This window comes from Rhincodon typus, chromosome 24 (assembly GCF_021869965.1).
Source record: "Rhincodon typus isolate 14 chromosome 24, sRhiTyp1.1, whole genome shotgun sequence".
Taxonomy (NCBI): domain Eukaryota; kingdom Metazoa; phylum Chordata; class Chondrichthyes; order Orectolobiformes; family Rhincodontidae; genus Rhincodon; species Rhincodon typus.
In genome coordinates this window covers 27,522,448-27,594,536 of record NC_063355.1, presented here as the reverse complement: position 1 = coordinate 27,594,536, position 72,089 = coordinate 27,522,448, and the positions used below count along the sequence as shown (strand labels likewise).

Sequence of the window (72,089 nt, the reverse complement as noted above, 5' to 3'; positions counted from 1 at the left end):
GAAGATTTCTGCCCTCAGACATTCTGTGAGGCAGTCAACTCAGAGACTAACAGATCTGATTTCTGATTTGACCTGCTGCAACATTTTTTCCAAAATCATCAGTCAGAACCCTCAAACTCTATTAGTTAAAATAAAACCAAAAATCCAATATTTCTGAATACAAAGCAATTACTCACACATTCAATATACCAGAAAAAAAATAGGTTGAGTATCTGAGTTTAATAGAAAATGATCTGCTGCAAATTACAAAAGATTGCTGTAAATTAGTGTGAAATGAAAACAAACAGTCTATGCAGAATATGAATTTGGATGATACTGTCTTCAGTGGTCCAAGGGGATGTTCCTTGCAGTATTTTGCTTTACCAAAGTAATTGTGAGAAATTTGTCTATTCTCAGCTGAATTCTTTAAACTAAACAATTTTACAGACTGCTGAGGTACATAATATAGGCAAAACACTGACAGACTGTGGCCTCGTGAGTAAAACAGTTGGTGTACTCAGATTGGGCTACATTGAACATAACTGGTATACAGAGAAACAGCAGTTGGAGTACTGAGAAACCAAGTTTAAAATGTCATCCAGCAGGGTATAGAGAAACTACAGTGCAGAGTGTAAAGGCAACATCATGAAGACGAATGGTCTAGAGAGAAAAACAGCCAGAATATTGGGACACAGCAGTCTAGAAATTAAGGGTGCACTGAGTAACCATGACATACAATTTAACATCAAATATCATAAACTGTTGAAAGCAGCCAGAGCACCAGGACATGACCGGAGTGGCTTTAGCCTGATAAGTAGCAGGTGTACACCAAAGCAGGAGAGATAACCCAGGAAAAGGTAGGCAAACAATTAGTTGTGGAGCAGAAGGAGTTTGTCTACTATGCGATTATTTGGAGGCTTGCAAATGCAACATAAATAAAGGAGAGAAGAGATGGGTATCAATAACAAAGTGAAAATAAGCATGAGGACAGCAGCACTGAGATCGAAAAATTTACAGTAGAACTTAACTGTAGCACTAGTCCATGCAGAAAAGAACAAGGCTGCTAAGCACAATACAAATGGAAAATGGTGCGTTCAATATTTTATTCAGTACGAGAAGTTCATTGGTCCATCTTGTTAGCTGGTCAACCTATTCACCCTCACATTTCACTTTTATTAACATGATAAAATGGCTAGGTCAGAGACTGGAGATTCAAAAAGTAGAAAATGGGTGAACTGATTCTGTGGAAATGTGATCGGAAAAGTGTATTCATTGAAGGGCCAAAGTTATTGACATGAAAGGATGAATGAATATCAAGTACATTAACTTTCAAAAGATTGCTACTAGCACTTGCACAGATTTGCACAGGAGATTACAAACTAATGTTGAATCATATTAAAAAAAGATAACTTTGTGGCATGGTTGGGAGAAAAACTACAGAGAACTGGGGTTAACTACTGTTTGTTTAGCAGGTAGTGACAAATACCATGTACAGGGCCAAGTATTTGGATTTCTCTAAGATTCACCAGTCACATATAAATGGCCTGGATTTGAGATTAAAAGGGAATACATTGAAGACACCAGACGAATTATGGTTTAAGAAAAAATGTCTACAGTGAAATACATAGAACCTTGTATTATTTCATCACAACAGTTTTCCGAGATCTGGCCTTCCTGCTAAATATTGGTTGAGTTGGCATAGTTCTTGCAAGGGTAAAGGATTCTTAGTGGGAGGCATGCACTGGCACGAGTTGACACCAACTTAGTATAGGAGTTATAAAGGACCATGGATGGGTGCAAGAACATAGGTCGGCATGGAGGGTATGAGGAGTTATGGGAGTAGCTGTGGTGTGAGTTGGCATGGATGGGACATGGGGTGAGTGTGTGGAAGGGTGAGAGATGTGTATAGTGAGGGCTGGAGAACTGTTTCAAGTTGTATATAACTTCAACATGTTGCAGGCACATTGAGGAAGCCGTTTCTGTTTTGCACCCTTTTCTCTGCACTCATTCTGGGATCGCCAATCTGGAGTCACAGGGAACTCAGCCAGCCTTGATTCAAAATCACACCTTCTGGGGCACTTTCACCTGGGTCACATTTGCTGAGCTGTGAATATCCCAGTTCTGCATTCCTGACCTAGAAGAAAAGATTGAGTGCACAAATTATCTGACCACTTCCATGTTGCTGTTTCTGGGAATTTTTTGTGCACAAATTAGTTGTCACATTTCTTATATTATAATAGTAACCATTCTTATAAGATACTTCATTGGCTGCAAAACATTTTGGGAAATTCAGATTGGCAGAAATGTCAGAAACTCCTCTTTCAGAGAGCAGTTCCTTGAGTGGTCCAATGGCATAAGGTACACAAAGGAGGGTGGAGACATTTTCAGTGAATAGACAATGCAAACCATGTACTTCTTAAAACAAAAGTTATTCTTGGGATATGAGCAATGTTAGCAAAACCACATTCATTGCCCCTCCCTTGTTCTCTACAAAATGTTAATGGGCCTTTCCTAGCTGCTAAGGTTCTTGAATTGTTGATATTAGATAGAGAATTGCAGGATTTTAAGCCAGCAACAATGAAAGAATGGTGATATATGTGCAAGTCAGGAATTCTCCTCTGGGGCATAGAAAAATAAGTTATCCGCTATCTTTAATTGGTCTCTCTGAAACCATCATCTGTGGAACTGTTTAGCATGTGCACAGCTCCCATCTAGTCCAAACTGAAATATCAGTGATGCCCTATTTTATACTGTTGGGCCATAATTTCCATATTAAAAGGGGCCTTTCCTTGAAACAGGCTGGAGTTTTGGACCCGAAGGTAGGCCCCATGCTAAATGTAGTCAGCTGTATTTCTACTGTTAACAGGCTAGTAAGATTAACAATCCAATGTTGACGCTGCTGCAATCCAATAGAGATAGCATAAATCATTCTCAATGTCTGAGCTGTAACTGCATCTCTGTTCCTTATCCTCTAAGGAACTCCTCTTCCTCCTCCGTCAAATCTGAAATGCTGCTGAAACTGCCAAGGCCTTCCCATCCTAATGTCACTTACTACATGTGAAATAGCAGCTAGAAGCATATCTTCTGTAAAAAGGCATTATAAATAACAATACTGTAATGTCAAAAATCATACAGAAGTAAAACATAAAACAGCAAAAAAAGTAAATAAAGCTTAAGTCATAAACAAAACAAAAAAAAAATCAGTTTCCACATTGCTCATCTTAAAGCATTACCATTACAATCCTCCAACTTCATATTCCAATTGAGAGCTTTACCCACTGACAGTGCATTTGAAAATATGGATAGACACACACAGGTGTGTACGCACACATACACATACAAACACACACGCGCACACATATACACAACACTCAGTGCACACACATAAATGTACACATGCACATACACACACAGACATACATGCACATGCATACACACATTTAGATACACATACACACATATGCATGCACACATACATGTATACATACACTTCTGATTTGTATTCTCAACAGGAAGACTGCTCCTTAAGAAGCAATGAATCCTCTGAGCAGTGTATAGGGATTGTGCCAATGGGACAGAATGCATTAGGATGAGGGTGAGGTGAAATTTCAGAAAGGGCATAAGATGGGGATTTAGCATCATCTTGAACATTTTCAGCAGACCCCATGATCCAGACCACTGTACTGTCCAGAAGGTTAAGGAGTTTCAAGTGTTCCTGACCCTACAGCTTCGCCATTCAGATACAGGTGCTATAAGAAAGCACAGCAGATTTTCATCCCTAAAGGACACAAAGATACATTCCTTGTCCTTGACCACCTTTATGAGATTATTGTTCAAGGCCAGATTCTGGCAATTGTCCTCCCACGGCACTGTAGTTTTAGGCTCAAAAATTATATCTTCAAACCAGATCATTAAGGATTAATGGTTAAGGATTAATTGGACATGACGATCAGCAATTCAAGCCAAGTTGAAAAACAGGCTTGGTGTAAAAAAACATCCCGTTTTGGCTGGAAGGTAACTGTATGACCTTAATTGTCTGTGGGAACCATTTTTCATGAGGTCTACATGGGGCTACCTGGACTTGTTCTCTGCTTATTTTTGATGGCTAGAAAAGTACGGACGTTATTAAGAAATGGTGAAGCGGCATGTAAACAGAATTGTCTTAATATCAGGGATGCAGCAGACAGATGTTTGTGAAACTGGAACTTTCCCCTTTGGACTGAGGTTCGTGAGACCAGGATTTTACCCAATAGACTGGGCTTCAAGGACTGGTACTGTGGAAACGAAGTTAGTGCCAGTTGTCACCAAGGGGTCCCCGATGGGCAGAAGGGAGTGAGGCTTGCTTGTTGAATATGTCTAAAGTAGTTTAAGCTAATAGATTGGCTTATTAGTTTGCATATACTTAAATTAGATTCAGCTAATAAATTTGCTTTATAGAAAAGTTCATGTGTCTCCTTGGAATCATTTTGATCAGACCTTAAAAAGCCCATTAGGTACTTTGAGCCTAACAATATAGCCACTTATCCCATTCCCTTCTCAGGGCTTGCCTTGAGATCATCCTGGCTACCTTCGTGAATGTTCCTTTTTACAACTCCATCATTAATGCCTCGAACATCACCTCAGAAAAATTGGATGCCCTAGGGCAGCATTTATCCATTTTTTTCTCCCAAAAACAGTCCAGGAGTATCTCTCTTTCCTCATGGCATGCAAAGCCCTCCAATAGTTAAATAGGAAGACACACATATAACTTTCTACCTTACATTGTTACTAGAGGCATTTCCACTGTTTTCATGAGATAAAGAGGTAAATATCCAAAACACAGTGGCAAAGAGCCTTTTGACTAATAGATCCCTTTACAGGAAGCTGCAAGTTGAAGAAAAATACTGCAGGCAAGTGATTTAAAAAGAAACCCTGAGCAGATTGCTTCAAACATGTTTAAACATACATTGCAATGTGAATCATGGATTGTCCCATGGAGGAACTGGAGTGAAGCTGATTAAAGCTGGAATTGATAGATCATATTAAATGAAAAACAACAGACCTGAAGAGTGGGAGCAGTTTAGAATTCAGCAAAGGAGGACAAAGAGATTGATTAAGAAAGGAAAAATAGAGTATGAGAGTAAGTTTGTGTGGAACTTAAAAACTGACTGGAAAATTTTTTTGTGGCTATGTGAAGAGATGAAGATTGGTGAAGACAAATGTAAGTCCATTGCAATCAGAAACAGGGGAACTTAAAATGGGGAACAAAGAAATGGCTGACCAACTAAAAACAGAATTTGAAACAAAACTGTGGATGCTGGAAATGTGAAACAGAAACAGAAATAGAAATTGCTGGAGAAACTCAGAAAGTCTAGAAGCATCTGCAGAGAGAAAGCGAAGTTAACATTTCAGTCCAGTGAGCCTTTTCCGGAACATAAACATACTTTGGTTCTGTGTTCACAAAGGATGCACAACATAGGAGAAATGTTGGAAACACAGCATTTAGTGAGAGAGAGGAACTAAAGGTTATTGTTATCTGTAATTTACATTCCAAACTACTTAACGAAGTGGTCCTAGAAATAGTTGGTGCATTGGTGGTCACCTTCCAAGATTCTATAGACTCTGGAATAGTTCCTAATGTAATCTATTGAAGAAGGGAAACAGAGAGAAAACTGAGAAGACCACTCAAATTGATGTCAGTAGGTTTAATAGCTGAACACTTCGAAAATAGTGGCAGGATCAGACAAAATCAGCATGAATTTACGAAAGGGAATTAATGCTTGCTAATTTTACTGGAATTTGTTCAGGATGTGACTCATAGAGTTGATGAGGCGGAACCAGCGGTTGTGATTTATTTGGACATTCAGAAAGCTTTCAACAAAGCCCCACATAAGAGATAAGCATGTAAAATTAAAGGTCGTAAGGCTGGGGCTAGTAAATTGAAATGGATAGAAAACTGATTGGCAGACAGGAAACAAAGAGTAGGAATGGCAGGCAGTGACTATTGGAGTACCACAGAGATCAATGCTGGGACCTCAGCTATACACAATATATATTAACGTTTAGATAAGGGAACTAAACATATTATCTCCAACTTTGTAGATGACATAAAGCTATGTGGGATAATGAGCTGCAAGGAAGATGCGCAGATGCTTCAGTGTGATTTAGACAAGCTGAGTGATTGGGCAAATACATGGCCATTGCAATATAATGTGTGAGGTTATCCACTTTGGGAACAAAAACAGGAAGATGGATTATTATCTCAATGGCTATAAACTGAGAGAGGGGAATGTGCAATGAGACTTGAGTTCTTATACACCTGTCACAAAGTAAGTATGCAGGTACAGCAGGCAGCGTGTTTGCCTTCATAGTGAGGGGATTCGAGCGCAGGAGCAAGGATGTCATTTTGCAATTGTACAGGACATTAGCAAGTGCACAGCTGGAATATTATGTGCAGTTTTGGTCTCCTTATCAAAGGAAGGATGTTCTTGCAATAGACGGAGTGCAGTGAAGGTTCACCAGACTGATTCCTGGGATAATGAGACTGACATATGAGGAGTGGTTGAATCGGTTAAGATTATATTCACGGGAGTTGTGAAGAATGAGGGAGGATCTTATAGAAATCTATAAAATTCTAACTGGACTAGACAGGTAGATGCAGAAAGGATGTTCTTAAGATGGGGGAGTCCAAAACTAGAGGTCATGGTCTAAGGATATGGTGTAAACCATCTATGATTGAGATGAAGAGAAATGTCTTCATCCATAGAGTAGTGAGCCTGTGGAATTCACTACTACAAAAAGTAGTCAAGGACAAAACACTGTATGATTTCAAAAAGGAGTTTGATATAGCACATGGGCTAAAGGGATTAAACGTTATGAGGGAAAAGTGGGAACCGGCTATTGAGTTGGATGATCAGAGATGATCATAATGAATGATAGAGCAGACTGGAAGGGCTGAATGGCAGAGCAGGCCTGAAAGCCCAAATGGCCTACTCCTGCTCCAATTTTCTCTGTTTCTATATTAAAACAAAAACTAAAGTATCTTGGCACCAAGTAGGTAAAATAATTTACTCTTTGCGGGTCAAAGAAAGTGGGAAATTAAGCAAATGTCTACTTATAATTCAAACACTACCATCTCTGAAAGCAGCTTTCCCACTGCAATAAATCATCTTTCAACTTAAAGATACAATAAATACTAAATGTCACAGAACTATAATTTGACTGAGCTGTACTTTCCAATGAACGGAAATGGGTAGCCTCCAGGCAGCTGCCTTAAACACAGCTTCATACCAACTATTTCAGCTGCCAAATATTCCTTGCTGCTATAAATAGCAATCATAAATGTCTCCAAATCATCCATGTATATCCCATGTTATCTGAAACTACTCCACCACTACAATAAAGATGCAGATATTGTCTAGTAGGATATTTTAATTGAATGTAAAAGGAGCAGTTTATAATTGGTAGTAGTCATATTTGTTACCATTTCCTCCATGCTGGACAATTGATATCAAAGATGAAGGTATTGTTTCCAAAATGAGCATCTCAGAGCCTGAGCCATGTCATTAAATCGAAGTCCTATCTATGATACAAATAAGTAGAAGATTGAATCTTGATATTCTTAAAAGAGCAAGGCATTCTCAAGTTGTCACAACCAATAATATCGCCAAGAAGGGCAATTCATCAATTTCATTGATGTTTCTGGCATGTCACCGTGGTAGAATTTGCTGCCACCTTTTCCTGCATAATAGTTACTGATATTCAAAATGTAATCCATTGTGTGAGACAGGAGGCATCAAAACCTCTCACCTGTAACCCTCTGTTCTTCCAACCCAATATGAATCTACCTTTTCTCTCCAAAACTTTTAAAGATGTTGTAACATCACAAATCCAGGGCCATGTTCCCCACAGCACCCTGTTTAGATCTCTTTCAATCAAATATCTACCTCTGCCACAATAACAAAACAGCTTCAAACAAGGTCACAAAAAATATTCTATGTTACTGAGACCGTGCCTCCTCATGGCTTCTCAAATTGTTTAAAATCTTCTCACTTGATGTCCTGATCAATCGATTGACCTTGCTTGGTTTCTCTCTTGGCCATTGGATCACTGTAAGAGGACATCCATAAGTTGCTTGGTCTTCCATCCCAATCCACTATACCTAGATCTCCCAAGATCTCAACAAGGCATCACCTTCTTCATCAACTCTACAGAGATATCATCTACAGACATAAGGTCAGCTTCCTCAAAAGAAACAAAGGTAGACCATTGTCATAACAATAGATCAGAACCCCAGAGGACTAACGGACATCTTTAACTTTTAATTCACAAACATGTTTTTTTGAAAGCAGGCTGCTACACACCAAAAAATAACACTGCAGCTATAAATTCAAAGCTGTCTGGCAAAGTCCTATGTGGGACCCACAGAATGTCAGACCTGTAGTATGTCAGGGAGTGTTTAAACAGAGAGAGAGGCACAGAACAGGAAGAAATAGCATGGGTGGGATAACTATCTTTCTCATCCCCCTATCAGCAGAAAGACATCCTTATGTTCTGCCCTTCTGAGAACATACAAAAAAGAGGTTAAAAACTGACTTCAACCCTAGTCTGTGTGTGTTAGTGGGAGAAGGTGAGCTCCTTAACTGATGTTTATGTAAACTAGCCCAAGTTCGAGCATTAGGTTGTTTAAAGGAAACATGCACTCAAAGAAACATCCACTAATCACACCTATGTTGCAAGTAAAATAACTCTTTTTCTTTGAGAACTGGAAGTTAGAAGGAAATAGAACAAGAAGGACTGTCTCACGCTGAGTTCTGCCAACTGACCACCAATCAACCAGAAGAAAACAAGACAAAATGATTTGAACTAACCTGTGGAAGCCAACCTGGAAACAGCTGTTCAACTATCAGCATTCCACTAGCTACTCTTCACAAACATCCCTAAGACACTGATCCAGATATTTTATAACTTCTATGGGTTTTTGGAATAATTTCTTATTCATAATCTGTGTAAATGTTGCAATATTATTTCTTTACATAGTAACTAATAGTTCAGTTGTCATAGTGGGTGACTTTAACTTCCCTGGTATTGACTGGGACTCCCTTAGAACTAGAGGCTTAGATGAGGAAGAATTTGTTACGTGCATCCAAGAGAATTTCTTGAAACAATATATGGATAGTCTAACTACAGGAGGGGCCATACTGGACCTTATATTGTCTAATAAGCCTGGACAGGTGACAGACTGTTCAGTGGGACAGCATTTTGGAAACAATGATCACAACTCCTTAAGTTTTAAAATGGCTATCAATAAGGACAAGTCAGGACCTGGCGGGAAGGTACAAAATTGAGGGAGAGCAAGTTATGTCATATTACGCAGGAGCTAAGGAGTTAGGTGGAGCTATTATCAGGCAAGTCCACATTTGATGTGTGGAAATTGTTTAAAGACCTGCTGATGAGTGTTCAAGACTGGCATGTTCCAGTTAGGAGGAAGGACATGGATGGCAAGTTAAGGGACCCTTGGATAACAAGGGAGGTTGTGAATTTAGTCAAAAGGGAAAAAAGAAGCATATGTAAGGTTTAGGAAGCTAAAATCAGACAGGGTCCATGAGGAATATAAAGAAAGCAGGAAAGAACTCAAGCAGGGAATTAGGAGAACAAGAAGCAGCCATGAAATGACTTTGGCAAGCAGGGTTAAAGAGAATCCCAAGGTGTTCTGTACATTAAAAACATGAGGATAACTAGGAAGAAGGTAGGATCACTCAAGAAAAAGGAGGGAGCTTGTGCTTGGAGGCAGAGAATATAGGCAAGATCCTATATGAATACTATGTTTTGGTATTCACCCAGGAGAAGGATATGGAGGATAGTGAGATTTGTGTGGAGCATGTTAATATGCTACAGCAGTTTGAGATCAAGAAAGAAGTGGTGTTGGGTCTCTGGAAGAGCATTTAGGTGGATAAGTCATCAGGGCCCAATGGTATCTGCCCCAGGTTATTCTGTGAGGCAAGAGAGGAGATTGCTGGGGCCTTGACAAAGAGCTTTGTATCCTCACTAGCCACTGGAGAGGGCCCGAGGATTGGCTAGTAGCTAATGTTGTTCCTCTATTCAAGGACGGTAATAGAGATAATCCAGGAAATGATAGACCAGTGAGTCTCACATTGGTGGTTGGGAAGCCATTTGTGAGAATTCTTAGGAATACGATTTACTCGAACTTGGAAAAGCATGGCCTAAGTAGGGACAGTCAGCATGGCTTTGTGTGGGGTAGGTCATGTTTTACTAACTTGATTGAACTTTTTGAGGAGGTGACAAAAGTGATCGATGAAGATAGAGCAGTGGATGTTGTCTACATGGATTTTAGCAAGGCTTTCAACAAGATCCCTCATGATAGGCTCATCCAGAAGATTACGATGCATGGGATCCATGGTGACTTGGCTGCATGGATTCAGAATTTACTTGCCCAAATAGGAGAGAAGGTAGTGATGGAAGGTTGTTTCTCAGACTGGAGGTTCGTGAATAGTGGTGTTTCGTAGGGATACGTACTGGGACCTCTGCTGTTTATGATATATATAAATGACTTGGATGAAAATGTAGATGGCTGGGTTAGTAAGTTTGTAGCCAGTACAAAGATCAGTGGAGTTGTGGATAGTGTAGAAGGTTGTCAAAGGATACAGCAGGATATAGATCAGTTGCAGATATGGGTGGAGAAATGGCAGATGGAGTTTAAGTGTGAGGTACCGCACTTTGGGAGATCAAATGTTAAGGAAAAGTATACAGTTAATGGCAGGACCCTGAACAGCTTTGATGTACAGAGTGATCTTGGGGTTCAAGTCAAAAGCTCCCTGAAAGTAGCCACGCAAGTAGATAGGGTGGTAAAGAAGGCATATGGCATGCTTGACTTTATTGGTCAGGGAATTGAGCACAAGAGTCAGGATGTATAAGAATTTGTTTAGGCCACATTTAGAGTATTGCATTCAATTCTGGTCATCACATTACAGGAAGGATGTGGAGGCTTTGGATAGGGTGCAGAAGAGGTTTACCAGGATTCTGAGACAACAAGGTGTAGAACTGGATGAACACAGCAGGCCAAGCAGCATCAGAGGAGCAAGAAAGCTGACGTTTCAGCCTGGATTCGAGAGTATGAACTATAAGGAGACACAAGAAAAACTTGGGTTATTTTCCCTGAGCGGTGAAGGTTGAGGGGAGACTTGATAGAAGTCTATAACATTATGAGATGCATAGATAGGGTTGACGGTCAGAATCTTTTTCCCAGAGTTGAAATGTCTAAAGCTAGGGAGCATGCATTTAAGGTGAGAAGGGGAAAGTTCAGAGGAGATGTGAGGGGCAAGCTGTTTACACAGACAGTAATAGGAGTGTAGGACGAACTGCCAAGGGTGGTGTTGGAGGCAGATACAAGGGGGGCATTTTAAGAAATTTTTAGATAAGCACATGAATATGCAAGGAATGGAGGGATATGGACCAAGTGCAGGCAGAAGGATTAGTTTAATTTGTCATCATGTTCGGCACAACATTAAGTGTTGAAGGGCCTGTTCCTGTGCTGTACAGTTCTATGTTCTATGTTCTAATAAACTCACTCTGTTGGTAACTGATTCCTTGGCTGCACTTTAAAAAATGGAGAGATAATTTTTAAGTTAACCCTGCTGCAACCAGCGAAAGGGGATGGATGAATAAAGAAGGGGAGCTTGTATAGTCCTCCTCACTTGGGACCTTAATCGTTTTGGTTATTTGTCTGAAACTGTAGACAAATATGGAACACTGCCTGGGGTCTGGGAGTAACACTGTGCATTTATTATTATTTATTATTATTTATTATTATAGAAATAGAGTGTTTCTGAGGATAGTCTATCAACTCTTGGCCTAAAGCCTGTAAGTGTTTTATGTGGGAGCCTAAAATGTGCCCTTATTCATGAAGCATGCTGGTAAGGTAACCTCCCACTTGGCATATATATATACTGGCTGCATTTATGGCAGAAGTCGCAAGTGCACTGAGCACTTTCATTAAATTTGTACATATCCCACAATGCATTGAATACTTTTAAAGTATGATCACTGTTTTAAAGATATTTAGCTCTACCCTCACCTCCCCTCATGATTCTACGGGTTGTCTGTACAACAATCAGTCTTGAATTAACCATAATTTCCTCAATCTAAATATTGGAAAGATCCAAGCTATTGTCCGAAGAACTCTGATACACAGTACCAGATTTTCAGGTTGCTTGAAATATGTGCAGGGTCAAATCTGCTTACCACCTCTAACATGCCTGAGACGCTAAATTGGTTGTTCCTGCTTGTGCCAATATTTCCATAGCTGCATGCTGCATTAGTCATCCCTTAGGAGGAGGAGTGGTGCTATAATGATATTTGCTTGTCCGCAGTAATAATTTTGCAATTCCTTACATTTCAATTATGTCTGAAATGCCTGCACCCACCACCAACCCCCAACCCCATCCCTTCAACCCAGCCTTAGACAAGGCTATAAACTATCTCTGGTTTTGAAATTTTATAAAGGCTGAAATAAATGTTTATCCCCATATGTATGTGCTTATCTTAATTACACATATCCTGTTAACTTGGATCGAATGGTTAGAAATTCCCATGTTCCAATGGGGTTTGTTGCTTGCACAAGGTACACTTATAGCCAGGAATAAGCATTCAGTAATCTGCAGCAGACCTTTAGTGACAGACCGTACACAGCTCCAAGGATGAATTATAGGGCAGGTAATTACCCAGGGCTCAGTGCACTTGCAACTTCTGCCACAAATGCAGCCAGTATATATATATGCCAAGTGGGAGGTTACCTTACAAGCATGCCTCATGAATAAGAGCACATTTTAGGCTCCCACATAAAACACTCACAGGCTTTAGGCTAAGAGTTGATAGACTATTCTCAGAAACACTCTATTTCTGCCTCCCACAGACTCCTTTCAAACACACCAACAAAATAAATTTGATACTCAGGGCCCAAGGTATCTCTCTGAAGTGATCCCCCAAAAGCACCCCAGGTAGATGCTTATGCTTGGCATAATGGGTGTTTTATGAGGTTGAAACCCAATACTGCATCCCGTTCACAGTCTTCAGTTCTTTCATATTTCTGGTCTTTAAGTAGTGACATAAAGTCGGAAAGGTTTAGGAGTTCTAGACCAAGTGTAACTGGGTAATAATGGAGTGTTAGCCCCCCCTGCTGATAGTCAATGTGTTGCACAACAAATCATCAGCAAAAGTGTGAATTAAATTCATCTAAGCTTTCCTTCACTTGCAACTCTACAAATTAAGATCAAGAATATCATAATGAACCAGTACTCATCCACGTTGAACATCACTTAGAATGAACACTGAGGCTAACAAGGGAATAAAATATACCATGGATGGGGAACTTTAATATCTACCAACAAGAGTGGCTCAGTAGCGCCAACCAAAACTGGTTAAGTGTGGAGAAGTAGTTCTGCCAGTTTGGATGTATGGCAGGTAGTGAAAGAAACACTATGACGGAAAAACCTACTTAACTTCGTCTTTGCCTACCTACTGTTGCAGATGCATTCCTCCATGACAGGATTTACAGCGTTGGCCAACACAGAATCCATTTGAAAATGAAGTCCTGTCTTCAAACTAAGGACTCATTCCATCATTCTATGCACCAGTAATAGTGGTCTATATGTGATAGATTCAAAACTAAGCCATCAGTACCTGCATAATTTTTGTTCCATTGTAATCTGTGACCTCATGATTTGGCATATTGCTCTCTCAGCCATTCCCATCAAGTCAGGAAGCCAAACCTGGTTTTACCAAGAATGGAGAAGACCATGCCAGGAGCAGTATCAAGTTAACCCAAAATGAGACCTGTACAAATCAGATTAATGTATGCCAAACAGTGGAGACAGCTTGCAATAGACCAACCTAAACAATCTCATTAATCAGATCACACCCAGCCATCCTCTAACCTCCAATCATGAAGGATAACGAACAATTAAACAACCAACCAGATGAGAAGGTTGTATAAGCATCCATCTTCAACAATGGTAGATTCCAGCTCAAGAGTACGAAAGAAAAGGGAAAACATTCATAATCATCTCAGCAAAAAGTGCCAAGTGAATGAGCCACCACAGCCTCTTCTGAGGTCCCCATCAACATTTATATATCAGTCTTCCACCAATTTCATTAATTACCTGTGCTATCAATAATCAAGCACAGATTTTACTTTTGCCACAAGAATAGCCCCGCTGTAATACTGATGACCAGAACTAAATGCACCTCCAGACAAGCTACAACACTGGCATCTACTCAACAATGCAAATGTTCGAACTCATATGTCCACTCCACAAAACGCAGGTCAAATTCAGCCCAACTGATTACTAAACCATCAGCCACTTACAATCATCAGTGAAGTGATGGAGGGTATTATTAACAATACAATCAAAAGATGTTTGTCAATCAGCCGTTTGCCGAATCTCCATTTTTTTTCTGCCAGAAACACAAGGCTCTTGGCCTCATTACAGTCTTGGTCCAAAAATGGACAATGGAGCTGAACTCCAGTGGTGAAGTAAGTGTGACTAGCCTCAACATCAAAGCAGCATTTCAATGAATATTTCATCAAGGAGGCCTCTAAAGCTGGGATGGGGATTAGGTGGTAATCTCCACTGATTGAAGTCATATTTAGCACAAAAAGAAGCTGGTTGTGTTTATTAAAAGTCAGTCTTCTCAGGCCCAGGATGTTACCACAGCCAGTGTTCGAAACCCAACTGCTTTCAACTGAGTCATTAACAATCATCTCTCCATCTTATAGTCAATATGGTGGCACAGTCTTCATGTCAATTTGCAATTCCTCAAATAATGAACATCTCCAGCAAGAAAAATATCTATTCACCTCCCCCTGATGTTCAATTGCATTAACATCATGGAATTCATCCTCATTGATATCCTGAGGATCATTATTAACCAGAAGCCATCTACAAGATGCACTGCAACAAATCCAAGGCTGTTTTGTCAGCACCTCTCGATCTATGACCTCTATTACCCAGAAGAATAAGGGCAGCAGAGATGGGAACAGCAGCAGATCCAATTTCTCTTTCAAGTCACATACTATCCTGACTTGGAAATACATTGCTGCGTCTCCATCATCATTGGGTCATTTCTCTCCTTAAAAACACCATGGTTGTGCCAACACCACAATGACTGCAGCAATTCAGGCAGGTGATTCATTACCACCTTCTCAAGGGCAACTAGGTATGGATAGAAATGCTGATCTTGACATTGATACCTCCATCCCATGAAAAGGACAAGTAACAGTAGAAAAAAGAAATAGTAAAGCATCCCAATAAACAATGTTTCCTTAAGTTGTGCAGGCCCATGGCCATCCAGCAATCAGAAACACCCACAAAGAGCAACAAAAAGGCCAATCTTCCTTTAAGATTTATTTAGGCACATAGGCATGGTCACATAGCAATCTTGAATCTTTCACACTGTGCAACTAGTAAAAGGTGCATGACAAGGTAAGATTTGAGGGAACATTGCTTACAAGTTCAAAGAAGAGAACAGTTAAATGAGTTAAAAACTTAAAGAGGGGCAAATTCAGAACTCTGGAGAGTGAAACAAGAAGCAATCAGAATCTGAGAGTCCAGGTGATGGGCAAGCAAGGGATGTCAAATCCAGCATGAAAGAGGTTTTTAAATCTGACAGACTAAAGAGGGAACCTGAGATCTAAGATACTCGAGTGAGGAGCGATCTGAAATGGGAGGTTGAGGGGAGAAATGACAGGAGATGTGAAAGACTGAAATGCTAGAAGAATAGGAGCTTCAGAAGGATAATGGCAAGGGAGAGTTGAGATCTGAGAGGTTAAGAGAAATGCAATATAAAGACTCAAGAGGCAGACAGACTGGGAATCAGAGGGAAAGAAAAGTCCAGGATTTGCATAGCACTTTTTATGACCACCATATATCTCAAGGTGTTTTTCATCTAATGAAGCTACTTTTCAGATAACTTTGAGGTAATTGTTGTAATGTAGGAAACATGACAACCACTTTTAATACAGAGCAAAGTGATAAACACCAGATAGACTGCTATTGTGGCATTGATTGAGGGACAAATAGTAGCCGTGATATCAAGCTCTTCTTCAAAATTGTGCCCTGGGATCTTTTACATCAACCTGAGAGGATAGTTGGGGCCTCTGTTTAACATCTTGGTCGAAAGATAACACATTCAAATATGCAACACACCCTCTTTACTGCACTGAAATATCAACTTGACTTTGGTGCTCAAGCCCCAGAATTAGTATTTTTGAACTCAGGGGTAATAGTGCTACCAATGGAGCCACAGGATATATGAGAGCCAGTGTTTTGCACGTCTTATGATGTAGCAAAACTTTGTGATAAATATAATCAGCCCAGGTTGTACCAAAGACGTGCACAATCATAATTATACATTTCTGTTATAAGGACCCATTTAACAGCACAACTGTCCTGGGACATTATAGCGTTCATGAATTAAGCCCTTACTAACACCATATCAATAATTTCCTTCATTTATGCAGTCATTATCGTCACCAAATCATTGAGCAAGTTAATTACCATAGTTCCTCCCCCTCCATGTTCCCTACAATTACAATCATAAATTTCCTGAATTAAAGCTACATTGATTGCTGCTGCTACAGACAGGATAGTAATGTTGTTTATGGGCACTTGGTTTCCCTGTGCCTGGACCAGTATCCTTTAAGCATGATGACCAGTTCTGATCTTAACAGTTTATTGCTAGACCTCAATTTTTTAAGATGTAGCTATGATATTTTAATGATTATGTTTCTGATTTAGCAAGCCAGAGCCTGGAATAAAAATCCAGAAAACATGTGTTCCAATTATCCCAACATAATAGTTGCATTCAATTTGAATTAAGACTAAACACTAGAATTGATGAACTGGTAAGTAAGTGTGACCGTGGTGTTGTCATGACGATCTTGGATTGTATTAGGAACAATCAAATGGACCTCCTCAAACAATTTCTACAAGAAAGGCTGTTGGGAGAGGCTGAGTACTTACAGCTCAGTGAACTAATCAAATTTCTGACACTCCAGCTCTTCAAGCAGTGTTCGAAGGCTGTCAAGATATACAGAATGGAATTGAGGAGAACTCTCAGAGCAGCAATGTGTAGGTTAGGAATGTTTATTACAATGAGGCAAGAGAAGATATCGAAGTTTATTATTATACCCTTTACATTTTAATCTGACACAACTAGGTAATTGAGGATGCTGTCTGCAGCAGGAGGTTCTTGGGGACACCCTGGATGAATAGCAAAATCCTGTTCATTCCCCTCTAAAATGTATATCAAAGTTTCACCTCATGTTCATCTACCTACATAAAGCATCAGGCAGCTGCTGCAAGACTGGTTTCCGCATGATAGGATATAAAACCAACTCTATACCAATACAGCAAACATGACGAGATGGGGAGCAACTGTACCGAGTACCTTCCCTTGTGTGAAGCTAATAATCCTACAATGCATTACCTCCATTTATTTTGCATTTTGGCCATATTTTGGCAGCAATCAGAAGGAACAAGTTAAACTAACATTCTCAATCACATCAGGATGACAATTTGAGAATCTATGTGCACATCATTGCATCTAAAGTTTTGGTACTACAACTCACCAAATGTGATGGAATAGCACAAGTTCTGCTTAATATTTCAGTAAGGTTCAATATTTTATACAATAGTCATGTTAGTGCCATTTCTCTTCAGATGGAAAACTATCTTTAATGGACAAGTTACACATTTATGAGCATAAATCAGTAGAAGCACATTCCCTTGAATATTGAGATCAGTCAGATAAAATCTCAACAACAAAATGAGGACTGACATTAAAAAGGTGGAGCACCGGCTGTGTGGCTTCTGATTCAGTCCCCTACCTCCTGATGCCCTATGATAATTAAGAATCTGGGAAATTACAGGATAGGTAAGCAAGATCAGGGCAGCAAAGTGCAATGTATTTCAGATTGCAGATTGTGGTGGTAAAGGAAATCCTAGGTTAACGTTATTTCAAGCTTATACAATGTCTTATCTGAAGAGTCTCTGCAATCCAGACCTTACTGATTGTGATGACAGTTATGTGCAGCATTTGTTCTCATTCCAGATGTTTATAAGCATAAGTAGCTTAACTGGAAGCTAATGGGGTGTTGTCTTCCCCCAGTAATCTATCTACCAGCTTAATTCTGTGATTTTATGAAGCAGTACTGAAATTATAGAACTTAAATCTATTTTGCCCTAACCATCTTTTAGTAAATTACACAATACTGATCATGTTGTCCATTAGGGAAGTCTGAAAGTACAAGGAAAGGGAAAAACTAGAGATTAGAGAGACAGTTGGAATGAGGAAAAGCAGGTCCAAGAGGCTGACACGTGAAGAAATCAAAACCTGTAAATGCAAGAATTGAGGGGAAAATGTAACGTGGTATCAAGAGATCTAATATTCTGAGGTTTTGGATCTAGTAGAGAAAGAGGAAATTGAATTCTAAAATTGGAGATCAAAAAGGCTGCGTGAGCTGAATTTGAAACCAAGTTCCAAGAAGTTAAGAAGAAAATAGGTTGGATCTCTGGGAAGCTGAGTTGAAGGGCTGGATTGCTAAAATATGTTATTTATAAGGTTGGATAGAATCCATCAATCCTCTGATTCTTACGTAATGGCTGCATACTGCTGGAAAACATTACCGTATTTGTTGCAAGTTTGTTACCTGGCCATAATAAAGAATAAGTGGCTACATTTCCAATAGGGCATGATAACTGAATTATGCTAGACACTTGCTTTAGAAGTAAAATCTACATCAAACTGAGTCACTGCAGCTGAGATCTGATGCAATGTCATCGTTATGCATATAGACACTGAAGACCTAATGAGCTGTGCTGAATCCTTCACACAAAGACAGTGAAGAATCCCAAAACACTGCACATGTTTAAAGCAGAGGTCAGGCTGATGCCAGGGATAAGGAATTTTGATAAGATTCTATTTATTTTACTGAACTAGGCCTGGAAAAATGATCAATAGGTATGAGATCAAATTACTACCTGTAGTTGGGGAAGTTAAATTTAATTAAATAAAAACACCTGGAATGAAAAAATAATGAGGACCATGTAGATATCAAATCGTTGTAAAAACCTCTCTGGTTCGCCAATGTCTTTTAGGGAAGAAAGTGTGCAAACTTTACCCACTCTGAACTACATGTGAGTCCACACGCACAGCAATGTGATTGACTCCTACCACCCTCTGAAATAGCCCTAACAAATCAGTTGTTAGGATGGTGTCTCCACCACGAAGGGTAATTAGCGAAGGGAAATGCAAACTTTGCTAATGACATCCACATCTTGCAAATGAATAAAATAAATACCATCTACAGCAATAAATCATGATGTCATTAGAGAATTCACGATTACCCAGACAGCGCTACAAACCTTTCTGTAACTTTCAGCATTCTAGAGGTGTGTTAACAGAATGGGACAACACGTCAATTTTGTCCTGTCAGAAATTTCCTGATCAACCTGTTCAGAGATGTTATGACACACCTCTGTAAAAGATGGGATTTAAACCCAAGCCTTCTGGCTCAGAGGTAGGCCACTACCATGAGAGCCCAACAATTTTGTCCTGCCAGAATCTCCAGGATCATAGTGTTCTGCGGTGTACAGAAAAGAAATGAATCTAATGGGCCAGGAGGGAAAGGAGAAATGTGTCCCCGTGTAGAAGGACAGTCGCCTGAGATTCCATAAGAGGAAGAATGTAACTAGCATTGTTAGATTCCTGAAGATTCAAGGTTACAGTTGATAGGTGAATGAAGGAAATATGTTTGAATGGATGGAAGATTAAGATGGGTAAAATAATTGGAACAACTTGCTTATGGAGAGATTAAGTGACAAAGTGCTCTTCCAAACATTTCAAAAAGCAAAGTTCAAGGTAAACAACCTTGACATCCCACTTGCAACAAATCAGACTGTGTGAGTAACTGTGCTGACAATAAGTGTCTAATGGACCTAATCCTGTGAGTAGAGCTATTTATGTCTATCCATTTGATACTCAGATTGTCAACTTTCGAGGAATGAAGAGTGATCTTATTGAAACAAGTCAGATTCTGAGATAGCTTCACAGAGTAGATGCTGAGAAAATGTTTCTCCAAGTAGGATAAAATAGATCTAGGGAGCATAGTTTAAGAATAGGGTTTGCTAATTTAGGACAAAGATGAGAAGGAATTGAGACAAGTGATTGCATTGTTTGAGAGGTACAATTCTACAAGGCAAGGGGACAGCACTCTATAAACTACCACAACCAGTACAGGGATTAAACCCACACAGTTAGTATCATTATGCACCATACCATAGGCATTCAGCCAACACATCTAACCAGCCCTCTGCCTCTCCTCTCAGACACTCATGAATCCTTGGAATTATCTCATGGAACTGTGAACGCTAAGTCAATTACTACATTCAAGGCTAAGTTGGGCAGATTCTTGAACTATAGAGAGTCAAGAGGAACAGGCACAGAAGTGAAATGGAGGCCAAGACCAGATCGGTTGTGATCCTATTGAACAATGGAGAAGTTTGGGGAGCTATATGGTCTATATCCGCTCTGTTTTCTTGCATTCATGTGCATTTTCCTTTAAATCAAGGTCCCCTGACATCTCAGGAGCAAGAAATTTAAAGATCTATGGGTCATCTGTGTCATCAAAAGTATGAGCCTCTGAGGTATATTCCACTTGGAATAGCAGAGGTCCCCAGATACCTCATGAAATATAAATATCCCGTGCTACTGAAGACCAGACTCATTCTGGTTTCTTAATCCCATGGATGCAGACATCTGAGGAAGCTGGAGAACAAGCACACACAAGATGTTGTTTAGCGAAGCAGCATCCAACCAAGTGCATGGCTGATAAACCACTAGTGTTGTCTGAAGTTCTGTCTAGCACTGATCAGCGAGAAAACAAGCTGTACGAGGCTGATTAAATCCTAAAAACTCAGTCTGAGATTCTCATTGTGAGAGCTTTTCCCATATTTTCTGACCCTGGGTTTTTGGTCACACTTGACTCCAATTCTATATTCACTTCCTTCCTGCCTTTTGATTTTTAAATAATTTATGATATCAGTGACTATTTCAACTGTAAACTTCATTCCCGTATTAACTGTGTTAAGCCTTGATATAAAAAGAATGCATTAGTTGTACATAATGCCCCTAAAGTTACACACTGTTATTGGCATGGGTTTGATATAATTGGAGAAAAGTAATTATATTGGCAGATAAATGAGGAGGAGACATTTTTACTAGTATTACATCTCAAAATCAATTCCTCTAGATTCCCTCACGCATTTTCAGCCTTTTTGTGCTTATTATGTTGAGGGTCTACACTGTTAGGGCCCTGGGTTTTTTGCCTTACCCCATCAATGCAATCCTGGAGAGTTAAACTAAATACAAAATGACACCACTTCTGCTGGGTCAGTTGAGAAGGTTTGTGACCTGAAGCTTGGAGAGTTTGAAAGGAAATTCCTGCTAGGACAATATTTGCATCATTTAACTTTTTTTTTGCTATGTTGCTCAAATCCAAAACTGGATGATCCATCTCAACCTCTTCCAGTGGTCCCCAGCATTACAGATACCAGTCTTCAGCCAATTCAATTCACTTCAGGTGATATCAAGAAACGGTCAGAGGCACTGAATATTGCAAAGGCTATGGGCCCTGACAACATTCCAGCAATAGTACTGAAGACTTGAGGTCCAAAATTTGCTGCTCCACTAGCTAAGCTCTTCCAGTACAGTTAAAACATTGGCATCTACCTGACAATGTGGAAAACTGCCCAGGTATATCCTGTACACAAAAAAACCAGAACAAATCCAACCTGGCCAATTGCTGCCCCATCAGTCTACTCTCGATCATCAGTAAAGTGATGGAAGGTGTTATCAACAGTGTTATCAAGCAGCACCTGCTCAGAAAAAACCTGCTCAGTGATGCTCAGTTTGGGTGCCACCAGGGCCAGCCAGCTCCTGACCTCATTACTGCCTCGGTTCAAACATGGACAAAAGAGCTGAATTCCAGAGGTCAGGTGAGAGCTACAGCCCTTGACATCAAGTCTGCATTCAACTGGGTGTGGAATCAAGGAGCCCTAGCAAAACTGGAATCAATGGGTATCGGGGGAAAACTCTCGCTGGTTGGAGTCATACCTGGCACATAGGAAGATGCTTGTGGCTTTTCCAGGTCAGTCAGGTCAGCTCCAGGACATCTCTGCAGGTGTTCCTCAGGATAATGTCTGAGACCCTTCAGCTGTTTCAATAATGACCTTCCCTCCATCATACAATCAGCAGTGGGGATGTTTGCCAATGATTCCACAATATTCAGCACCATTTGTGACTCCTCAGATACTGAAGCAGTCCATGTTCAAATGCATCAAATCTGGACAATTTCCAGGCTTGGGCTGTCAAGTGGCAAGTAACATTTGCATCACGCAAATGCCAGGCTATGACCATCACCAATTAGAGACAATCTAACCACTACCCCTTGATATTCAATGGTGTTACAATCACCGAATCCTCTACTTTCAAATCCTTGGGGTTACCATTGACCAGAAACTCAACTGGATTCACCACATAAACATAGTGGCTATAAGAGCATGACAGATGCTAAGACTGCTGCAGCGAGTAATTCACCTCCTGACTCCTCAAAGTCTATCCGTCATCTACAAGATAGAACATAGAACAGTACAGCGCAGTACAGGCCCTTCGGCCCACGACGTTGTGCCAAACTTTTACCCAAAACCTAAGGTCTATCTAACCTCCACCGCTACCTTATACTATCATCCATATGCCTATCTAATAGCCGCTTAAATGCCCCTAATGAGGCCGACTCCACTACCCTCTCCGGCAATGCATTCCACGCCCCTACCACTCTCTGAGTAAAGAACCTACCTCTGACGTCTCCCCGATATCTACCTCCTTTCACTTTAAAACTATGTCCCCTCATAAAAGCTACCTCCACCCTAGGAAAAAGTCTCTGGCTGTCTACTCTATCTATACCTCTGATCATTTTGTACACCTCTATCAAGTCACCTCTCATCCTTCATCGTTCTAAAGAGAAAAGCCCTAGCTCTCTCAACCTTTCCTCGTAAGACCTTCCCTCCATTCCAGGCAACATCCTGGTAAATTTCCTCTGCACCTTTTCCAACGCTTCCACATCTTTCCTATAATGAGGTGACCAGAACTGGACACAATACTCTAGATGTGGCTGAACTAGGCTTTTGTATAGCTGGAGCATAACGTCATGGCTCTTGAACTCAATCCCTCTTTTAATGAAAGCTAACACACTATATGCCTTCTTAACAACTCTATCCACCTGGGTGGCAGCTTTCAGGGAAAAAAGATGTAAGATAGGAATGTGATGGAATATTCCACACTTGCTTATGGGTGCAGCTCTAAAAATATTCAAGAATTTTGACATCATCCAGGACAAAGCAACCCGCCAAATTGGCAGCACATCCACAAGCATCCACTCCCTCCAACACTGACTCTGTGTACTATGCAGTGCAGAAATTCACCAAAGATTCTTAGACAGCACCTTCTAAACCTACGACCACTTCCATCTTGAAGGACAAGGGCAGCAGATACAACCATCACCTGCAAGTTCACCTCCAAGTCACTCTCCATCCTGACTTGGAAATGTGTTGCTGTTTCTTCACTGTCACTGGGTAAAAGTCCTGGAATTCCCTCCCTAAGGGCACTTGTGAATCAACAAACAGCATGTGGACTGGAGCAGTTCAAGAGGGCAGCTCACCACCACCTTTTCAAGAGTAACTAGGGACAGGCTATGAATGCTGGCCCAGCCAGTGACACTCATGTTCCATGAGTGAAAAAAATGCTCCATAGTGAGTCCCACAGTCCAATACTATTACATCTGCAGACTGGGCTAAGTCAACAACTGAAAAGGAGCAACTTTTGAAGAACTGTTATGCACAATCACTATTAATGAAATTTGAACTTTCTGAAAGGAATGGGGTGGAATTTTCCCATCCCCTGAATGACATGGGCAATAACAAGTCTGTTGCAAAAATAAGACAAAATCAAAAAAATGAAATTCTCGACATCAGAAAAAAATTGTCCGTTTTTGCATCCAGAGTTTAAATGGCAAGATGAGAATCAGACAAAATAATTTTTGTCTTTAGTCTCATTCATTATGGACTAGGTGAGTAATTCCCAGAACCCATTAGTCTAGTTTCTAATTGGATTCATGTAAAAATTGAGTTGCATTTGGATAACTATATCTACTTTTAACTTTTCCTCAAAATCTTCACTAATCCGTCTGATGTCTTTATAAGCTTTTGCAGCTTATGGCATCAACATTTCTTTAATACCTATTCTCACCTCCTTTATTTGTAATTTACCTAATCTTCTACATGGTGGAAAGAATCTGGACGGCAACAATTCCTAACATCAAAATACGGTTGGTACCTGGAAGCTACAGTTTGCCACTTGTTCCTCTGGTCTTCCACCTTGGTCACCTGCCCCCAGCATCTCAGTATGCTCCATGGACAGGTACAGCCTGCACCTGGAGGTTGGCATCAGACTTGCACAAGCCATGGCACATCATCATAGAACATCTCCAACTCACCCAGAATACAGTGGTCCACTTCAATGCCATACTTGAGAGTGCAGTTACACCTTTTGTGGTAAAACTGCTATCAGGCACTATGCACACAAAGCAAACTCTCATCTCATGCATGGGAGCATGTACCTCAGGGCTGTTCACTTTCTTTCTTAGCACTCACTCACTTCATACCTACCTGGATGCTCATGGCATCTCTGCCTTGTTTTTCCATTTTGCACTAGCCACCTCATTCAGTATTTAAAGGCTCACAGCTCTTTTGTCTAGCCTTGCCTTTTAGTGTAGACACAAAGTTAGGCAACTTGTCGCGGCTGTCAGCAGTGATCAGTCAAGTGGGTGAACATGTTATACATTTCCGTGACATTGGTGGAAATCATGCAAGGTCCTGGCAGTTGCGAGTGATTCCATTGTCGGTGAGCACAAGATAGGTGGTACTATACATGTGTAGTGCATACCTAATGAGGTGAGCTGCAGAGAATTTTGCAGACAAATCATAGAGCTCATAAAGAAACTCCCCGAAGTTGACAGTTTGGCTGAATTTTACCAAAAATCAGCCATGGGTTTTTTTTTTTGCATAGACCTCTTTCTCCACATGTATTAATCCACAAAGCTAGCATCTTTCCAGAAACTTTGTTACTTCCAGACAAGTGGTCACAGGCTTGAAAAAGTAACCAAGGCCAGAAGATCAAGAGATGTCCCGCCTTTGCAGAAATGTACCCTAATTTGGGGAATTAGGGTCCGAAGCAAAACATTTCATCAATGTTCCTCATTGAATGACTCTGATCTCAGTGAGTGAAATGTAGCATAATTGCCATTAGTGCACTCTGCTGAGCTCATGAGGCAATAATTTTTGTCCTTAGTCTCACTTATTATGGGCCAGTTGAGTAAATTCCCAGAACCCACTAGTCCAGTTTCCAAGTGCATTCCTGTCAAAACTGACTTGCATTTGGAGAGGTATATCCAATTTTCAATTTTACTCAAAATCTCCACTGATCCATTTGGTGCCTTTCTAAACTTTTGCAGTGTATGTCATCAAAATGCATGCAAGCCACTGATAATGTACTGGTATTATCACTGGACTATTAATCCAGAGACCCTAGTAATGTTCTGGGGACCTGGTTTGAATCCCACCATGGCAGATGGTGAAATTTGAATTCAGTATTTGTATCCAAATTACCAACTCACCGTGGAACTCATGTGACTTAATCTTCTGGACGAGTTTACCATAATGGACCTTGTCAAAAGCTTTAATAAACTCCACATAGATCATATCTACTGCCCTTGTCAATCATCCTTATCATTTCCTCAGGAGATGGTGTTACACAGTTCTGGAGCAAGTGGGACTTGATTCTGGGCCTCCTAGCTCAAAGGCTACCTTTGCCCTTAACAGCCTGTTCAATGTTTGTGTAAATATTTCTATTGATGTTTCTGCCCAGTATCAGGCTGGGGACCTTGCACATGTGAGGTGAATGTGATAACCACTACACTACACAAACACCAATGTTTGTACAATGCAAGAATTATTATCAGCTGATTCCTATTTGCATTACTCAGATAAAAACATTGTGTTTAGGTTTGTGCCTACATGTCGTTGGAGGGGGAGCATGCTGTGACAATCAATGCTATTGACGTCCTTAAAGAGAGGTGGGCACCATGGGGGATACAATGCTTTATTTCCCCCTCCAACTCCATTTTGATTTAGCCTCTTCCTGCTTCCCACCCACACTTTGATAGTTTGCATTGCCTGTATTGGGCTTTGCATGTAAATGGCTAATTGGCTACACTACTGCTGGCACTGAATAATTAAAAACAAAAATAAAGTCACAGTGATTTGTTGGTGGGAAAGTCATTCAGTTGTGTGTGTAAGCGCACGTCTGGATATAAAAAGTGAAACATTACGTTGGAAGTGTGGTGTAGTGTCAATGTCATTGAACTAGTAATCTTGACCCACAAAGTTACTGTTCTGGGGACATGAGTTCAAATCCTACCATGGCAGATGGTGAAATTTGAAGAGCTTTTGTGATGCAGTGGTAATGTCCCTACACCTGAGCCATGAGACTTTGGTTAATTCCCATCTGCTCCAGAGATGCTTAATAATATTCCTGAAAAGGTTGATTGGAAAACATTAAAAACATTGCGTTGCCTCAGAAAATGGAACTCCCCTGTTAGCTTTAGCCCCAGGCCAACGATTTTCTCCTTCATCCCCTTGATGGGCCCATCATGATGGCTGGAACACTAACCCCATCTTGTAAAATGGAGCAGCCTTCATCCAATCTGCTTGAAGTTCTTTGAGCTCCATTAGAGTCACAGAAAAGTATGTGGAATCCTCAGCTGTAATACAAAGCCAGACATGCTCATCAGGTACCAGATTAATCTATAAACATCCTTGCAAAGAGTTTAACATATTAACATATTAGATTTACATGCAAGACTTATATTTTTATGTCAGTAAGACAGAGTAAGTGTCAGGATTTTCCAAGAGCAATAATATTTTATTCGCAATGTACTATGTTGCCATTTTGATAGAGGAGATGTGTACTGGAAGAAAAACATTTCTCTTGCATCTAGCATTAGGTCCATTAGTTTGCTGCACAGGCTGGATGAATTTCAAACTCTCTTTGATCTTCCCCAGGCACCAATACACCTTAAATAGTACAAACCTATTCAGCAGTAAAATATTTATTTTTCCCACTTCAACAATCCTTGCATGGCCTCTTTAGAAAGCATACGCCAATTAAAGCATTCTCACAATATGGACTTGTCAGATTTAGAAGCTCCTCTGAAACTACCCAAATCAATTTCTTTTTGAACACTTAATTGTCACAGGCCAATTTTTATTCTCAACCAATATCAGTAAAAATAATGGGCCAGATTTTACTGTCAGAATTACAATCTGATTCATAATACTCCTTTATTTACAGGGAAACCAGACAGCCATTTCAGGTTAGATGAAGATGTACAATTAAGTACAAAAGTCCAAGTATTACTTTGCATGTTGTACCATTCTACGATTAGTTTTGTGTAATCAGCCTTTTGCATCATCTGCTTGAATGTTTTGAACTTGCTTTAGTTGCGTCGTAGATACAAATTGAAGCTTCCCATGATATTTAGAGCTATTAACTAAAAACATAAATACCCCGTGATGTGTGATAAGTATTGATAACACATTTCTCTTTTTTTAAAATCTCTTAATCCAATTTTCCCCCCTTTTTATTTCCTCCATTTTATTTGACAGGGAAGTCACCCCCTTTAAATCTATAATTCATTTCAATCCCCTCTTTATTCAACCCTTTGATCTTTATTTCCCAATTTTAATTTTCATTGAGTTAGGAGATTGTTTGCCCTGCTCACGCAGCTCTTCCTTTTAATATGTTGTTTTTCCCTTGCTATGCAGTAAACTCCACCATACTTTAAGAAATGTCGTGCTCTAAAGGTGTTTGAGCTGAAGATTACAGGAGCAGGTCTAAGCAACACCAGATACAGTTAGATGTGGTCCTACAGCAAAATCTGGTCATTATCTGTTCAATATTTCATTGTTACTTGCAGGACAATTCTGCATATGAATTGGCTGTAACATTTCCAACGATGAATTACTTACTGGTTAGCTCAGCTGGTTGTTTTATGAGCAGAGTAATGCCAAGAGTGAAAAGTTCAATTCCTGTACTGCTTGAGGTTGCCCTGAAGGTCCTGTCTTCTCAACCTTATCCTTCAAATGAGGTGCAGTGAACCTCAAGTTATATTCACCACCAGTTGTTTCTCTCTAATGAGAGTGCAGCCATATGATCCTCTGGGACTGTGGTAACTTTACCTTTACACTCAGTATTTAATTGGCTGTAAAGCATGTGAGATGATCCTGAAGTTCATGATGATGGTTCTATAATTCAGTTTTTAGTTTCAACTTTTTTTGAACCCGATTCCCAGGAATTTAAAATACTTGTCCATAATTCCCCAAAATATTTAATCTCATTCATGGTAGTTGAATTGAATATCAGTTTATAGATTTTTATTTTAGTACAAAGCAGGTTGTAGGTTAAACATTTAGGTTAATTGTCACAGCTCACTAAGCTGGCGTGCTGTAAGTCAAACCTGATGATACCCAGAGTTGTCACAAATGTGAAAAGATTTAAGTAAACAATCCAAAGTTCCCAATACCTGATGGACAAACTCAAGTTAAAAGAAAACCCTCACCAAGTTTCAGTACTTAACAAGAAAATAACTGTTGTCTTTAAACAATGGCAATTAAGAAATATGAATTATTAACTTATAACTCTACAACTTAAGCTCTACTCCTTCTTAAACTCACCCCTTCACAAATAAACAGACTCACACAGTCAGACAAGACACGAACACTATGGGTGGAAAAAGAAAGGAAGAATCAGGAAAACACAATTCAAAAGCACCTGTCTGAACTACAAAGAATCAATGAGTTGTTTCTTTCTCTTCTTTTCCTTTTAGTACTTTGCTGTTGACACAAGTCGTTTGCACACTGATGCTCTCTTTCATTCACTAGTTGAGAATTCATCTTTTCACTGTCTTTAAAGGCATTTTTTTTCTCTTTCAAAAGGAGATTTGCAAAAGAAAGTGAGTGGAAGATATCTAGCTGTTACTGAACATTTTCTGTACCTCCACATGAGAGACAGAGAGAGACAGACAGAGAAAATTATTTTTAATATGCTTTCTCTTTGCAGGATTTACTACTACAGTGGCCCCACAAATGCCTTGGTCACCTGATCAGAAGCATATCAGAACATTATTGACAATCAACTTTCCATTATTTTAGAACCCATCTACTTCTGTTCCAGGAAAACACAACACTGTGTATAACTCAGTGAACATGGTTTTTAAAACTAAAGCCATAAATTCGTTAGGCATGATTTTCACTTCATGAAACCATGCTGACTCTCCTTGAAAGTGTTATTTATTTCTAAATACTCTGCTATCACATCCTGTATAATGGACTGTAATACTTTCTCAATGACAGATGTTAAGTTAACTGGCTTCTAGTTACGCATTTTTTTTGTCTCCTTTCCTTTCTAAAAAAAAGTGATACATTGGCAGTTTTTGATTCCTCTGCAACTTTTCCAGAATTTTAAGGCTTTTTCATAGATTACTACCAGTGCATCAACTATCTCTGCACCTACTTCCTTTAATATCCTAGGAGGTAACCCATCAGATTCAGGGGACATATCAGCCTTTAGCCCCATTAATTTCCATAGAATTTTTTCTTGAGTAATGATAGTTAATGTATTTATATCTTCTCCTCCTTTTGACCTTGATTATTTAGTACTTTTGGAATACTATTAGTCTCTTCTGCTGTGAAGACTTATACAAATTATTTAATCAACTCCTTTGCCACTTTTTGGTTCATGTTGTTATTTCCCTAGCCTCATTCTCTAAGGAACTAATGTTCATCAAGTCATAGAGTCACACAGCATGGAAACAGACCCTTTGGTCCAACCACTCCAGATGTCCCAACATGTCCCCAAACTAATGTAGACCCACCTGCCTATGCTTGGCCCATATCCCTCCAAACCTTTCCTACTCATGAACTCATCCAAAAGTATTTTAAACATTGTAACTGTAGTTGTATCCACCACTGGCAGTTCATTCCACACACAAACCACTATCTGTGTAAAAAAGTTACAACTCATGTCCTTTTTTAAATCTTTCTCCTCTCATCTAAAAATATGTCCCTTAGTTTTGAACTCCCCCACCCATGGAAAAGACCCTTGTCATTCACCTTATCTATGTGCCTCATGATTTTGTAAACCTCAATAAGGTCACCATTTTGGCTTTTTGCTTCCTTTTTATATATTTAAAGAAGCTCTTACTATCTGTTTTGATATTACATGCTAGTTTAACCCCAAAGCTTACTTTCTCTCTCATTTGTTCTTGATCATCTTTGTTGGTAATTAAAACCTAACCAATCCTCTAATTTCCCACTAATCTTTACCACATTGTAGCTTTTAAATCTGAAATGATCCTTTATTGGTTAACTACTTATTATTAGCTACAATACAGTATAATTGGCTCCACCATGAACATTTGATGCGGTCTTTACATATTAAGTAGTTAATTTCTTTTGTTGGCTTTGTGTCAAGCTCACCCCTTGCTCCTACTGCTGAAATCTTCATTCATATTTTGGTTAGCTGTTGCCCGTGTATTAAATCAGACAAAATCCTTTTGCTTACTGGCCTACATTAGCTCCTTGTCAAGCAACGTTAGTTTTAAAATTATAATCCTTGCCTTCAGTTCCTCCATGGCCTCGCCCTTTTCCTAATGCTGTAATTTCCTCCAGCCATGCAATCTTTCAAGTTATCTGCACTCATCTAAATGCAGCTTCTTGACCATCCCCAATTCTAATTGCTTCACCATTGATGGCTACACTTCAGACGTCTCAGACCTATGGTATGGAATTTTCACTCTCTGCCTTGATAGCTCGTTTCCCTCCCTTTAGAATACTCCCTTAAAACCTATCTGTTTGATCAAGCTTTTGTTTGTTTCATTTAATGTAGTTACGTGTCATACTTTGAATTAGACTTCTCCATTGAACTGCCGTGGCACATTTTATCATTCGAGGTGCTACATAAATGTAAGTAGTCAATGTCAAAAGTAAAATTAACATTGTCTACTTCACATAGGGTAATCAAACGTCCCAAATTTTATGGTTCTCCCCCATATTCAAGGCAGTTGTCCTGTGTCTGAGGTTGATTGCTATCAATTTGGATCCAATTCAGTGGGTGAGACATAAAACCCAAAATAACTTTATTTTTGTTTAATCAGCCTGCTTAGACGTGTTATGGCACACTTCCTTAGGTAGGATGTGAACTCAGAGTTTCTGACCAAAAGATAACCACTGTGGTACATTATCATGTGGTCTTCTTGTTGCTCCCCTTTTAAATAAAAACTGATAGTGCTGGGGAAACTCATAAGGTCTGCCTGGATCTGCGGACAGACAATGAGAGTTAGAGTTTCAATTCTGATGTGACTCTTCAGCAGAACTCTTCAGGCCCTCTTTTAAACGTTTGCAGAACCCAGTCCCCACCCACTCCCACTTGGCTTTACTCTACTTCACAAATAATCACACATGCACGGGTGTTTGGAATCCACGACCCTTTACCTCCAGCTACCCTGCATGAGTAACATCAAAGAGCCTGAAAGCAAGATTAGTTTTGTTAGTGAAAAAAAAGACAAGATTTTTAACTCATTTAGCATCAAAATTGCAAAAATCAGCAGGATATTATTCATGCAGGTTTTTCTTTTATTTTTCCTTTTATAAAGTAAATAATGTCGTTCTGAAAAAGGGTCATCTGGACTTCAAACCTTTCCTGCCTTATCTCCATAGATGCTGCAAACCTACTGTGTTTCTCCAGCAATTACAGTAAACAGTGTGCAGAGTCCAACTTCTGAGTTTTACCTGCTATTCAAAAATTGTCATAATTAAAAATGTATGGTAGTTCATTAAAATTAATGCCAGTGGTCATTTTAACACAGTTTATTCTGCCAGAGATTTTGCACTTGTTGTGAAAAAGAATCCTGCTCCCAGTGAGTGAACCAAAGTCAGTAACTACATTTTTCCAGTGTGTAAAATTCACACAAAACAAATAAAAACTACATGCAGTTCCTGAAACCGTCCAGAAATACAATTTTATCCCTTGCTCACTGCTTGTTCGTTTACCTCAAACGCCCTCAACAGGCAGGGAGGACTCTTTCCTCACTGCGAAAACAGCGCCCCCGGCAGGTGGGGAGGAGCCCATTCCACACATTGGTGCAGAAACAGCGCCCCCGGCAGGTGGGGAGGTATAGTTTTCCCATTCCTTCCGCTCCACCCCCACTCCCTCCCGTGGAAAGAGTTTCCCGGTCACTGTCCGATTGCTGGAGCTCGAAAGTTGTAATGTCCGCTGATTCGGCGAAGAAGCGAAAAACCAAAGTGATTCGGAGTGATGGCGGAACAGTGGAGAAGGAGAGCAGAAAGGCTCGGGGTGATGGTGAACAGGTGGGGAGAGGGGGGAGGCTGAATCCGATGAGGCTGGGGTGCCGAGGCCTAGGCCGGCCCGGCCCGGCCAACACATTGAGCTGTTTGTTAACATACAACAAACAGAAGGGGAGCCTAATCCCTCCTGACAGATACCATGTGCCACTGTGTAGGAATGACTGAATGTGAAGGGATATGAGAGCGCGAACATTTTAATTTTTTGGACTTTTACTCGAAATTTCTGTTGAAACTGGTTATGTTTGGGCTAAAGAGTATCTTGGTGTCCTGTTGTCCTTTGAAAGTCGAAGTTAAAAGATAAATCTCCGCATCTGTTTTTTTTTAATTTTAGGAGATATAATTTCAGTCTCGAGTGTTGGTATAATCAGGTGAACCGGATTAAACTTGATTCAATGTTTGAGCTGAAACCACAAATTTAAGAATCCTTCCTGATGTTATATCCAGCCCTTTCACATTTGGTAATTCCTATTTGGCAATGTCAGTTACTTAACCACCTCTATGTACATCAGATTATCAGTTACTGTTAATTGTTTGTAATTTCTATAAAACATTAAAATACATGTATGTGTTCTTTATTAGGAGAGTAAAGTTTATAGTGAAGAGGCGGAAGTGGAGACACGAGACCCTGCTAAAGACTATGATATGTACAAGAAAACCTGTGAGGATCTCCAAAGGTTGATGGCTGAGATTCATGAATTAAAGAGTAAAGGAGGAAAAGATGCTGTGAGTGGCACTGAATTTACTTAAGTGAAAAAAAATCAAACACTGTGCTGAAAATCTCAGCTGAAAGTAGAAAATACTGGAAATTCTAAATCTGGAGTAGCTATGGTTAGAGGAAGAGAGGTAATGTTTCATGCTGATAATCTTTCACCAGAGTTGATAGATCATTGAGCTGAAATGTTAACTCTTCCCTCAATTCAAGGATGCTGCCAGACTGCTGAGTATGTACAGCATGTTCTGTTTTTATTTACATTTTAATCTTTTTCCCCAGGCAAATAGCAGGAGCAGTGAATCCCACATTCAATTCTATATTGTTTTTAAGACTTACTATGATGCAATTTGGTAGTCTAATATAGTTCCTAACTGGCCTTAGGTGTTAAAACTAGACGAGCTGTAAAGAAATGAGAAAGCAGGTCAGTAAAGGGTTGGGTGTTTAACACCTGATGCTTTTTCTGTCTGTTGAACGGCTGCTGGAAGAAATTTTAAGAACTATGGACGTAATACAAAATAGTATTGTATGTATTTTTTGGATGTAATAATTTTGCTTTTGTGTTTTTATCTGTAAAAGAAATTGAATAATGGTCTAACAGAGTGATGTGGCCTGCTGTCAGAAGAGATAGTAAAATGAAGGAAATGTCTTGGATATTTTCTAGTGGTAAGCTGACTACTTGAACCACTGCAGTTCCTCTGATACAGATATAGCTGCAGTGCTGTTGGAGAGGCAGTTCCAGGATGTTGACCCAGCCAAGGAACGAAAACGTGTTGGAGCAGGTGTATGCCATATGGCCCGTCGAGTCTGTTCTGCATCGACTATACGAACCAGGCACAAGAATAGGCTACAGATCCTGCTCTACCATTCAATAAGATTATGGCTGATCTAATTTTAACCTCAACTCTATATTCCTGCATATCCTGGATAATCTTTCTTCCCCTTGGTAATCAATCTACCATTCAATGAGATCATGGCACAGCTGCCACTCCTCAACTCCACTTTCCTGCCTTTCCCCCATAACCCTTGATTCCCTCACTGATTAAAAAGTTGTCTATCTCAGCTTTGCACGTTTTTAACAACCTAGCCTCTGTGGTAAAGAATACCACAGATTAACCACCTTCTGAAAGAAAAGATTTCTTCACATCTCTGTCCTAAATGAGCAACCCCTTGCTCTGACATTATGAACAACGATATTTTTCTGGAGCAGCAATATACTTCCAAAACATCATGGTGTGTGATTTGGAAGATAATCTGTAAGTGGTCATGTTTCCATGCATCTGCTGTCCCTGTTTCTAAATGTTCAAGGTTGTAGGTTTGGAGACAATGCTGTCAAAGGAGCCTTGATTTGCTGCAGTGCATCTTGTAAATGGTATACAGTGCTTTCACTGTGTATCGTTGGTGGAGGGAGTGATTGTCTGAGGTATTAACTGTAGTGTCAGTCAAGTAGGCTGCTTTGTCCTGGATGATGTTAAGCTTCTCGAGTGTTGTTGGAGCTGCACCGTTTCAGGAAAATAGTGTTCTTTGACAGTTTTCATTTATACCTTGTGGATGATGACAGACATTGGGGAGACAGATGGGTTACTTGCTGCAGTATTCCCTGTTCTCATAGCCACAGTGTAAACATAGATGGCAGGTCCAGTTCAGCTTGTGGCCATTGGTGACCCTCTGGATATTCATAACCTACAAATCTTTGACTCAGCGATAGCAGTATGGCTAACTGTGCCATGTTCACACTTTGAGGAGCTGTTAGCTGAAGATGTAAATGAAAATTAATCAAATATAAATGAAAAATCAGTAATAGGAAGAACTTCTTTATATAATTTGAGCTGATTTAATTGGGACAAAAATATTAGCATTGTTTAGAATGTCATTGGATGCCATTTTGGGAGAGGAATGGGTTTACGTGGGCTAACTGGTTAGATTTCATGTTCAACTTTGCTCATGTCATTCACACAGTGTCGTTTTGCGAATTTATTACAACTTGTTGATATTTCGTAATACTTGCACATGATGATAAACATTAAATCTCATGAGAAAATTAAAATAGACAAAGTAAATTGAACTCAGCATTATATTCTTCATTAATCATAATGCCATTTGAAGGCTTTGTAATACACAGCTCAGAAATATTGCTGAAGATCTTTCTGAGCAAGTAATTGAAAGTCTTCAGTTAAAACTTGTCTCTGATCTGAGTAGCAGATTATAGAGAGGAGGAGTGTCTGTGTAGGTCTCTGTTAAGGATTATTATGATTTAAGCTTAGATAATCATAAATTGAATCCATGTGCAGCATTTGTATGAATAGGATAATTATTTCCATGTGCAATAGAAAGATGACTACAGATATTGCATTGTGAAGACAGTTCAGCCAATTACTGCTTTCCTCAATTAAGACCCTTCAACTGAAAGAATGAAATTAAAAATATATGTTAAGAATACTTTTCACAACCACAGGTCCTCCCAAAGTGTTTGACAGTCAAGTAAATGTTTATGCAATGTAGTGCGGCATCCTGTCTGAGTATAGCAAGTTCCCATAAATAGCAGTGACTGATGGGAGGTAATCTTTCGGTGATGTTGTTGTAAAGTAGATTTTGGCCAGTTCTATAGGGAGAATACCTGTGCTGCTCTTTAAATAATGTCATGGAATCTTTTATGTTCACATGATCACAGTGCATTGGTTTCACCTCTGATCCAAAGAGAACACGTCTGGAATGTCAGCCTAGATTGCGCTCAATTTTCTGAATACACAGACTTCTAACACAATGACAGAAGTGCTTTCCAAGAGTCAATACTGACAACTGGCATGTGTTTAGCAGGAGAGCCCAAGATATAAAATTTCCCCATGAGGTGCTAAGTACTTTACATTTGCTCTGCACCTAATTCTCCTTTCCTTCCTTATAGTCAGCAGAGATCGATGAACGGCGGATCCAGAGCTGTATTCATTTCATGACTCTAAAGAAGTTAAACCGTTTGGCTCATATCAGGTTAAAAAAGGGTCGAGATCAAACTCATGAGGTAAGTACTACATGCATCAAAGTGGGAGCTTTTGAAGTCTCTTCATTTTGGGATTTTATTGGCTAGAAGACAAAAATAAAATCCATCACTCTTGCTTCAGTCCCCATTTCCATTACCACCATTTCAAAAAGAAGTAAAGATATCTATTTTTTTAACTTTCTGAACATGCTTTTTGTTTGTAGATATTGGTGTGTTCGCCAAGCAGGCAGGTTTGATAGCAGACATTTCGCCCCCTCACGAGGTGACATCCTCAGTGCTGTGGAGCTCCTGTGAAGCGCTGTTGTCTTGTGTCGGTTCTTATTTATATGGTCTGGTTTTTGCTGCTTCTTGTAAGTGCCAGTTCCGGTTGTGGGTTGTAATGGTCGGTATATCGGGTCTACTTCAATGTGTTTATTGAGAGAGGTCGCGGATGAATGTCAAGCCTCCAAGAATTCCCTGGCTGTCCTCTGTTTGGCTTGTCTGACAAGCCAAACCAGCACCTACTGGAAGCTGCAAAAACCAGACCATATAAATTTGAACCAGTACAAGACAACAGCGCTCCACAGGAGGCGCCACAGCACTGAGAATGTCACCTAGTGAGGGGATGAAACGTCTGCCATCAAACCTCCCAGCTCAGCGAACACACCGACATCTACAACCAGCACCTGAGCTGCAAATCTTCACTCAAACCCTGAATGCTTTTTGTTTGCTTTTGTAAAGGTATTTAAATTTGCTTGGCTGTCTTATGGAGACGTTGCCCAGTCTTTTGTGGGATAGCTGTGTAATTGTACAGAATAATGATTTTTTTTTTCCCCCAGAAGTAATTAGTTGTGGAATGTTAACTCAATAGATTAGTAGCTACAGTCAGCAAGTCTCTTACATGAATTGGTTATGGAAATTTATAAGAACTTTGAACATTGTTCATTCAGAATTGACTTTTTTTAAAAATAGTAATGCAAACAAGTTGACTAAATGTAAACACTTTGGATACTAGAAGTTCTAGCTGTTGTTTTTCAGGCCAAACAGAAAGTCGATGCTCTTCATCTTCAACTTCAGAATCTTCTCTATGAGGTGATGCATCTTCAAAAGGAAATCACCAAGTGCTTAGAGTTCAAGTAAGTTTCCCCCATTAACAGGATAAATTTTTCCTTATAGTTTCCTGTTCTCATTTTTTGTTTTATTGCATCCAAATGTCTGTTTTGTTGGTGCGTGTCAAATCTCTTCAATGTTCTGGTAATCCGTTTATTCCACATTATTCATTGACTCAAATTTCTCCAGAAATGTCTCAGTTTCTCTATTGTATAGTTTAAAGTTATGTTCGGATGGATAGTTTTTATTATACAAGTTGATGTTGTGCATTAGCAGTCACTCAGAAAAGCATATTGTCACATTTTAATTTGTTCTTTGTTTCACTGGCAAAATCAGCATTTATTGCCAATCCTTACTTACCCTTGAGAAGAAAGTGGTGAGCATTCTTCTTGAGCCACTGTAGTATCTATCAAGTAAGTAATCCCACTGTGCCATTGGTGGGAGTATATTCCCAGATTTTGACACAGCAACAATGAGATATTTTCAAGTCAGAATGAAGTTTGACTCGGATGGAAATTTTCAGGAGATGATGTTCCCATGCACTTGCTGCAATTGTGGGTCTTGGCCGTAGAGATCATGGTTTTGGCAGGTGCTGATGAACAGGGCTGTCAGTTTGGCTCACTTCACCTTTAGATAGTACCACACCAGTGGTAGTTATAGTAGTGTTGGAGGGTATAGATATAAAGGCATCTGAAGGTGCGAATGAACTGCACAAGTCACATTACCATCACCCTTGTATGTCAGACCAGATGGGCACTCAATTGAAATACTGGACTGAACTTGGCTTTTCATATGTCTGAATTTATAAGAATTTACTTTAACTTTGGTGAAACAGCAGATCTAAAATCTACTGTCTTGAAATAAGTTCAAGCAGATGTTTCCAATTTCTGTCTTTCTGTTCTGTCTTTTAGATCGAAACATGAAGAGATTGACTTGGTGGATGTGGAGGAATTCTATAAAGAGGCCCCCTTAGACATTAGCAAGCCTAACCTCACCATGAGTGATCCACATCAGCAGACTCTGTCTCGCTTAGACTGGGAACTTGAACAGCGTAAAAGGTATGGAGATGTTGATAGAGTGAAGCAACACAGAAGAAGGCCATTCAGTTCATTTTGCTTGATTTCTTTAGAGACCTATCCCATTAGTTCTACTTTTCTACTCTTTACCTCCATATCTGGGCAATTATTTTGTTCTTACAAGGATTTATTCCGTTCCCTTTTGAAAATTGTTGTTCAACCTGTTTCCCTTTCAAGTAGTGTGTTCTGGCTCATTACTTGCTGAGTTAAAATGTTTTATCTAGTGCCATCTTGATCCTTTTGCTTTAAATGTATTTCCTCTGATTACTGACCCTCTGTCATTGGAAGCAATTTCTCATATGTGGTCTACAAAAACCATTCAAGACTTGGAACATCTGTACAAAATCTGATTGTTCTTCACACAGCTGAGAAGTTTATGTCAGTCTCTCCACACAACTCCCTGGTCTCATGCTAGTAAATGCTTCTCTGTCTGTCAGTTCTTCGTATCATTCCTAAAGTCTGGTGGCCAGTACTGAGCACACTGCTCCAGCTGGGTCCTAGCCAATATATTGTGAGGATTTATTGTTTTGACCCAGGGCGGAGGAGTGCACTTTCTTTAATTTCTTTAATTCTTTAATTATTTTATTTCTTTAATTCTGCTATTGGAGTCATTTATTTTTATCATATCTTTTGTCTCTATTCCTCTCCTTTACTGTGACATTGACAGTATTGTTAATAAAGGCATGCAAAATACTGATTTAGTACCTCAGATATGATATTGGCTTTTTCCTAATCAACTTTTACTGTTTATATATATGTAAAGTAGACCTTTAGGATCCCTTTAAGTTGCCAATGAATATGTTCTCATACACTTACTTTGCACTTTTATTTTTTTCAGTTTTGCCTTGAGCTTTTGATGGATTATTTTCTGTCTCTGTACTAAAAGCTCTCTCAATCCATTAATTTTCATTTATAGGTTGGCTGAAAAATATAAAGAATCACTAGCAAACAAAGAGAAAATTCGAAAAGACATTGAAATCAAAAAAGAATATTTAAACAGTCTTCAGCCAAGACTTAACACTATTATGCAGGTATTTGGGTAAATGCATTTCAACTTTATATGAAAACCTTAATATTTTTTGATTGTGTACTAATGGTTTAAAAAGCATTTTTTGGGTCATGATACAGGCAATCATGGTTGACTCCATATAACATCTGTACTACTTATGAAACAAAATACTTGCATCCAGTTTGTTAAAGTTTTGAAACTCATCAAAATTGGGAAAGGTCAGTTGGTATCAGTTATGGCATCTCCAGTGTTGTTGATATGATTACTGCAAGCTCCATCCAACCTCAAAACCAAATACACAAATAATATCATGTGAGTTTGTACTTATTGGAACTTCAAGCATTTTATGAGAATTTCAGTGCTGATTGAAGGTGGGAAGGGAAAGGAACTCTTCTTTGATTTTCTTACTCTGCTGAACGTTATTCAGGATTATGGTGCAAGGTTGTCCAACTTTTTTGGTGGCTTGTTTCAATTTTGTTTTCATTAGGGGTGGGTTGGGGTGGTCTAGTGAAAAGATTTCAGAAGGAGAAAGCCTGGCACAACAGCCAACATGAATAAAAGGGAAAAAAATTTCCGAAGCACTAAAACAATAACTTAAATGAATAATTATTCAAAACGCAATGAGAAAGCACCAAGCAGCAGAGCCGCTATGAATAAACAATGTTTGCTTTATTGACTATTTATTTTACTACTCCATTAGGCATCTTTACCAGTCCAAGAATATCTTTCCATGCCCTTTGACCAAGCTCATAAACAATATGAAATAGCTAGACACCTGCCTCCTCCGTTATATGTGCTGTACGTTCAGGCAAATTCATATGGGCAAGCTTGTGGTAAGTCAAATGTGTAGCAACTGAGTATCTTGGCATGTATAAATTTCAAAATCATGATGTATTTGTTTTCATTTCCACTTTGTTTCTATAAATTGCTGAAGTTAGTGCATACAAAATTTATTCAAACTTTTTGAAAATCTTAAACTTTCTTTTAAGTTTTATATGCAACTGTTGAATTAGTAAATTTATGCTCTAAAATTTTTTTCTTTTGAAATGTTATGCATATTAATCTTCAACGTTTCTTCATATTAGTATTTGCTACTATAATATTTTCTATCCATCTTATTTCTGTATTGCACTATGTTGCCAGATTTTGAAAAACTATTTCAGATAAGAAATAGTTTGACAAATGTGCCTTTTATGTTATGCTTTCTTACCAAGTCTTGTGTATAATTTAATAGAGAACATACTGGATGGCATTTGTGAGGCAGAAAAGGAACATATACTTGAATCTAGTAGCTTTGACTGTTTTACTTCTGGTTTAGTTATCTGCCATTTGTCAGCTAGTTACTTCTGTTTAGTTTTAAATTAGCATGCAAGATAAATTGCTGGACTAAGCTCAGCTTTGTTGCTGATCTGTTTTCTTTTACTGACATCGTGTCTCTCTTTCGCAATCCTATTTTGTAACCCTCTTCTGGCTGTGGTGGTGGATGCCCCATTAGCTCAGATGAACAAGGCCTCCCAGCCCTATGGGCGGGGTGAGTATTGGGACTTGAATATTGTTTTTTAAGCTTTGAATTCTTTTTGCATTTAGTATTGTGCTGCATGTATATTCTAACTACCAACAAACAGTATAGGTTATAAAATAATGATATTTTAAATCCAGATTTAAAATTTTGAGAAATAAAATTACAATTGTGAACTTGGCCAATTATTGCTATAGGCATGGCAAAAGAGATATTTGTCTTCAAGATTTGAATATATTATAAGAAATAAACATAACTTCTTCAGTGATCAGCTTAATTATTGGAAATTTAACAAAATAATATCTTCTGGAATAAACAGAGTTTGTCATCATTGATCAGTAGTTTGTGACTTGTGGTACATATTAATTTTTCCTATATATGTTATTATAGAACATATCTTTAGGTTCATATCTTGACCATATTGCATGAGATTTGCCTTGCTGATGTAGACCTATTTAAACTGGAAAGAGATTGCAGTGTTTCACTTAGACTGTAGTAATGTCTAAGTGTGCACACATGAATGTATATATATTTACGTATGCCTTTCTACTGCCTGTATTTTGACTGATCCTGTCTGCTTATGTTTTAAATTTATACTAAGTTATCACCAGAGTGAAACACTTCAGTACTTCACGCAAGCAGATTTTGACCTAGTTCAATGATTGTATTAACTCTTTTTTTTTAAATGTATTGTTTCTCTGTTAATATTTCAATTCATTCAATTCTTGTAGCAGTAGGATGAGCAACTAGCTAGCTGATCCTAATACTGGTCTACATTACACTATCCCTATTAATTACCCATTAGTACCAATAATTAGCATAGCATGTTCATAATACGTGTTTTGAAAAAAATGCGACACAGAAGAAAACTTCTTCCATGTCTAAAGACTGGTAAAAATCTTGCTGTAAATTTTAAGTCAGCAACTTGCTGCTGAACTCAAGGAAAGTTGCCCAGAAAAATCTTAAGTCTCTGTGGCTTGGACCTCCCCTTTCCAAACAGCAGATTAAATCTGATGCAAAGTCATGGGGATCTCCAGGTGTCCAGCAGTGATATTACCAAGCAGGGTAAGCACCCACTCATTGAAGTATTCTCGCTTACATAAAAGCAAAACGTTAAATGCACAGAAAATCTTCAGATGTTATTTGAAATTTTCAGAGTGCAAAATTATTTTGGATTAAGGTCAGAGCTAAAATACTATAAATTTTAAAAAAAATAGCGAAATGTAGAATAACATAGAAACTAATAGGATAAAACTGGATGTTTTCATCAATTTACTGGTTGTTTAGGGAATGTTGTGAATGGCACATCTCCTAGAGGATCATTTGATTACTGGCAGCAACTTTTAGGTATCAGCATTATCGTGCACATATGCGGACTCCTGAAATTACCAATTGAATAATTTGAGAGAGTGCTGGCAGTTTCACCATCATTATTTTCACACAATCCAATCATTTAAATTGATGTATTTATGATGTCACAAAATAATTTCATTAAAGTTGGTTGATTTTCCGTAAATGCTACAGTCATCCCTGACCAACAAATCATTGTACCCTCATGTCCAAGCAACAAGTCCAGGTACATTTTATACTTTTAACATTTTAAAAATTTATTCTTTTTCACAATGTATTTTCCCCACACTCTTGCAGGTGTAACCACCTATGCATACATTAACCTATTTTGTCACTTTTAGGAGCATACTAAACTCCTGAAGTAAGAAGTAATACTGCATTCAATATAAAATTTGGTATGAATTATTGCAGTGTTAAATAATTTGACCTTCTTTGTTTTATAATTTCTTTTTCCAAATACTTCATCCAGCTAATTAGTTACATTTTAGCATCCATGCAGCTTCTTATTTCTGATTTTTATGCACCTTAAAAATTTTTGGTACCTTGTGGCATTTAATTTGCGGATATGTAGTAATTAATCAGCAGCATCTCAAGTTCACAGTTGGCTGGTCTCTCCTAAATTGCACTGTACAGATTTTAAGTAGTTGGGGAACCAATAACGTAGAGTTGTATCCTGTAATGTAACTGGAAATATGAAGTTTTGTGTGCGTTCTTTCAATGAATTTAAGCTGTAAATGTTGTAAGCACTATTGTTCTAGGGGAATGAAATTTTAACAGCGTTGCTAGGTGCACTAAACCTGAAGATATTGCCAAAGCAACAATTCAGTCATTACCTGACCTAAATAAAAACAAAGTGCTGGAAAAATTTAGCAATTTTGGTCACATCTCTGAAAGAAAGAAATATGATTGCTTTAGAATTGGAAAGAGGTAGAAATGTGATGGAACTTAAGCTGTTGAAAAAGGAACAACACATGAACTTTATCCTTCAGTATGATTTAATTTTTCTAGTAATTGCTTGTCTATATCTCGTCTTCATGTTGTTGCTTTCAGACAGATGTGCTTAATTCTGCCATTAACACTCACTGTGGATCAATGGCTTTTTCTTTACTGTAACAATTACCATTCCGTTATCCTTTTGGTCCGTGACACTTTTTTGTCATTTCATATCTCACACCCTCTAATTTATGCCTGAGCTTTCCTTTTCTCACAACATAAAAATCATCTTGTTTTACCCCTCATCAGCTCCAAAGAAAACCCATATTGGACAAAAATATTTCTCCTTCTGCAGATAATGTCACACCTGCTGAGTTATTCAATATTTTCTCATTTTATTTCAGATGTACAATATGCTGAAAAACCTGACATAAGTTTGCCTAAGGCTGCTTATTGCCTATTGTTTCATCAGTTTAATGACAAAAGCATATCACGGTATTCCCATATCACCGAGTATAAATTGTTATAGTGATGCTGGTTATTGTACAATGACAGTTCTGATTATTGCCAATCAAGAGTTTGCAAACGAACTTAGTAATATGTTTTACCTAAACAATAATGAGCAATTTACATATCATCCTATCAAATGTAATATGGTTTATTGATACTGACGATAGTTTCAGCCTAGAAGGCAGATATTTGTGGAAATGTATTTTTGTTATGTAATAGAACGATAAGGGGACTGAAAATGTAACGTCAGTACGACTTGTGAAAAACAGTTGGTGCAGTTTCCTGGTGCTCTGCTAGACTTTTAATTAAATTTTACATGGAATTCTGATACCATTGCTCCTTGTAAGATACTGTAACAAGGAAAATGAGTCGCGTTGCTTTGCTATAAGGTAACGTGACCATTACAAGGAAAATGTGTTTTAACCATCTTTATTTTCTGACATTGATCCTATGCGATTACATAGATCAAGTTAATATTTTTCTCTTGCCAGATAAGAATCTTACAGTAGCTATTGATGGGGATGTTGAAGAAGCCAAGGCGCTTGCAAGACCGCCAGAGGACTCCCAAGGTAACTGTAATTTGGGTGGAAATCGAGGCTAAATGGGTTTGTAGTTGAAATTCGCTTTTCCTTTAATTAGCAACCAATTCCACCATCCCCCCGTGTCTCCCACCCACTGACTCAGCAATGTTGTTTGGTATTTAATGAAGCTGTACGGTTCAGGAAGGATCCTGGTACTGCCCTCGGTTTGATCTCAGTTGGTGACTGTTGCATCGACACTTTGGTCCAGATTGCAGCAGTGGGGGCAATCCAGTAGGGTTCAGATTCCATTATTTTCAATAATTAAGATTGTGCAAGATCAAAACACTATTTATTTTGCTTGGTTATTTTTGTGCAGATGATGAAAGTGACTCCGATGCAGAGGAGGAGCAGACCACAACAGTAAGTAGCTATTATTTTAGCTGAAATCAATCTGATCGGTGGATGCTTGGTGGCCGTAGTTCATTCTTGAAACCCCTATTCCATTAACCAACAATCACCAAACTGAAATTGCTGGAAATGCAAGACAGTGTTTCAAATGGTAACTACTATTCTTCTTTAGGAACTGAAATTTTAGAAGCACTTTTTTTTTAAATTGTGTGATCAAAAGTTTAGATGCAGTGATATTGCTTAGATGTGTTTTGCCATATTAAAAGTAAACTGGCATTCTGGTTATGTAGTTAGTGTAGATTTTATTGAAAATCATAATGAATATATCAACTCCAGCAAAAAAGAGACTTGCATTTAAATAGCTTTTCTCAACAAGCAGACATCTGAGTACTTGCAGCTAATGAAGTAATTGTTGAAATGTCAACACTGTTATAAAGTAGGAAGGGCAGCAGCCAATATGTTCAGAGCAAACTCGCACAAACAGCCATGTGATGACCAGGAACTCTGTTTTTTTGTAATTTTGATTGAATGTTTAAAGTTGGCTGGGACCCTGGAAATAACTCCCATGCTTTACTTTGAAATGGAATCTTTTACAGCCAAGGCAAAAGGACCTTGGCTTATCATTTCACCTCGACTGTATCTCCAACAGTGCAGTACACCCTCATTACTGCATTGAGTATCAGCCTTGAGTTTTGTATGCAAATCCTGGAGGCAGACTTGAATCTGGAACATTGTTACACTGGTGTGAGCACTACCAATGATCCACTGTTGTTGCAATGAATCCTTAGTATATATAGTAATATTTATATATAGTATAATAAAAGATGCAATATAATGTACAAAGGTCAACAATTATTTTCTATGTAAACAAAGCAAACCTAATACAGCAAACTTCATTTTGACTGGCACCTAATGAACTGGCACTCTCGATAGACTGGCGAACCTCTGGACCAACTGGAATATTTAATCAATGGTACACTCTTGGTCCCATAGGTGTCGGTTAATAAAAAGTTTGCTGTACTTATCAATTTAGTGTATAAAAATTGGAACATGGTTGAAAGTAATGACTTCTAATGAGGAAGGAGTTCAGAGTAAATGAAATGTACAGCCATTTTGCCAAGCTTGTGCTTGAGGGGTGCAGTTAAGAATGGGATTGATAATAGAAGGATGTGATGTTACATAAATGGCAATTTAACATCTGAGTTGTTAGGAAACCAGGCATCTGATCCAGGTGACCATTGGCGGGGAAGAATCAGTTTGCGTAGATGAGTGGGACTTGAACAAGATAAGCTATAGGCAGCAAAGTTTTTGAAAAGCTGATAGTACTGTGTTGGAGGATGGGAAGTCAGCCAGCAACGGTTGGGATAATGAAATCTAAAAGTATCAAATGACATGTGTAAGAGTTCCAGTTACTGTTAGGCTTAAGTAGGTATGGAGGCATACTGTTACATAGGTGGGCATAATTGAGTCTGTATGATGAAAGAAAAATACGTTCAGAAGTTTAATGATTGATCAAATTGGCTTTATCGTTTTCTTGTAACCATTTACTGTTAATTCTGGGGGGAGAAAAGCCTGCCTCCACTTCTTCAAAGGTCACGGAATCTGTAATATCTACCCAACAATATCTACCATTTAATGACAAAAATAGAAATTGCTGAAAAAGCTCAACAGGTCTGTCAGCATCAGTGGAGAGAAATCAGAGTTAACATTTCGGGTCGAGTGACCCTTCTTCAGAACTGCTACACTCTATTTGTTCCAAATGAAATGTCAGCATCCATCTTTGTGCTGATGTCTCTGGAGTGGGACTTGAATCCACCACCTTCTGACTTTGCAGCATGAAATTTACAAATTGATCCACAGCTGACACCAAAGTGACCACTGAGAAACATCCTCACAGCTTAATGGTGTGCTGTATGTTTTAGGAAAATTTTGTGTATCCTCATGCAAGGGAAGAATTAAAAGTTCATTTGGTTTAACAAAAAATATATGCTTTAAGGGAAAATACTGAAATGTTGTTGACCTTTTTTTATAATGTGTCTAGTTATAAGTTTCATTGCAGAGTTATTCCATTCTAGTAATTGTTCAGTTGCTTCTGCAGAAGTATTCAATCCTTAATTGCAGGTAGTGTTTATAGTTTCTTAAACAAAATGACTATGAATCATTGGCTAGCCTATTGCTCTGATTTCTAGAAACGTCGCCGTCCAACTCTTGGCCTGCAACTGGATGATAAACGCAGAGAAATGTTAAAACGGCACCCTCTGTCCGTTACTTTAGACCTAAAATACAAAGGTAAGAATTAACCCCTCATCCTCCTCGTCAAACACAATATCACTGACAAGTCGTACGTTTTTTTCATGTTGTCTGTAGTTACAGAAGCCAGTTGTGCAAATACCAAAAGCAGAATAGTTGTGTAAAGTCAAAACTGCTCTCTTGTCTTTACATGCTATCTCCATAGCTTTCTAGTGTGTTACTACCTACAAATGTTTGTTTGTGTGTTTTTTGTGAGGAGAGAACTACGTCACATTTTATGTTCAGGACAAATACTGTGGGCAAAATTTTTAAAACTACAGCATTAGCTCACATCTGTTTCAAACATTTAGATTTGCACTGCTATTGTATGAAATTTGCCCAATTTATAGAAAAACGTATCAAAAGAATTTTAGAAAATAGTTATAGGTTTTGCACAATTTGTAGAATTTGCCACGCTTTGTGTTTGAGCATCTTAATTTACACCATTGATCAGAATTATTTTGTTTCTAATTTTCTGCTGTCTTCCTCTTTTGTTAGATGGCAGTATCCTTCACCTTTACTTCTACTATTTGATGAACCTCAATATAATGACAGTCAAGACTAAAGTGACCACAGCTACTGAAATGTCCATAGCTATCAGTGCAGGGTAAGTGCCAATGCGAGTGAAACCTATTTATTTTGTCTAAGTTCTTCAGCGTACAACGTTGGCTTGCATGAATATTTTGGGCCAAATGGTAGGAAATTCAGCCACTAGGAATTCATCTATTTATTCACAAACTAACCTGTAATTATTTTGAATGTAATTAGCATAACTCCACAGTCCAAACTGCCTTAGATGTCGGAAGTAGAGTTTCTACAATCAGGAAATTGCCCCCAAAATGTATTGGAGATTGTGCTGGTCATTTTACAGTTCACATTTCAAATTTGCATAATCACATGTGAAATGTTCTCTGAGCAAGCACATTTGGGCAGCATAATAGATTGGAACATTAAAGTATTAATTGATGTTTTTTAAGATTGTTAACCTGATCCAATTTTATTAATGTGGCTGAAAAATAAACATTTTCCAGTAAGTGCCTAATCCCCAACCTGTGATTATCCCAATTTAAAGTCATGGGAAATTATTTTTATAAAGGAATTATTGCTTTCACTGGAAACTTGAGAGTTTCTTGTAATTTCAATAATTTTTGATCTGAAAAATTAATTCAAAGACAAGCCGATTAGAACACCTAAGAAAATTCATGCAATTTGAAGACCAGCAGTATATATCAATTTTGAACCTGATGTATTATTATGGTTGGGGTGTGACTCAAGTGTGTTGAATTTAAAAACAGAATAAAAGTTCACGGACTTAAAAAAAAAAAACCCTAAGTGGTTTCAGATATAACCCATAAATTTCTTTTTGCTTGTTTGGCCCAGATTGCTTTGATGTTACTGGCATAAACAAACTGAAACTGTGCATCCAGATTATTGAGTCTGTCACACAGAATCAACTCCGCTCCAATCTCCTGTTGTCAGGCATGTTACCTGACTGACTCAATTTGAAGATACTCTAATTATCACCTCCATGTGGACAATAGTCACTGGTTGATCATTAGACAATTTTGAATTTGAGCATTTATGAGACAGATAATATAATTCATAGAATGTGAGCGAATAATGACCATTCCTTTGATTTAATTTTTGGAGGAAATTACAATAAATGGGAACATCTTGTTTGCTTTGAATCAAAAGCCTAATTGCAAAAAAAATTATCATTTAGATAATTATATGAAGTACTGTTTAATTTTGCTGATCAATTTTAATGATAGCTTCATGCTCTGCCATTTGTTTTTTAAATCTTTTGCAAATAGAGATCTGTTGTCTCCAGCCTCATTATTGAGTTGTTTGTATCCTGGAGACCATGGCAAAAAGACTCCAAATCCTGCAAATTACTATCAGTTCGATAAAGTTGGGTAAGTGTTTTCTTTCATTACCTTTACTACCATAAGCTGCAGTGTGTCAATTAAATAAAATTGCAATAATCACAAAAATTTTAGAAATGTATAATATTTATTGACGTTTTACTTCTGAATTGCTTTGTTTGCTAACTATATTTATGATGCTGTGGCACAATCTATTCGTAGTCTGTTCCAGGTGGATAAAAAGAGTTGGGCTGAATGGCCTTTTTCACCTGACTAGTTTGAGATCTGTTCAACTAGATCCCACCACTCTGCACTGGATTTAAGTCCGATTCCACTATTTCAATGTTATGCTAAGCCCTTTTTTCTCATTCTCAAAATCTGAATTTTTAGCAAACCAAAACTGACCAAAGAACAGAAATTAGAATCTGGATATTCTAATAATATATCTCTACATATTAATGTTAAAAAATTGTTTTTCCCTAGAATCTTAACTTTCAGTGACTACATTGGAGAGCTAGGACATCCCTATGTTTGGGTTCAAAAACTTGGAGGACTGCATTTTCCAAAGGATCAGCCGCAGGTGAGGCTTTGCAATTTAGAGAGATGTTCACTAAACTGTTGGTGGTATTAAATGAGCAACATGCTAAGGTTTTACCTGAGTTAACTTAATCACAATGAGGTTGTGAGGTTCCATCTTCAGTATGGGATGGAAGAGACACCAAGCATGTTCTATCCAATGGTGGAAATATTGTGAAGAGATTTAATTTACATAGTTTACATAGAAATAGTAAACAATCTGTGTTCTGTCAATGATCATAATTTATCTATCTATCACTGGGCAATTGTATATTAAAACTAAGTTAGCCTTGTCCAATAGGGTATTGTCACACTTCATTAGATAATAAACAAACACTGAACTGCTGCTGAACTGAACTGTACTGGCACTGGAGGGGGTGCAAAGGAGGTTCACTAGGTTGATTCCGGAGTTGAGGGGGTTGTCTTATGAGGAGAGACTGAGTAGATTGGGATTATATTCATTGGAATTCAGAAGATTGAGGGGGGATCTTATAGAAACATACAAAATTATGAAGGGAATAGACAAGATAGAAGTAGAGAGGATGTTTCCACTGGCAGGTGAAGCTAGGACAAGAGGGAGCAGATTTAGGACTAAACTGAGAAGGAATTTCTTCACCCAGAGGGTTGTTAATCTATGGAATTCCTTGCCCAGTGAAGTAGTTGATGCTACTTCAGTAAATGTTTTTTTAAAAAAAAGGTCGATTTTTTTTTGAACAATAAAGGAATTAAGGGATACGGTGAGAACGCGGGTAAGTGGATCTGAGTCCACGAAAGGATCAGCCATGATCTTATTGAATGGCGGAGCAGGCTCGAAGGGCCAGATGGCCTACTCCTCCTAGTTCTTATGTTCTCTACTATCGGATACAGTGAACCTGGCTTTTGATTTTTTATTAATTTTAGTATTTGGTAAGGGGCAGTAGGATAGGGATTCAGTAATGCAAAGAGAAAAATGTAAAACTGTTATAATTTTTAGCAGTTCAGGTTTATTTGTCAGCATAAACTATATGCAAGTAGGCATTGTCAGGATGATTTTGTGATTGAAACTTACAGTAAAGAGTAACTTACATATACAAAAATTTCCATTTCTTATCCAGCAAATGATTTTGTTGTACTAATTAATTTTGGTGAAGTGCTTTCCTTTCTTACTTCCTCCTGGAAGGTCAGAAATATAGTAAGGATAAAGGAAACATACCTTAACTGGAGGGATGTGAAAGGTAGTGTCCCTCAGGGATCTGAACTGAGATCTTAGCTTTCCACCAGATAAATCAATGATTTACAGGAAGGAATAGAGAGTTGTATATCTATGTTTGCAGATAACACCATTAGGAGATACAGTAAATTGTGCAAATGGATGTAGCAAGTTGCAGAAGCATGTGGTCAGACCAAATATGTTCAAAACTGGAACATTAAGTTAAATGTGAAGTTGAATCTGGGAAAGGCATCATAGAGTTTCCAAAACTGAGTCAGGCAAGAAACTATGGAGGATCAAAGGAGTTTGCATGCCTTCATACACAATACATTAAAATCTGGTTATCACAGCAATGGCACAAAACAAAAATCAAGTGTCAATACAAAGGGGAGGAAGTTATCTTTCAATTGTCCACCACTTGTGTCAGAGACCCCTATCTGGGATACTGCATTCAGTTTGAACATCGCACCTTAGGAAGTGTATTTTGTCCATTCTTGGTTACAAATTAGATGGACTCAAATGGACGTAAAATGTTAAGAATATATTCTCTCGTGGGACATGGGCATTGCTGGATAGTCACCCTTAACTGCCTGTCCCAAGTTGCCCTTGGTAATGAGCTGCCTTCTTGAACTGCTGCAGTCCATATTACATTAGAATTACATTAGAACCAGTTCACAGAGGGTGAAGAAGATATGCAAGAACTATCGTTTAGATTTTATTCAATGAACAATTCATCATAAACAAAATTGTACCAGTCTATGAATTATCAGCAAGGACCAATTATCAAATTAATTTTAGAATACTAATTAATCTAAACAAGGTTGTTCTTAGTATATTTCCTAAAAATACTTCAGTTAATGAATAATACTTCTCCCAATAACTGCATATTTGATTCTGTATATGCTGATGTTGCATAGTATAAGAAGGGTGATGGTGTCCTACATTTTTTGCTTTTACTTTCCTGCAGTGGGCAAGTATTGCAATTTCTTGCATTTTAAAGCTTATTACAAATAACACCTCAATTACAACGTCCTTACAAGCTTTTCTTTAAAGCAACAAAGAATTCTGCAATACACTGTGGAGCTGGAGGAACACAGTAGGTCAGGCAGCATCAGAGGAGCAGGAAAGTCGACTTTTCGGGTCAGGATCCTACATCCCGACCCAAAACATCAACTCTCTTGCTCCTCTGATGCCACCTGACCTGCTGTGTTCCTCCATCTCCACACTGTATTGACTCTGACTCCAGCATCTGCAGTTTATTTTCGAGCTGGAGATCAGGAATCAGTAACCTTCTTCAGGCGAATTACAGTGCACAAGTTTAAACATCCAACTCGCTTTTGAGTCAATTTAATAAATAAGTGATAATGCAGAATCTACATCACCTATTTTGGCAATGTATAGTTTTAACATTTGTATCCCCTGCAGCCACTGTTTCCAATTTGTCCAGAGAAAGAGACTCTTTGCTCCAGGCTCAAGATTCACTGTTCCCTGTCAAATCCTTTTGGAGTCCCTGGTTCTGGTGGTCCCTCGGGCATCAACCCCTCAACCCAACACAGCTGTGAGAATGCTGCAGAATCTTGGGTTCTTCTGCTCCTTTCCTGCCCACAGCATCTCCCACCCCAAACTTGGGCATGCCAAATCCACATCGTCCCCAACACCTGAGAAAGCAAGAACTGCAGATGCTGGAGTCAGAGATAACACAATGTTGAGCTGGAGGAACACAGCAGGCCAGGCAGCATCAGAGGAACAGGAAAGCTGACGTTTCGGGTTGGGACCCTTCTTCAGAAATGGGGAGAGGGAGGGGAGCTCAGAAATAAATACTGCCTACATGCACTCACCTATCACCATCCCACCTACCTCTCCTCTGCCTCACCCCTCCTCTCTCTATTTATTTCTGACCTCCCCTCCCCTCCCCGTTTCTGAAGAAGGGCTCCAACCTGAAACACCAGCTTTGCTGTTCCTCTGATGCTGCCTGGCCTGTTGTGTTTCTCCAGCTCCATACTTTGTTATCATCCCCAATATCTCATCTCTTTCTCTTCCCCCCACCCAAGTTACCTTCCCATGCAGTTTCAGGAAGTGTAACACATGCCCTTTTACTTCCTCAGTGTCTGTGATCTCAAACACTTCATCGAGGTGAAGCAGTGATTTACTTGTATGCGCTTCAATCTAGGTTACTGCATTCGCTGCTCAGAATGTGGTCTGTACATCAGAGGGAGCAAGTACTGGCAGGAACATCTTCACTCTGACCACAAGCATAACTCCAATTGCTTGCCATTCTAAAGCAGCACATGTTCTCTTGCTAATATTTCTGTCCTGGGTCTGCTTCAGTGTAGATACAGAGAAGCCATTTATACTGGTAGAGAATAGAGGTAAAAGGGACCGTATCTTAATTTTGGAACTAGGCCATTTAGAAGTGAAATCAGGATATTTTTATCACAAAAGGATAGTAAAACTTGATAGTTTACTGTGTCACTGTTAGCCATTGTAAATTTGGAGAATGTTTGACATTATTCTGTAAAATTATGTTTTTGAAAGAGATTCCAAGATTGTTTTATATTTAGTCTTTTTATTTTTTTTAATTTCCGACAGAAATTTGTAATGGCTGACAATTCTGTAAGTGCCAGTCACATGGAAACTACAATAAAATTGCTACGGATGAGGTTGCAGTCCCGACTGGCTCTGCAGAAGCAGTTTGCTTCACTAGGTGAGTATCCATTATATGGCTTCCTATTCAAAACACCTAAAAATCAGAAACTAAAATGGCATCTTCATACAGATCAGATTAGATCGTATCAAAGCAAATCTGAGGAAAGTAGGGATTATGTAGTTTTCTGTGCAGGTTTTGTTTTTGTTCCTGCTCCTGCAGCATATATCTTGCTTTCTCACTGAATCATTCATCCCCTTCTCACCGACCTCTAGCATTGCCATTCTAGGACTACATGTAAGAGGCACATGAACACCAGGGCATTATTTTCATCATTGTTCCTATGTTGTGTTTTTGAGTAGAATGAGTCTGTTGCTTCTATCCAGCAATTTACCACAATAAAATAGTTCACACCCATATGCATTTGTACTTGTTCTTTTTGCCACAAGACATCTTTGGAACCCTCTGTTTAAATTCAGTTTCCTCATACTATTTTTTCTGGATTTCATCTGCTTTATAAAGGCAATAACTGCATCTTTGACAAATTAGGAATTTAGACAAATTGTACACCAATGTATGTACATATGTGACCTGTTACATTTACAAATCCCATGTCCACTGAGAACTTTGATGTAAACTGTGTTAGATGGAAAAACTAATTGCAGGATGACAAAAATCATTTAAAATTACCACAGTACCAAATTGGCTGGCTCATTGCTATAAACTTGTTGTGAAAGCTAAAAATTGTTTTCTTCCACTTCAGTTTTCGCATCTTGAATGTCAAGTTTAACAAATATGAAATGCATCAAAACTGTGTTCCTAATAGAATCCAAATATCCAAGAGTCAGCTGTGTTGGTACTTGCTGACAGTGCTATGGAAATCTATAAACTGCCTAAATGCCTTCTTAGTTTGATTTTATTTCCTTGAGAAGTGTATTGCTATTCGGAGGCATAGCATTTCTATTTTCATAAGTTGTTGTTCTTCTGCAGAACATAGTATTGTGCCGATATCCAGTGAATGTCAGCATCTTTTCCCAGTGAAGATCATAGCTAGATTGATCAAATGGTGTGCCATTTCGTATGAAGATTATGTGGTATGTTTCCGCCATCTCTTCACCTTGATAATCTTACTCTTTTTCTCATGTTTGCACTAGTTGGTATAGATGTAAGAGTATAGTGTTCTTGGCTCTAAACTTACCTGATCAATATTACTGCTGATTTCAGTGCTGTACCTTCAGAGTTTGAGGTCCTCCGTTTCAATATTCTGACTTCAATATTGATGTGATTTTGATTCTGATAGGGTATTTTGCTTGATGCAACACGGCTTATGTTTCTTCCATAACATAAGAAATTGGTTGTGGATATCATAGTATTGAAGAATCCGACAGACATTTGTTTCAGTGAGCTATTATATACATTATATTGTTCAGAAAGATTAGTATCTGAGGCTAACATTAAGATATTAATTGACAACAGAATAATGCTTCTGGTAGCATGGCATACTTCAAGTGGTCCAGGGTAAGATGGAGTCTGAGACCTTTATACTCTCAGGCCACATGTTGTGATACAGTGATTATAGCATAAGCATTCTTTTAAATTAATATTGAGACTTAGCACAACAAATATGACCTGTGATAACAAGGTGTAGAGCTGGATGAACAAAGCAGGCCAAGCAGCATCCGAGAAGCAGGAAAGCTGACGTTTCGGGTCTGGACCCTTCTTCAGAAATGGAGGAGGGGAAGGGGATTCTGAAATAAATAGAGAGAGGGGGGGAGGCGGATGGAAGTTGGATAAAGGAGCAGATAGATGGAGAGGAGACAGATAAGTCAAAGAGGTGGGGATGGACCCAGTAAAGGTGAGTGTAGGTGGGGAGTTAGGGTGGGGGTCAGTCAGTCAAGGGAAGACGGACTGGTCAAGGAGGTGGGGATGAGGCTGGTAGGGGGTGGGGGTTTAGGTGAGAGGAGAGGATAGGTGGGAGAAAAGATGGACAGGTCAAAGAGGCAGGGACGAGCTGTGCTGGTTTTGGGATGAGGTTGGGGGTGGGGACGAGCTGGCTGGTTTTGGGATTCTTCAGAAACCGACCCGAAACGTCAGCTTTCCTGCTCCTCTGATGCTGTTTAGCCTGCTGTGTTCATCCAGCTCTACAGCTTGTTATCTCAGATTCTCCAGCATCAACAGTTCCTACTATCTCTAAATATGACCTGTCACTTTCATGCTTTTTCAACAGCTGGCAATTGAATAGCCCCAAATAGTTGCCCTTACTGGTGCAAGCAGAGGTTTGGGAATAAAACTCCAATTCTTTACCTGCATTACAGTTAATGCAGTGTTTAAAGGCCAAGAAAAAAAACAGCCTGATGTAATGGACACAAAGTTTGGTTTCCACTGTAATTTTCAAAGCATTGGCTTCTAGCTTACAGACAGTCTGTTTTTATGTTGATGTTCCTTTGTATAATTAATGTACAGTACCAAGTCCTTTCATTGTAAACTAGCAAAAAATCTAAAAATGTGACCTAAGATTGAAATGATGTATACAGTGTATTATTCTGTTGCTGAGTTAGAGAAACGTTTATCTTGCCCTGAGCATTTTTAAGGAAGCAAAATTTGGCATGTGTCCATCTCATTTAAAGGCTGTTGTAGGTAAGAATATGAGAGACAACAAAATTAAAACGATACACAAAGTTAGGATACAGATTAGTCGTCATGTAATTGAATGTTGAAACCTACCCATGTTGGGGGAAGATTGGATCAGAAAAAGAATCAAAAATTTAAAACCAAGAAAGAAAAAAATGCAGAAGACAGTGGGAGGATGAGAAGCATCAGGCAAAATAAAGGAGAAACTCCCTTTTTAAAAAAAAGTCATTAATAAATCCAACATGTAATACAGGAAAAACTTTTTCACTCAGAATATATTTTTAAATTCATTGCTGACAAAGGTTATATTCATTGCCCAGCACCAGTTGCCCTTGAAAAAGTGATGGTGAGCCACCTTCTCGAACTGTTGGAGTCCACGTGATAAAAACAGAGCCGAGTGCCATTAGGTAGGGAGGGTCATGATATTGACCCAGCAAAGATTAAAGTACAGTGTAATGTATCCAGTTCAGAATGCTGTGACTTGCTCACAGATGGTGGGGACATTATTTTAGAGATCGTAGTGTTGCCCATGTGCTGGCTGCCTTCATGCATGAAGCAGTGAAGGTCATGGTTTAGAACCTTCTATTGAAGAAGCCTTGGTGTGAATGCAGTTTGTAGATGGTACACATTGGAGTCAATTAGTGCTGGAAAGAGTGAGTAATCAGGGTTATGGATCGTACCAATCTAGCGGCTGCTTTAACCAACATGATGTCATGCATCTTAACTACTAATGGAGCTGCATACATACAAGTAAATGCAGAAGGAGCATTCCATCACATTCCTGACTTGTATTTTGCTAATGTAGTAAGTCAGGAGGTGTGTTGTTCAGTGCAGAGTAACAAGTGTATGACCTGATCTTTTATCTATAGTATTTGCTAGTTCTGTCGTTTATGTTTCTGGTTAATGTTGATTCCCTGAATTTTGAAAATTTGGTGTTCAGCAATGGTAATGTCGTTGAATGTCAAGGGGGGCATGATTAGACTCTTTTTGAAATTGGTCATTGCTTTGCACTTGTATGTCATGGATTTTACTTGCCACTTATCAACGTAAGTTTGGATGTGGTCCAGAATTTGCTGCACGTGCACGTGAACTGCTTCGTTATCTGAGGATTTATGAATACAGTCCAGTCTTCATAATCGTAAGAACATAAGACGTAGAAACAGAAGTAACCCATTCAGCCCATTGAGTCTGCTCTGTTGTTCAATGAGATCTTGGCTGATCTGATCACCCTTAACTCCACTTCTATGCTTTTCCCCATAACTCTTGATTCCCTTGCTGGTTAAAAACCTGTATCTCAGCCAAGATTATTCTTAATGACCCACGGGCATCTCTGTGCAGTAAAGAATTCCACAGATTCACTACCCACTGAGAGAAGAAATTCCTCCTCATCTCTGTCTTAATTGGGCACAGCTTTCATTCTCTCCAGTTCCTACTTTGCAGCTGTTGAATTATTAATTAAGCAATGCTTTCGCAAAAATTGTAGAACTGCATTCCATATTTTGGCATTTTTGAGGTACAGAGCAGTTTAACAGGTCTCAGTATGGCATGACTCTGAGGTGCCTCACTACAGTTGCAATTTCAGGTTATATGTTAAGTTTACATTTATATTTCCTGTCAACCATCCCAGTCTGATATTTTGATGATCAGCAGTTCCATTTGTACTGGGTTGTATGATGTGAACTCCACAGACCAGTTTGCTTCCCAGTTATTGCTGTCCTCTATCGTGTAACTTTTAAATGACAGTATGTGGAAGAGACTGGAGTAACTAGTAACCGTGGATAAGCTGTCTAAGGCCCTGGAGTCCTTTGAGAAGTGTAAAACTCCTAGAAGCAACGCTTACAAGCAAGTTGTATTTGTCTGTGTGACTTGATTGGTGAGGAAGAGACTGTCATCATCATCCACATTTACAAGCAGAAGGGAGAGAGAGAGAGGAAATTTAAAAATTGGCAACCAATCTTGGAGCTGAATTTGGATTACAAAATTCTGTCAAAGGCCAGTGCCAGTTGGATTAACTCAATGCTAGAGATTGTGATTCTCCCTGACCAGATCTATCCTGTACCTAAAAGAAGATCTCTGTCCAGGATACAATTGACCAGGGCGGTGGACACCTGTGTTATCAGCTTAGACCAGGAGAATCTATTTGACTGAAAATTGTGGGCGGGAGGTGACTCATTAACATTGCAGACAAATTGTACCGAATGGTTGATTTTTGTACTGTAATTTCCAATTATTGTGATTGTTACTATTCATTGTAAGAATTTATATGAAAGCTATGTATACTGTATCTGTACTTTTAAGGTTAGATTCTGAAGAATTAACCTCTTTATTTCCTCCTAAGGCTCTGCCTTTTACCAAGCATGTCGTTGAAGCAGACATGGCTCAAGAGACTGATCTATTCTTTTCAGCTTTGATAGAACGAGGGACAGGTAAGTAAAGTTTTTTTTAAAATGTTTTGCGGTTGCAATTATGACAGCCTTCTAAACTTTTGATCAACTACTCAATGAATATTTTTGCAGTCCTGTTTTGATAATTTATGATCGCCATAGAGATCAACAAACCAAAGGTGCAAAGTTTACAGGCAACTAGAAAACCAGTGGACAAAATTTCACTGTTTATAACTTCTAACTTAATAATCAAGTCAAAATTAACAAAAGTTAATCATGAATTGACAAGCAAATTTACAGCCAGTATAAACTGTAAATTATCCATTAAATATCAGAAAAAACAAAGATAGATGCCAAGTATTTACTAAGCATACGTACACTTAGCATGTATGACACAAATTTCAACTACAAAGTCTTTCAGACTATGAACTTCCTTGGCTAGAATTCCAGCTCCTTTTGTGCAAAGTTTTAGCCACCAATTCTCATCCAAGAGCAATTCACAAAAGTACCGAATTCCAAAACATGGTTTTCACCAAAACGGTTCACTTGTCCAAAACCACCTGAGCTCTCCTCCTGGCACTCGATGATGTGGCATGGTCAAAACTTTAAAGTGTCAGAAATAGCTGCAAAAATCTTGTATTTGTCCACCAGTAATTCCTAAATCCAGCCTTCATTTTCAGGATCTGTCTGCCTTGTACAACTGAGTGATCTGCTCTCGACTGACTCCATGTCTTGAATTTTTGGTTTAAACTCTTGAAACTATGGTTTAAACCCACCTGAGTTTCCCCAGAAACCTCAAATTTCCATTTTCCACATAACCTGTAAGTTCAGTATCCTTTTCAGTGAAGGTCTGACCCAAAAAGTACAAGCTTTGAAACTACAGATTCCATCCAAAGTGAAGACATTACAATTTGAATAATTCGGTATAATTTTACAATTTTCCTCTAACTTTGCTTTGGAATTCCAAAAGAATCTGTTTACAGGATATTTCCTAGTGATCATGTCTCTTTGCAATCACCCTGCAATTGTTTCACAGCTGTAAGGGAAACTTCAGCCCTACATTGAACTACATAAATACACCTTTTAATTCAATGGAAAATTATTTTTTTTTTAGTCAGCAATGAATCGGTGGTTTAGGTTTAATCAAATAGTTTTAAAGTGAATGAAATGTTTACCCATAAATTCAGTTACCTTTATAAAGTGTGATCCTAACAGGAACTGACATGCATCGTCAGTAATGATTCCTTACCCCAAATAATTTGTATCTTAATGAATTATAATTTAATGTGTTTCACTTTTGATTTGAAAGCAGGATTTTATTGAGTGAACCATCAAACTTTTTTCTTTAGAAATCAAAAAGTAATTGATGCAGTAATGTGTAAGTTGCATTATACAGTAGCATTGTCAAATGTTTCTACTTTCTATCATTATTTAATTGTAAATAAGTGTCCTACTTCAGCCTAGGTAAATTACAACCTGCGCTAAATATCTAACAACTCTTAAAATATTTGGTAGCATACACAACAATGCTGGTAACTGAAACTGCTGCAGACTGAGTACATATTAATGCTTTGCTCATCTTCATTAAGACCACCTGTTTCTAATCTTATAGTTTTACAAGACCAGCTTCTGGTCATAAGTGGCATGAGCTAATACAAGAACCAATGCTAAAATACTGAATGTGTGAAAATGGTACTATTAAGAATCTCAAATTGTATCAGATTGTTATTGCAACACTAACAAAATAAAGTGTAAGAGTAACATCATAAATAACAGTGGAAAATGAACTTGCCTTTGATTTTATAAAAAAAATTCTATATTTACTTGATTAAATGTTTATTCTTTACACTTAGCTAAGCTCCATGCAGCGATAGTGTTGAATCCTGGTTATTCTACCATCCCCCCTATCTTCAGCCTTTGTTTAAATTGGAAGGGCGAGAAATCGAGTCGTAATGATGATAATCTAAAGGTGAAGTGTTAAACTGCTGTTATTTTGCATTATAGCAGACTGTAGTTAATCTTAATAGCATTATGTGACATTCCCATTGACACCTGAATATTGTGCCATATAAAAATATGAATGTACATTTTCTTTACTTTGCTCATTCTCCCCCCTGCCCAGCATTCATGGAATAAGATGGCATCTTGTTTTCTTGTTGCTGCACACTTAATTGAAATGTTAAAGCTTTTATTTATGATTAGTTGGTTTATATTGATGTAAATTTATATTGTCCATATTGGTACAATTCTCTAGTCTTTGTACGTTATCCATAATCACTCAATTTTCAAATCATGAACGGTAGTACTTAGAGCTGGAAAATATTATGGACATATATATGTAGTAATTCTTGTTCGGAGTAATAGCTATTCTTAGAGTCTTGTATCAAGCTTATCTTGATTGTGACTTGACTCTGAGCATTACATGGGCCAAAAACTGGTGATGTGCTCGCATAGCCATTTTGTTACCTTGCTGAGTAGCTCAAATTTAATTAATCATGTTCCGCCTGCATCAGAGGAGTATCATAACATCCCTGAACAGGTTGATTTTAAAAAGCACATATTTGTTTAGCAGGCAGGAAACCAAAATGTCAATCACCAAAAGCTTAAAACTGAGGAATCAAATTTCTCAATTCTTTAACATACTGTTTTTAAACTAAGAGTACTACAAAACTGGCAATTAGGCCATGTCAAAATATTTTGCTGTAACTTCAATTGAAAACCATGTAGGTTTTCAAACCACTGAATTATATAACATTTATCTCACAAATAACTTTTCAAGAAATCACTGACCTGAATCATGAATATAACTATTTTATGTAGGAATCTCTGCAGCTGTTTTTCTCTGCAACTGGAGTTCCCAGCACCAGCCGTATTTAGCTGAACTTTTAATCAAAACACACTTTATTCTTACGACACAGTTAAAATACAAAAAAAAAATGCATAACTCTAACTCTATTGAAATACTTATCAAGATAATGTATTATTTAATCATCAACTGTTCTGATATAGGCAGCATCCCATAAACATACACTTGGCATGACAATTTAGCAAAACAGTTAAGGTTCTCATGTGCTGCCTCACTCCAGTTCAGCAGAATGAAATACTGAAAGAAATAGTCCACCTCTTTTTATTCCTAAGAGGATGCCTCTTGTCTAAGCCTCTAGCAGCAGAGAACTCGTGCTGTTAACTCAGCAGCAGCAGAAACTTTCTCACTAACTGAAAGCAAAACTAAAAACATTTCTGGATCTGTGTGATCCCTGACCCAGTTCATTCATGCTTCTTTCATCTATTTTTTAAAAAACACCCAGGGATACCTCCACGCTTTTTACCATGTCTGAAGCAGAAAACTGGGCATCGCTGTGGCAACACCTCTCTGCAAGAGAAACAGCATAGAACACATCTCTCAAAAACACTACCATCACATTATCCTTCTTGCTGTTCTCAAAACGTAATCCTTCCTGTTCAAAAATGCACACTTTTGAAATATCAGTAAATATTGGCAGATGTAATGAAGGAAGTAACTTCAAGTGGTGCAGTTAAACTTTGATACAGAAAAATAACTAGCTTTATTTAGGTTCTGCAGATAGGACAGTTTCCTGAAACTAAGCGTAGCATCACTGTTAAAATATGTGACAGCTGCACTTTTCTGAAACAGTGCTCTGCTGTTGAAGAATAACGAGAACAATAAGATACATAATTTTTGGTTGTCACTATTTTCTGTGGGAATGAGGGAGACAGAAGGACTGTCCCATATTTAATTTATTGAGCTATTATTACAATGCTAAAGGTACTGTTAGCAGCACCTGTATGGCCCGTCTCAGTTAAATAGCAAGTAGTTAAAAATAGCATGTGATGCAAATACAAGGAATTTCTGTCAACATCCGAAGGGAAGAAAATATTCTGACTTTTAGATTTTCATCAGATCTAGTTACAGACTGTTGTAGAATAACCATATCTAAGAAGATTTACTAAAAGTAATAAAACAGTTTGGTTTGTGTAGTCTGAATTTTCATTTGTATTTGTGGTTGCTGTCTAAATCTGGTGAAGTTTCCATGTGGATTGTTTCTTTCAGGCGATAGAGGGTGAGGTTAATGTTTGCTTCAAGGAATTGTTGGGTCCCAAACCAGGACATCAGCTTCTGACAAATCAGATCCAGCGATTATGTATGTGTCTGGACGTTTATCTGGAAACGGAGACTCATGATAATAGTGTGGAAGGACCAAAGGAATTCCCACGAGAGAAGATGTGTCTGCGCCTTGTTAGGTATATTTTTTAAAGTAGCCTATATAAAAGAATATCCTTTTCTAGGTATTCAACTAGGACGTCAGTTGTGGACATCATTTAAAAATAAATTTGCTCCAAATTTATTGATACTCACTAAAGAGCATAGTATCAAGTGCTTATTAGTCTGTTTCTGCACCCAAGTGCGTGAAACCAAATCATGACTGTTGACAGTCTTTTGGATTCCTGGGTTCATGACAGCAGAGTTTGTGTCCTAACCTGCATCCAAACATCCATATGCTCAGCACGTCACTGGATAACTGTCAGCAACAGGAAGCGTAAGTGATTCTTGTCTCCTTAACATAGATGTCAAGGGCAGTTTCTGTTTCTCACAGTGGTCGCCATTACAGATATTAGTTTTCTCATTCCAGATTTAATTCTAATTTAATGTAATTTAAAATCTTACAGATGGCGCAATGAGATTTGTACTCCTGTTTTTGGATCATTCATTCGGGAATATGACCACTGTATTACCATACCCCTTGAAAAGAACTAGATTTGATTTTCAATCAAGTTTAATTAATCACAGCTGGTGAAGCATTTAGACCTTAGCCTCAAGTCTGCTGAGATCAGAAGGGAAACGTAGAGTTCCATTTCTCTTTATTAATCATTAACCTGTGCTGCAAAGTACATGGAAAAGACCTTGTATGCTATGATGTTCTCTCACTCTACTGACATGTGTTCTGAGACCACATGAGAGTAAATGTGGCCACTGGATGAGGTAACAGATGACTGTACAATGTGGACCTTCAGGAAAAAAAAATAAAGATTACAGAGATGGCTAAGTGGTGGAGTGGAAGAAAAGCTTTTAGAATTCTAAAAGCACTTAGTTATTAGTGAAGGAGGGGGAAATTGTGTAATATGGACGTGTTCAATTAAATGTAATTTATTCATTTTACTGCAAACTGAATCTAGTTTGTCAGTTTCTGAGCTCCATGTATTGTCAAATCCTCACCTTTTGACTCCTTATTTCCCCTTTAGAGGTCCTAATCGAATCAAGCCTTTCAAATACAATCATCCACAGGGATTCTTCACACACCGGTGAAGCAGCAGTAATTTGATGGAGTTTCTACATGCAGCTGTACCTGTTAACTGATGGATCCTCCACAGCAATTTGAGTTTGAATTTAAATGTGGAAGAGGAAAACTACAAGCATCAGTATTACAGCTCTGGAGTTTCTGATTTGGGTGAATAAACTTAAAGGCACCACATTTTGTTGCAGAATCTGTCTTTTGTCTCCGAAGATTGAATATATTTGCAATTTAATTTTAGTATGAACTATTTTTAAGGATATTTGGCGTTTGTTGTATAATATCTTTTTCATTTATTGTTGAAACTGAATCCAAGTCTACATGTTATAGTCTAAATTACAAGTGACAGTTTTGACCCAGTATTTTTAATATGGACTTTTATCACTGAAGAGTAAAGATCTGTACAGTACAGCATTGAATTTCACATTGTCAAATGACTAGCAGAGGAATTAGCTTTTTTATCTTGGAACTTATAGTTGAAAGTTTTAGTAAAATGATGATATTCCCCACAACTATTAAATGCTGTGAAAAAAATTCAACTGTGTACTTTGGCTTAAAAATTTTCATCTGTTTCAAAATGAAATGGTTAAATATCTGACAGAATTAGCATTCATGCTGTGAAATTATACAACTACAATTTTATGGACTGAAATCACACATTATATGTATTTTAAATCTTGATTTGAAGTCTAAAAACCTCATTATTTAAGCAAAGGCATAAAATGTCTTTAGGAAATATTAACATAGTTTCATGTCTGATGAAGATACAGGTATATTTTTGTTCATTCATATTGATTTTCCATTCTATTTGGCATTTTATAGGTCAAATCTCATGAAGCCTAATTTTAGATAGAGACATCAAATATTTCTAACCTTTCCACAACATTCTCAGGTCAACTTTAGAGCTTTCACATCAATACAGAACTGAACAAGTAATGAAAATACAAATGAGAAAGAAATTGGAAATGCTATAAGTCTGAAATGAAAGCAAGAATACTCTGTATGTGGCCATTGGATGTCTGGAGAGTAAGGTATTCTACTGCAGTGCTAGCTTAGGTTATGTGCTGACGTCTCTAGATTTGGGCATGATGCCAAAGTAGGCAAACTCTTTATAGGAATGTACAAAATAGAAAATGCAAGGAAGGGACAAGTGTCAAGACTGTAGGCGCCTATCACAGAGACAGCAAATGTTTTTTTGTGCCAGTAAAGCAATGAAATATCCTAACATTCGATAATGATGGGTATAAGAAAGGTTTACTCATCCATCTTGGCCTCTCCCACACACGTGTGATGCCTTGTATGTTACAATTTGTACACTCCCCAATAAAAGAACACAAAATAGCCTCCTGAGATAGTGAAAGGACAGGGTGTCAAAAAAAATTGACTCCAAGATGGAGGTGAATGAAAGAAAAAGCTAGCTCACTTCCAAAGTTACAAATGTCAGAAATTAAACAGCTACAAGTGATCACAATCACTACTCTTCCACACTCAATGCTCATTGTTTCTGACATGCCTGTAAATGTATATATTTTTGAACTTCTATATCATCCACTGTCATTTATCCATCCACATAGAATATTATCAAGTTTCTATAAAGAAAAGCCTTTAATCTGCAAATTTGCCTTTGTATAACCTGCTTTTAGTCTCCCTAGCATTTTGCTATACCATTTTTTTCTGGCATGTTCTGAGGCAACCATCAGAATTCTGAGACTGTTTCTAAGCAGATGTGGTCTGCTATTGCTTTGTTGCATGGGTAAGATAAATATTGACTTGTTTAAACTAGTATTAATGGTAAAAGTAACCAAAATTTTATCAAGTAGGAAGCACGATCAGCTACAATGTCACAATCATAACTTCAGTTAAGAAAGCAAAGATGTAGAAGCAATGTGGGTAGAGATAGGGAATGATAAAGGCAATGAGTCACTTGTGGGTGTGGGATACAGCCCCCTCAGTACCAACCACGCGTTAGAGTGGAGTATAAATGAAGAAATAATGGGAGGCCGTTAGAAAGGTACAGTGATGATATGGGGGATTTCAATCTACAAATAGACCAGAAAAACCAGATGGGTAAAAGTAATCTAGATGAAGATTTCATAGAATGTTTTTGGGATAGTTACTTCAAAATTCACGTTCTGGAGCCAATCAGAGAACAGGCTCCAAAAGCCTAGGTAGTAGCAGTCATATTAATATTCTGACCAATCTTCCAATTCACTTTGACGGAGGGAATACAGTGTGTCAAAACCAGTATTTTAAACTTCAGTCAGGGCATTTTTGTGGGTGTGAAAGCAGAGCTGGCTAACGTGAACTGACAGGTCAGGTTAAGCAATGGGTCAGTAGAGATTTAGTGGCAGACATATATGAGGATATTACAGAATTTGCAGGATAGATGCACTCCAAAAAGAAGAAATATTCCAAAGGGGAGGACCTCCTGTGGTTAACTACAAGTGTTAAACATCAAACTTCAAGAAAAGCATATAATTGCACAAAGGTGGATGGCTGCTGGGAAGATTGGACGGAATATAAAAAATCAGCAAGGATTGACTAAAAGGAGAGGGAAACCTATCCAGAAATATAAGAATGTAAAATAAAAGTTTTTGCATGTATTTGAAGGGGAAAAGATGTCAGGAAGTTAACTCTTGTTGGTCCTAAAGAAATTGTGTCTGGGGAAATAACTGTGGAAAATAAAATGATAGTAGACAAACTGTCTTTTTGCATCAGTCTTCACTGGAGAGGATGCAAGTAACATCCCAGAAATGTTTGTAAATCAGAAAATGGAAGTGAGGGAAGAATTGAGGGAAATTACAGTCATTAGAAAGATGCTACTGAACAAATTGCTGGACCTATGACCGGCAGTACCTGGATCCTGACAAACATCATCCAAGGGACTTTAGAAAAATGAGATAGTTGAAGTGTTTGTTTTAATTTTCCAAAGTTCCCTAGTTTATTTTTAATTCTTTCATGGGATGAGGGGATCCCAGATTTATTGCCCATCCCTAACTGCCCAGAGAGCAGTTAAGAATGTGGGTCGGAAGTCACATGTAGGCCAGAATGGCAGCTTTCTACCCTAAAGGGCATTAGTGAACTAGGTGGGTTGTTTTTTTTCCTGACAGTTGATTCGTGGTCATCATTAGATTCTCAATTCCAGATTTTTATTGGAGTCAAATCCACCATCTGCCATGGCAGGATTGAACCCAGGTCCCCAGAACATTACCTGGGGCTCCAGATTAACAATCCAGCAATAATACCACTAGGCCATCACCCCTTTGATTTGAAGATTTGAAGAGTTTCCATTGGCATGTAAAATAGCAAATGTTTATTCAAAACAAAAGGAAGAAGGAAGCCACAGGCTAGTTAGCTTAACATCTGTCATAGAGAAGATTTTAAAAGCTATTACTAAAGATGTTATAGTGGGACGCTTTAAAAAGTTCACAATAACCAGGTAAAGTCAATGTGGTTTTGTGAAAAGAAAATCAAGTTTAACCATTTTATTGGACATCTTTGAGAACGTAACATGCTGTGGTTGAAGGGGAACCGGAAGATGTACTGTATTTGGATTTCAAGAAGGCATTTCATAGGTACCACATCAAAAATTACTGTGGAAAGAAAAGGATTATGATAAAGGGGCATGGAAAGAATGAAGCATTAGGCATAAATGATTTTCCTCTGTTAAGATGCAATGAGGTATGAGGTAAGAATCAGTGCTGGGACTTCAGCATTCTGCAATTTACATAAATAACCTGGATGAAGGGACCAAAAACACAATTGCTAGATTTGCTAATAAGATGAAGATAGTTTTTCTTTTATCATTCATCTGTGGGATGTGGGCATCGCTAGCTGGCCAACATTTATTGCCCATCCCTAGTTGCCCTTGAGAAGGTGGTAGTGAGCTGCCATATTGAATTGCTGCAGTTCACCTGCTGTCAGTTGATCCACAACGCTATTAGGAAGGGAATTCCAGAATTTTGACCCAGCAACAGTGAAGGAACAGCAATGTACTTCCAAGTCAGGAAGGGAGGGAAACTTGAAGGTGGTGGTATTCCCGTATATCTGCTGCTCTTGTCCCTCTAGATGGAAATGGTCATGGATTTAGAAGGTGGTGTCCCGAGGATCATTGGTAAATTTCTAGATGGAAAAGTAAGTTATGAAGAACTCATAAGGGAGCTATAAAAGAATTTGGCAAATGGAGCAAGGTGGGCAAATATGAAATGGCCCATTTTGGCCTAAAGATTAAAGAGGATATGAGAGATTGTAGCACTGATAAGCAGAAGGACTTGAGTATGCTAGTGTAGGAGTCATCAAATATTAGTGTGGGACACAAAGGTATTAGGAAAGCAAATGGAATGTTATCGCAAGGGGAACTGAATACAAAAGTAAGAAGGTATAGTTTAGTTATACAAGGCATCGGTTAGAATGTACAAAAACAGAAGGAAGGGTCACCGGACCTGAAACATTAACTCTAATTTTTTCTTCACAGATGCTGCCAGACCTGCTGAGCTTCCAGCAACTTCTGTTTTTGTTCCTAATTTACAGCATCCGCAGTTCTTCCAATTTTTATTGGTTAGGACGTAGCTGGACATAGTTAGGACATAACACTATATTGTGTATAGTGTTAGTCTCATGTTTAAGGCAGGATGTAAACGCATTGGAAGCAATTCAGAGAAGGTTTACCAGACTAACCTGGAATGAGTAGCTTTCCTGTGAGGAAAAGTTGTTCACACTAGGCTTATATTCCCTGGACTTCAGAACTAAGAGGCAACTTTGTAGAAACTTAAGATCCTGAGGAGTCTTGGCAATGGATGTGCAGAGGACATTTCCTCTTGTGGAAGAATCTAGAACTAGGGGGTCAATGTTTAAAAATAAGAGGTCATTTATTTCAGAAGGAGATGAGGAAAATTTTTTCTTAGGAAGTTAAGTCTTTGGAACTCTCTCAAAATGATGGTAGGAACAGAGTTTTGAATATTTTTAAGGCAGAGATAGATTCTTGATAACCATTCAACCACTTGCTTTTCAGGTTGTATAGGAATATGGAATAAGCCAAACAGCCATGATCTTATTGGATGGTGGACCAGGCTTGAGGGGCCAAGTGACTTCTTTCTATTCCTAATTCATAAACACATATGTACATTCATTTACATTTATGCTGTTTGAACATTCTCCATTATAGCTTAATTTGGTTGAAATTTTTTCTCTTGTGCTGCATTCACAAAAGTATCAGTATAACCTTCAATAACTCTCGATTCTGCGACATCTCTTATGTTTAACATAGCATTTATTTGGCCTGTAGCTAAAATATTATTTCAGTACATATCAACTTCTCTGAACCTGTAATTTTCTAAAGGCAGATATCTAATCATTGAATTTATCTTTTCAAACTGTTTCCTGAATAGTGCATTATTATTTATTGAGCAAACATACCACATTACTTTTGTCTTCTTCTATTGTATCTTTAACTTTTGTCCACTGAAATCATCTACCCTATTTCTCTCCACTTGCAAATTTATGTCCTGCTTCAATACTTTTATTGACCTTCTGTGTTTGGTATTATTTATAAGTTTGAGCAACCTTAATTGTATTTTGGGAATCCTGATTGTTTATTTTTTCAGATTAGAAGCTACTAATCCCTGTGCAACTCCACACTTATTTCACCACTGACTGCTCCTAGTTTCTCATCCACCTCTGAATTAAAAAAAACATCTTTAAGAATATTCTTAAAGGCTTTCTTGCTTTATAGAAATTTAAGGTGTCTGCTTGAGGTGTTACAGGGGGAGGGGAAGTTAGTTAAAGGTAAGTAAAGTTGAAGATAGTGCCTTCAGTAGAGTTGAAAGCTGATATTTACCAGGTTATTTTCATAGAAGTAATCCATTAGTTTGTTTCTAATCAGTTCCATTACTTTGTTGTTTCCTGATGTTTGAGTAATCCGGGGTTTTTTAAAATGTTTTTAATACAATTTGTTCAGTGAGATTTCTTATATTTATCAATTATTCACTTGTCTTTGACCTGTCAACAAGTATGTAAGATTTAATCCTCATTACTGATAAACTATTCCAACCAAGGAGTTCATAGCAAGTTGGTTATGTCACTAGACTAATAATCAAGTGGTATTGGATGATGATCCATAGATATGAGATCAAATCCCAGCACAGTAGCTTCATAATTGAAATTCAGTTTTATTTTAAATCTGGAATTTTAAAAATTATCATGGAAGTTTATAATATTATAATATAATATGTGAATTTGGATTGTAAAGGTAATTTATTTTGGTTTTTGTTCTGTGAAAATGATTTTTTTTTTAAACTGGCCAGAAGGTCATTTTTGAACAGTGAGTTTGAACATCATCTCGAAGAAAGGAAGTGACTTAAGCTAAGTAACTAGACAAACTACCTGGACAGTTAATTGATGAAATGTTCACAAACTTTTATGACATTCAGAAGTACAGACTAGGAGCCACCATCAGGCTTCAGTTGTGAAAAACAATTTCATACTTGCAGAAGGTTCAATTTAGTTTGTGGCAGTCCAGACTTTCAGAGCTGGAAAGAATTCTTAGTACTGACAGGGTTTTTGTTAAAGTCCAGTTGGGAAAAATTCAAGGAAGTATCCAGAGTCTATGTATCTTGGAAACAGAGTGAATACATTTTATGTATAGGATGTCATCAGAAGAAAATGATTGTAATCTTCTGAGTAAGTTCATAAGATATAGGTGCAGAATTAGGCCATTCAGCCCATCGAAGTCTGCTCCACCATTCGATCATGGCTGATATGCTCATCACCCCCATTTTCCTGCCTTCTCCCCATAACCCTTCAACCCATTACCAATTAAAAATCTAACTCTTCCTTAAATTTACTCACTGTACCAGCATCTGCTACACTTTGGGGTAGCGAATTCCACAGATTCACAACCCTTTGGGAGAAGTAGTTTCTCCTCAACTCTTTTAAATTTGCTACACCTTATCCTATGACCCCTCATCCTAGAATGCCCCACAAGAGGAAGCATCCGCTCCACGTCTATTCATACCTTTTATCATCTTGAATACCTCAATTTGATCTCCCTTCATTCTTCTAAATTCCAGAGAGCACAGGCCTAAACTGTTCAATCACTATTCACAAGACAAGCCGTCATCTCTGGGATCAATCTAGTGAATCTCCTCTGAACTGCCTCCAATGCCACTACATCCTTCCTCAAATAAGGGGACCAAAACTGTGCACAATACTCCTGGTGCGGTCTCACCAATGCCTTGTATAGTTGCAACAATACTTTCTTACTTTTATATTCTATTCTTTTAGATATAAAAGCCAACATTGCATTTGCTTTCTTTATTATCTGCTGTACCTGCATGCTAGGTTTCTGTGACTCATGAACGAGGACAACCTGATCCCTCTGCACCGGAGCACCCCGAAGTCTCTCCCCATTTAGATAATAGGTGGTCTTCCCGTTTTTCTGACCAACATGCATGATCTCACACTTATCCACATGAAACACCATCTGCCACATTTTGGCCCAATCCCCTAACCTATCTATATCCTTTTGTAAGGTTCTTAATTCCTCACTGTAATTCAACGTCCTGCCTATTTTTGTGACATCCGCATATTTGGTTATAGAGCCTTCTATCCGTGTACCCCAATCATTAGTGTAGATTGTAAATAGCTGGGGTCCAAGGACCGAACCTTGTGGCATCCCATAGTTACCTCCTGCCATCCAGAAAAAATACCATTTATCCCGACTCTGTCTTCTGCCCATCAGCCAGTCACCTATCCAAGCTAATAAATCACCCCTAATCCCATATGAATTAGCTTGTGAATTAGCCTTTTGTGCAGCACCTTATCAAACGCCTTCCAGAAATCCAGGTATAGTACACCTACAGGATCCTCATTATCCACTTTGCTTGTACATCTTCGACAACTCTAGCAAATTAGTCAAACATGATTTGCCCTTCATAAAGCCACGCTGACTCTGATGTATAGCGTTCTGACTTTCCAAATGTCTTAATATTGCTTCCTTGATAGTTGATTCTAACACTTTGCCAACAACAGATGTTAAACTAACTGGTCTGTAATTTCCCATATATTGCCTCCGTCCCTTTTTGAGTAAGGGCATTACATTAGCATTTTTCCAATCCACTGGAACTTTTCCCATGTCCAGGGAATTTTGGAATATTGTAACCAATGGATCCACTATCTCCACCGCCGTTTCCTTTAATTCCATAGGAATGTAGGCTTTCAGGTCTGGGGGACTTGTCTAACCTCAATCATGATAGTTTGCTGAGTAAGAAATTAAAGGGCCTGGGGTTTAGAGTCTGTGCAGGACATTGCTGGGAAAAGAGGGGTTTTTTTTCTTTTTACTCTTTGCTAAACCTTTCCAAGTTTTGTTTTCTTTTGTGTGATAATCTTATTTTATTTTGTTAAGCTTGAAGGGGGAAGACAGGGGGTGGTGGTGGATTGTTGTTTTTCAGAATGGAGGGCTGTGACCAGCTGTGTGCCGCAAGGATTGGCATTGGGTCCACTGCTTTTCG

The 72,089-nt window shown here is 38.4% G+C and overlaps 1 protein-coding gene across 2 annotated transcripts; it reads left to right on the top strand.

Moving 5' to 3' along the window:
* The first annotated feature begins 32,392 nt into the window (after window positions 1-32,392).
* Window positions 32,393-63,762, top strand: thoc5 (THO complex 5). 2 transcript variants are annotated; one of them, XM_020532779.2, is made up of 20 exons: window positions 32,393-32,576; window positions 33,153-33,296; window positions 36,185-36,298; window positions 37,295-37,392; window positions 38,278-38,424; window positions 39,359-39,473; window positions 40,152-40,284; window positions 40,947-40,982; window positions 44,255-44,332; window positions 44,661-44,704; window positions 46,882-46,981; window positions 47,480-47,588; window positions 48,796-48,897; window positions 49,330-49,426; window positions 53,201-53,315; window positions 54,246-54,349; window positions 58,225-58,312; window positions 60,124-60,239; window positions 62,343-62,533; window positions 63,533-63,762. In XM_020532779.2, the coding sequence occupies exons 1-20, from the start codon at window positions 32,475-32,477 to the stop codon at window positions 63,594-63,596; spliced, it is 2,097 nt and encodes a 698-aa protein (XP_020388368.1). In that variant the 5' UTR covers window positions 32,393-32,474; the 3' UTR covers window positions 63,597-63,762. The 2 variants fall into 2 exon arrangements, with proteins under 2 accessions (XP_020388368.1, XP_020388369.1); XM_020532780.2 differs by lacking the exon at window positions 40,947-40,982.
* Window positions 63,763-72,089: the final 8,327 nt, after the last annotated feature.

Excerpts from the sequence above, each read along its gene's own strand:
- thoc5 (XM_020532779.2), top strand. The coding sequence starts at position 32,475 with ATGTCCGCTGATTCGGCGAAGAAGCGAAAAACCAAAGTGATTCGGAGT. Across the intron at positions 44,705-46,881 it reads AGGAGGAGCAGACCACAACA|AAACGTCGCCGTCCAACTCT; the intron begins GTAAGTAGCTAT and ends TCTGATTTCTAG. Across the intron at positions 46,982-47,479 it reads TTTAGACCTAAAATACAAAG|ATGGCAGTATCCTTCACCTT; the intron begins GTAAGAATTAAC and ends CTCTTTTGTTAG.